General features: G+C 43.7%; 1 protein-coding gene across 1 annotated transcript; it reads left to right on the forward strand.

The window, feature by feature from the left end:
• Nucleotides 1-3444: 3444 nt before the first annotated feature.
• Nucleotides 3445-39733, forward strand: CYB5A (cytochrome b5 type A). Its single transcript, XM_028102983.1, has 5 exons — nucleotides 3445-3713; nucleotides 31319-31447; nucleotides 33493-33522; nucleotides 37605-37639; nucleotides 39352-39733. The coding sequence occupies exons 1-5, from the start codon at nucleotides 3585-3587 to the stop codon at nucleotides 39431-39433; spliced, it is 405 nt and encodes a 134-aa protein (XP_027958784.1). The 5' UTR covers nucleotides 3445-3584; the 3' UTR covers nucleotides 39434-39733.
• The last annotated feature ends 22348 nt before the right edge of the window (nucleotides 39734-62081 follow it).

A 62081-nucleotide genomic window follows, 5' to 3' on the forward strand; every position in this document is an offset into this window, starting at 1 on the left:
GGTAATCACGAAAGGCAGATCTGGCAGAATGGTACCAGGGATCAAAGAGGAGAACACTCATTAGATGTTTAAGAGGGAAAATCTCTTGGACTTGGTGATGGAATCAATTTTGTGGATGACTTGGATAATTTGTAAGCTGCTAACTTGGGAAATACACCATCAACTGGATTTCATAGAACTGTCTGGAAACCTAAACCCTTTACAGAGTTAAATAGGATATCTGGAATTTTCCTTATGTATACCATTTTGCTCTTATTCTATTTACTTGTGCTGGAGACAAAAAGATTTTAAAAAATAAAGGTAATATTACAGCCATGTCTTACTATCAGACATTCTCCTTATGTGCCTGCTTCTAAAAATGGACATACAAGGAAAATGTGCCTGAGAATGTTTTTACAATAAGATATATAATTAATTTGTCATCGTTTGAAGTTAGTGAGAAAAATTGCCCTACCTCAGCAATGAATTTCAGACATTTGGTGAGCTTTGTGGTCAGATAATACCCATTGTTCTCTACTCCTCATTTCTGCTTCTGCAGTCCAATTGAACAGATTCTCAACTGACATTTGGTGTCATACATGAATAGAAACAACCTCAAGCCATACGTGCTTTATTTGGAAATGAATAAAAATGTAAAATACTTAGAAAATTTTGGAAATTATTGCTAATAGGACATTATTTAGAAATCAACCAAATAGGCTATATAGATGAGAGATTTAGATATTTTTTGAAGGAAAAAGTTAACTTATGCTAATATAGTATTTAAAAGACCTGGATACAATGTAAATTATCTGTGTAGATATTTGAATTGGGAGTCCCATCTTTGTAGAAGTGCCCATTCGTTTGAAGGAACCAGTTCTCTATGGTTATATCTCTATAATGGAAAATTTAACTATCAAGGGGCAGGAAAAGGCTGTTCAAGCACATCTTGTGCATGAGTGACAGAAATAGAAAATGAGTAAAAATGTAATCATGTTTGCTTATTTTTGCCTTATAGTGGAAAAGGAACAGTGCTTTTTACAGCATATTTTTACCTGAGGAACTTTAGGGATGGAGTTGGTTTTCTAAGTGTTTATAAAAGTGTCTTTGCTGGAGGGGAAGTCAGGAGTTTGTAAATATTTGTGTTTTGTAATTTCTCAGGTTCGTTTGTTTCCAAATTTGCCTAGATTTACTTCACCTTGGAGCACCGGCCAGATAGGATGTTTCCTCATACCTGTGTTTTAGAATAAGGAAGCCTTGCAGAATAATAATAGCAGTACTAGCTAAAAAATCTATTGAATGCTGCCTATGTGCCAGAACTTGTACTAAGCATATTATAAGCAGTGGCCTAGAACAGGTAACTGACTAGCTCATAGTTATGTATCTCTGATAATTCACTAAACCAGGGGCAGGATCCAGATAACTAGGGCCAAAGTTTTGTTTTTAACCACTTCTGGAGTTGGAACTGAGACTGAAATCTGGAACAGTATTGATGTTGGGTTATAGATATAGCCATGATCTCAGGAGACTCACTGCTCTGCTAGAAGTCATGGGAAGATTCAGCAGTTCTGAGAACGGTTTAGGGAAGTAGTATAATCTTGTTTGCTATTTTTAAAATATATAGGAACTTGATAACACTACATGTAAACATTTGAAAAGAGAAAAAGTCTCAAGTGAATAAGTTAAACTCCTGCCTGGAACAGCTAGAAAAAAGGAAAGAAAAATAAACATAAAGCAAACAGAAGGCACTAACACAGAAATTAATGAAATTGAAAAAAAGAAAAATAGAGAAAATCAAAGAGAAAGCTTGCTCTTTGAAAAGATCAGTAAAACTGACAAACCTCTAGCAATGCTGACAACCAAAAAAAATGAGAGAAGTCACAAATTACTAATATCAGGAATTAAAGAGGGGATATCAATATAAACCCTACAGACATCAAAAGGATAATAAAGGAGTAATATGAACAACACCACATATAGATTGACAATTTAGATGAAATTGTCATTGTTGATCAATTCCTCAAAAAGTATAAAATACCACAACTCACCCAGTGTGAAACAGATAATTTGAATAGTTCTGGAACTGTTACGGAGATTAAATTCATGGTTTAAAACCTCCTGAAAAAGAAATCTGCCCGTATGGTTTCAGTGGAGAACTCTACCTATTCTACTTTTAAAGAGCAGTAAAACTAATTCTACAAATCTCTTCCAGAAAAATAGAAAAAAAAGAATACTTTCCAATTCATTCTATGATACCCAAACCAGACAAATACTATGTGTGCAAGAAAACTGCACACCAATTTCTCCTGTATAAACACAGATTAAAAAAACAATTCTTTAACAAAATATAATTTAGCAATAAACAAGTGGAGTGTCTTCAGAGGTGCAACGCTGGTTCAGTATTTGAAAACCAATGTATTCCATCATATGTGAAGGCTATTTGGAAAGCTTGGAAAAATGTTTTCTTCTCCATGGCCATGCATTCCAATGGAGGAGGTAAGCAGGGGGCAAGGGAACTAACATTCATGAGGCTCCTAATGCGGAAGAGCTGTGTTGAGTCTCTAGGAAGATGACATACATGTGTAACCTGCTGTGTAGGTCCTTTTGGAATTCACTGCTGAAAAGGGCCTTAATAGATGACTTGATAATATGCTGAGATTTCTCCGTTTTTTCCCCTCAGACATTTGTAAATCTTCCTATGAGTGCTCGCTCAGCTGGGGAATTGCTTCTGGAGTCCAAGTGCTGTTGATCCTTTGGAATTTATGTGAACACTATACCGTTGAGACAAAAGAGGACAGACAAGCAAGCCCTCGTCTAGTGAGGGTCGACAGCCTAGACGTGCTTCAGAGCTTGAGGAGTCAGGACTTTTTCTTTGTACAGCACAAATTATTTCCCTGGGTTTTCTTCCTGTGAGATTGGGCACCCCTGGGGAGGGGAGTGTCGAGCAGAATTACTGAGTAATGATTCTGGGCAGCACACTGTTTCACTGAAGCGGAGAGATGGCACTGCGTGTTTTAAGTCCCCGAGGCTCGGGACTGTGCCATTAGGTTAACAGTTTAATAGTTAACAGACTCGCAGCGGAGCGACTTGGTTACACAGTGACATTCAGGGCTGCCTGATCTGCCCTGATTGCGAAATCGCGGCGAAGGTGGCGTGCGGCCCCTGGGCCCCCGCGGACCCCTCCTGGGACCGCCGCCCCGCGGCCCCACGCGGGTGCACCACGCCGGGTGCCATCCGCCCCCTGCCCCGCGACCTTCTGCGCAGATGCAAGAGAAACCCCGCCCCGGCTCGCCGCGCCCTCCGCGCGCTCCAACCACCGTGCTCCTGAAGGGCCCCTTCTGCAGCCAGTCGACGCCCGCGCGCTGGGCTGGGGCGCGCTGGGGTTGGCGGACGCTGTCGGCCGGGGGCGGGCCCCTTGAGTGACACGCGTTCTGTCCAGTCACCGGAGGCTGTGCGCCACCGCCCCCTCCGCGGCGGGGGCCGCCCTGCTGCGGGCGCTGGGTCGGGGCCCCGGGAATGTCCCGGGCGCAGCCAGCTGAGACGCGCCCTCCAGTTCTCCCGGCTCGGCTGGTGTTTGCACGGCCTGAGGCTCGCCGCGTTCCGAAATGGCCGAGCAGCCGGACCAGACTGTCAAGTACTACACCCTGGAAGAGATCCAGAAGCACAACCACAGCAGGAGCACCTGGTTGATTCTGCACCACAAGGTGTACGATTTGACCAAGTTCTTGGAGGAGGTGAGTTGGAGGGACGTGACGCCGGCTGGAGTTTGGGGTTTCTGTGAGGCGAGTGGTCTGTCCGCAGCGCGGCGGGGTTGACGTGTGCGACTGTGAGGCATGCACTCACCCGTGCGTGCACACCCGAGAGCGTGCCTCTCGCGTGCACCAGTGTTTGCATACCTGTGCTTACACACCTGGGGGCGCCCCCGCAGTCTGCACGCCTGTGCGCGCACGCTTGGGAGCGCCCCGAGGCGCGTCAGCCGGCCTCGCTGCCGGGCGAGCCCTTTCAGAAGCCCGCGGCGCGCCGGCATCCGGCAGAAGCTGCCTCCCTCCGCGGGCGCGGGGAAGAGCGCCGCTCAGCACTCAGTGGGAAGCAGGCGCGTCTGGACCTGTCTTCCTGGGAGAGGGCGCTGCTGCAGAAGGGTTTTGAAAGATCCCTTTGTGAGTTTTCGTAAAGCGGGGGCTCTGTCGTTCCGGGAGTGGATTCCCGTGCAAGCCGACTGGAAACCACGCATCCTGAGAACGGTAGCATCGCACAAGCCAAGACCCTGAGCTCCGGGTCGGGGGGCCGCACGCGCTGTCCCCGGCACGCACACGCCCGCCCCCACCATCCACGCGCACCCTGCTCCCCGGGAAGGAGCGCCGTGATTGTTAGCCGCTTCCAGTAAGGACTTCACGGCGAGGTACGGTGCCGGACTCGGGGGCCTAGCAGGTCGGCCCCGCCTCTGTGTGAGGCTTGGAGGGGGGAGAGGTGCCGAGAGCCGCCAGCAGGACTTGCTGGTTAGCTTTGGAAGTTGTAAACTAACTTTGCCGTACTTAAAGGAAGACATCCCTATGATAAGGTTCTTTGCATTAGGTTATAATTATTGCAGCAAATTCTAAGGTGCCTTTCTTTGCTCCCTCTGGATTTGTTTTACCACTGGGTGACTTTGAACCATAAATCTGAACGCAACACTTAACCCTCCTCCGCTGCCCCCTCTCCCTACTCCGGCCAAACAAATGAGAATACTTAGTGATGGGAGTTTTTTTACGTAGTTGGAGAGGAAATGAAAATGAAAGCCTGGTCTTAGCTGAATCACAATTTACATCAAGGGACTTTTGGGGAGCACTTTTTTTAAAAACTGTGTTTAAAAAAAGCTGAAGACATTTATTAATAAGATATTTTACTCCTAAATTGTCATTTGGTGGTGTGCCAGAAGATAAAATAGTGTTCCGACTTAGAAGTGGTTTATAGTGGGGAGGCACACCTGATCTGTCCTTTCTCCAGAGCCACAGGCGATAGAGCATCTGGAGTTCACAGCCCTGCATCATAACATCAAGGCTAATTGACACCAAAGGTCTACTTTCAACTGTTCCTTCTTCCCCTCCCATGGCATGTGTAATTCTAGAATTTTAAGAGTCAGTGTGTGCTTTCTTCGTTTCTATCTGTAAAAAAGAACAGCATTTATGAAAGAATAATAGGATATTTTTTGAAAATTTTTTTCCCCTTTTTTGTGAGTTCTGTTCTGTACATTGTGTTGTACAGGTGGCTGCCTGGCCTCTCCCCCACCAGATGTCAGCACCCCCCTCCTCAGTTGTGACAGTCAGAATGTCTCCAGAGGCCACCAAGTGTCCAAAAATCACTCCTAGTAGAGAATCACTGTCCTAAAAATGCATTTTGCATAACTTTTAAGGAAGAGAAGATTACTAAATTTTAAAGCACTTACATTTCATTCTTATGAGGCAGGAAAGAGAATTGCACAAAATTTTCTGAGTAAAATTGTAAGAGATGCGAATAAGCTGTTGGGTGGGTAAATTAGCTGAGGACCAATTCCTTTATTTTATTGTTTTCTATACCCTGAAAGTAGCTTGAGGAGAATGTGTTAGGTAATAGGTAAAATGTAGTGAAATGAGCTTGGCACTAACATTTGATAACTAACACAGTGAGATAACTAAAAACTATTTATAGTGAGATAAATAAAAACAAGTTTATACTTGTTTCCTTTTCTCAGTTGGTCCTTGGTAAAATGCTCCCTGTAGTAGCCTGCCTGGGACTTGAGTTTGGGGCACCATTGCTCTCTGGTACGTTCAGTATCTTCTGAGCTTTTTTGGGTATGTGTCCCTCGGTAGATTACAACCCGAGAGGAAGACACATCATTTCTGTTCCCAGGAGCTTCCGTTGGGGGAAGCAGGACTAGCACAGGAAACAGTGCTGTGCTGGGGTCCACCAGGTCTAGTTCAGTTGGGAGCAGACCCCGGAGGGCGGTGTGGGGTGGGAGCCCCGTAAAGAGGGCCTGAAGTCCACAGTGGGAGGGTGGAAAGGACAACACAGGTGCACAGAGCGGGGTCTGGATTAAGGTAGCAGAGCAAAGTGGCTGACGTTTTACAGTTGGACCCACTGGCAGGAGGGCAGGCCTCTCTGGGGTGATACCCCATCCTAGGATCCCTGCCCATAGCTTCCTGCATCTTAAACACAAATCCTCTCCGCTTCTGTTGCCCATTCTGCCAGGTGTAATTCTTCCTAGATCCCTCCTGTATCCATTACTTTATTCTGCCAGTGCTGTTTATCTCATAGTTTCTTTTGAAACAGAGAAAGGGGCCCAGGATATCTGTCTCTTCCTTCCTGCCCTGACACTTTCATCATTTTAAAAGCTCCAGGATTTCATGAAACTTTGTATGTTAACTAAACAATGTTCTGCTTTCCCTAATTTACTGAAGTATGAAAGGTTTTTCTTTTTTCTTTTGGAGCAGTGGGGGGGTGGGTGGGCTTCCTACCTCTAAAGTGAACTTTCGATCATTGTGGGCTCTAGATCTCCCTCTACTATGTATTCACCCATCTGTATGGACAACAAGACTTTTCTTGGTGCTTCTTTCAGAATATTATATGTTCATATGCACATCTGCATTCATGTTGAGAAAACGCAAGTGTGATGGGCGGAAGAGGGTATTGGTTACCTACACTCTCTGTGCCTCAGATCCCTTACTTTAAGGTAAAATGGGAGGGTGATAGTAGTGTCTACTTCACAGGGTTATTATAAGAATTAAAATAATGCTGGGGTGCCTGGGTGGCTCAGTCGTTAAGCGTCTGCCTTCGGCTCAGGTCATGGTCCCGGGGTCTGGGGATCGAGCCCCATATCAGGCTCCCAGCTCGGTGGGAGGCCTGCTTCTCCCTCTCCCACTCCCCCTGCTTGTGTTCCTGCTCTCGTTGTCTCTCTCTGTCAAATAAAATCTTTTAAAATAATAATAATAATGCTGGTTAAACACATAACGCAATACCAGACACGTAGGTAAATGCAAACTCCTGTTCTAGTTCAGGGAAGGGTGGGCTGGTGACTTGTTTCCTGTAGTATCCTATGTAGCTGAGTGTTAATAGGAGATTTCAGGTAAAGGTGTAAATCTGGCAGGTGATGTTGAAATGAGAAAGGATTATAAAAATTATCTCCTTCCAGTCAAGAGCACAGGTGGAGTTTTTAAGTTGTGCAATGAACTCTATTTCTTGAAATAATGGCCTTAAAAAACTGGTTGTTCAAGGGGAGGGTAGACACCTGAGAGGGCAGGCCAGCTCTTTATTAATGGCAAGCTAAGTACCAGCAGGTGTTCAGTTACTATCTGATGTTGACCTACAGGATTATGACCTTTGTTGCCTGCATATTTTGGAGTAGGTTTTTTTTTTTTCCAGTCCTGAGTTCTAGTTTTTAAATTTATTTTAGTGCAGTTTGGGTTTGTCTTACCTGATTATATTATTAGCAGGGCTAATGACTATAGAACTTTGAGAGACAGTTACATGAAATGAAAACGTAGGCTTTTGGGGCTGGGAGGAAAAAAAAATGGTTTGCATTTCCCTTTCTTTTATTTGGGCAGCAGTGTGTATTCAGTTTTTTCAGAGCTGTGGGAGGGGAGAAGAAAGCATCTTATAATTGATGAAGTTATATTAACTTGCTTTCAGTTCCAGTCAATAGATGTTTGATTTATGAAATTGGCATCTTCCTAATAGAGGAGAATGCCTTTGTGTCAAGTTGTCCCCTCCTTGTTTCTGTAGAATATTTTCTGGTCGTCCTGGGATTCTAATGCTCTGTAGCGGTGTCTTGGATATCCTTTAACAGCATTCTGCTTCACAAAGCTGTCAGCTCCTGGCTCCTCGTTTTTGCTTTCCGAGACTTTGTGTTCATAATAGCAAGTTTTGATGTGGGGACTTACTTTTTGCTATTTTCCTTGAACATGGCTGCCTACTTTGCAGAAACCAGTGGTTCCGATCCTGGGGGGCCTCAGTTCCCTTGGACCCAGGAAGAGAGTGGGTACTTGAAACTCATGTCCTTAATTCTGAAAAACACAGAAGACCAGACATATATCTTTACCCTTGATATGGGGTGACATATTTAGGGCTAAGATCCTAAGTGCCTTTGCTTTTTTCAAGGAGGTTTGATAATACTCTGAATCTGATACTACTGAAGAGCTGTGGTTGCAAATATGTCTTTGATGAATATAAAGTAGGAATGTTATTATTTCACATATGTAGTTTGGTAATATAAAGGGATCCTTAGGGGTAAAGGTGGCTCAGGCATCTTGGGTAAACAGGTGGCAGAGCCACAAGGCTACTTGGGGAATGTGAGCCTATAGGCAGGCCCTCTTTTATATTTCTGCAATTTTTTTTTAAAGATTTTATTTATTCATTTGAGACACAGAGAGAGAGAGTGCATGAGCAGGGAGAGAGGCAGAGGGAGAGGGAGAGGCAGGCTCCCCACTGAGCAGGGAGCCTGTTGCGGGGCTCAGTCCCAGGACTCTGGGATCATGACCTGAGCCAAAGGCAGACGCTTAACCATCTGAGCCACCCAGGCGCCCCTATTTCTGCAGTTGTTTTATTGGTAACTTTTTGCCGCTTTTGAGAAGAGGTTTCAAGAGTACTTGTGAACTACTCTGTTTTGAAACTAAACAACAGAAAGCAACACTTGAGATTATTAACATTTGATTTTTTTTATCTTTAAGGTGGATGGAAATTCCAAAGGAAGGGAGAATAGATTATGCAGGCCAGCTTGGCTAAATCAAGGAGCAAATAGTGTTCATTTCTACTGAAGGCAGGTATCTGTTATTCCAAAAGTCCTCCAGAACAATAGAAGGCAAGCAGTGCGTAACCTTTTTTTTTTTTTTTTTAAGATTTTATTTGAGAGAGAGAGCGAGCATGTGCATATGCACAAACTGGGGGAGGAACAGAGAGGTACAAGCAGACTGCCCCCTGAGTGCAGAGCCCCACGCGACGCGGGGGGAGGGCTCGATCCTATGACCCCAGGTCGATCTTGACCTGAGCGGAAATCAGGAATTGGAGGCTTAATCCACTGAGCCACCCAGGCCCCCTCCAACGGGTACCTTTTAATATAATGGAGTTTGAACAACCCAGGTCCTGCTAGGTACTCTAAGTGTTGGATGGGGGTTAAGAAAACTAGGTCTCATCTTAGACCTGTTTTGAGGGGAGTCAGGTAAAATCTCTGGATCATGTTCTTCATTCTTAAATGGGGACTATTCTGTCCCCTGTAGCAAGTTTGTGAACATTAGAAGAATATATGTGTAAGCACTAGGAAAGGTATATAAATATTTTGATTAAGATAAAGTTTTCTTATAAATTGTTAAAATTTTGTTATATGGAGGGTTCAATATTTAGTAGGAACACACCAAATTATAATGTTAAAAGCAAAAATGGTTCAAAATACAAATACTCGCTTGAAATATCATTTTTGAGGACTGTGCTGTACGTGATGGGTATCATCTCTTTCCTGGCTCTTAAAAATACAACTTTATTGCTTTTGGGGAAAAGGACACATGAATACTCTAAGGAATTGAACAGTGTGGAAAAGAGCAAGGGAAAAGTCAAAACTCGCAGAGTTTCCACTGCCTGTGGTGACCGCTGTGAATTTCTGGATGAACAGCCTCCTGATGGCTTTACACACCTCCACCCTTGCACAGGGGATTTGTTGTACATAAATGATAAAATATTCTGCGTGCTGTTTGGTAATCCATCCCATCCTCCTATATGGGGAGGGCACCATTCTGTGTCAATAAATTATATTCTTCCTGGTGCTTTCTTGTTAGGTAGATGTGTTGTAATTTATGTAACCAACCCTTTCTTTTTTTCTTTTTTTTTTTTTTTTTAACACATTTCATTGTTCAGTTTGCCTCCTGTGATTGTCTCCTTAGGTAAGTCTCTGTAAGCGCATTGCTGGGTAAGAAGTTACATGCTTTGTGTGTTTTGTTGCATGTTCCCGGAGTGCCCACGGTGATCATACTAGTGGCCACAGCCCCGCCTTACATTCCAGTGAGACTTGCTTTCCCCAGGGCTTTGTTTTCTTTAGTGAGTGAGAGAAGACCTAGTTGATGACCCTCCTCTCCTGAATTGTTTGGGTGTGTATTTTTCTCAGCAGGGGCAGGGTATGGAAACATTGTTTTCTCCTTTAGCATCTGCATTTTCTTAAAAATGCAGCTGTAGCAAGTAACACCTTGTTTATCCTAAAATTTCCAGCACTAGTCCAGTTTGGAGCACTTAGGAACGTGGCCTGCAACAGCATAATGAGGATGGAAATAGCAGTGGCTCACTGCCCTTCTCTGTCTTGATGAAGTGTGCTTCTTTTCTGTTATCTTTGAATCTGGTTTTCTTGGGAGCACCTATTTATGTGTCCATATTTAGTAACTGGCTGCTTGTGTCTTAGACCAGGAGAGTGAATTAAGAAATTCTACTCTGGGCAAGTAGAATTTGGTCTGAGCAGCCTGTTGGTAAGTGATCTCTGCTCACTGGGAGCTGACATCTCGTGGAGGACAGCGAGAAGTCACGTTCTTGGGGCAGAGTTGTGTCTGTGGTCAGGCCCATGAGGTCCCCGTGTCCAGGAGGATGGCCCTGAGCCAGCACTGCTGCTGGGGAGGAGCGGGATGCGAGGTGGGAGAGGGAGGGTGGCATTCATGGCTCCAAGCCCAGTCAAGGGCCTTCTGTACTGGCTTTCTGGGGGAGGGGGGGGGCAACCTGTTGCTCCTCGGCAGTGAAAGCCTAGAGCGTGGACTTTCCCACCCGTGTCTTGGAGGGCCGGCTGTTGCTTACCATAGATAGGCTGTTCACTGAGTTTTGCACAGCTGTGTCAAAATTGGCCGGGACACAAAATATACCCAGCCTGCTTTCTCCTCCTTCTGTCTTCAGAAAGCGTTAACTAAATGTCATGTGTACTCCCTCCCTTGGTAGAGATCCCCAGTGGACTCATGGTAGAAGTGACAGCAGGGGACACTCATTGAACGTTGCTTGGCACTGAGTATGTGCTGGATAGTACGCTGAGTGCTTTTTGTGCACAAATCCCTCCTTTGCATTTGTACTTTTAATCCCCAAAATGATCCTCCTAGGTTGGCAGGGGTGTTCTCCTTTTTTAAAGGTAAGAGAACTGTTGTTGGGGAAGTTAGTGACTTGCTCCAGTCACATGGCCAGTGAGGACAAAGCCAGGATTAAAGTATGGATTGCAGGACTCCCCAGCCCAGGTTGTTCAGCTAACCCTGTGACCAGGGCGGGAGACCAGGATAGCTGGGAGAGCTTTAGGAGACAAGAGCCATCCACTGGGTACATAGTTGCTGTCATTTGCTTTGAGGTTTCCACCCCATGTCCAGAGATCACTGCAGGAACCAGGGAGAAAGCAAAGAGAAGTTGGGAATGGAAATATTTGAACAAAAAGAAAACTCTTGGAAGGTCAAAGGGCAAAAATGTGCCTTTCTTTCTATCTGTTGTTATTTTACTATGTTGCCTTCCAGAAGGTGAAGGAGAGCGCCAGCCATTCTAGTTTCTTACAGGAGGTTTTTTAAGTAGAGTGTCTTGGTGGAGGCTTCAAGGACTCTGTTCCTAACACAGATGACACCTGGATGGTCTTAAGAATCAGTGTCCTGTTGTTTAAGGAAGAGATTGTTTTACGTGTATGTTAGGCATGTGCCGAGTGAAATGCTATTTTGGATAGGCTTCTTAAGTAAGTGCCCTGGGAGGGCTTGTTCTGAATGGAAATCTGATGAGGTTACTGCTCTGATAAGATCCCTGCATGGGTTCAGCTAATCCCCTCCTGCCCCTTCCCACCCCCTCGCTGACTGGGACCTCATCCCCAGAGCTGTGTGTGACACCCTGCCTTGCCCTGTCTGCCTGCGTCACCATTCCACTTAACGTTGCAGCCTTGGGAGCCCCCCTCTACTCCACCAGGAAGGTCTCCCCCCTTTCTTGCTGCTTCCCTTCTGTCATCTTACTGCTCTATGATTGTATCTGCCACCAGGTTGCGGTACTGGCCAGACTCTGTCCTGTGTTCCTCAGAGCATGACCTCACCCAGTCTCCAAGATTTCACTGGTTCCGCCAAATTGGTGGTTGCTTTGAGTTTTCAGTTTGAGGAATGTATGTTGTTACTCTATTAGAAATGTAACTTCTTGAAGAAAATAAACTTCATTTTGTGGAAACAGATTGCCATTTCTCTGCTCAATTCTTTTTAATGGTTTTCTGTGGCATTTATAATAAAATCCCATCTCCGTGTCCTGGTGTAATAAGATCTGCATGATCTGGCCCCCACCACAGGTAGTAATACTATTCCCCTGCCCTCCACCCCTCGCTCAGGCCCACTCTGTTGCCCAGACAAGTCAGGCTTGTTCTGCCATAAACCTTTGTATTAGCCCCCCTCTGCATGGTGTATATTCCCTTGATCACTACCCTCTAGAGCTCCTGGCTCAGTGTCTTCGAAATACTGGGAATCTTCGGTCCCGTCGTCCTGCTTTGCTTCTCTGTTAATACTTTGACACCTGCTGTTTTTTCTGGTTTGTGTGCTCGCAGCCTTCCCCACCAGATAGCGGAGCCCCTGTCCATCTTACTCACTGCTACATATCCTGGCACATCGTAGTAAGTGCTCAGTAAATACTCCTTAAGTGGGTAGAGGAGGAGAGAGTCTGATGGAGGGACACAGACACATTCTCTATACTGTCTTACTTCTTTTTTTTCTCTTTCCCCACAAATGTTACCTATTAGTGTTATTATGACATGATCCTTTCTTGGTCCATAGACGTTTGCCTGGAATTCTGTCCTTAGAAACTGGAGTGACTTTATAAGGACAGTTCCAATTATGGCATAGCCTCTGAGTGTGGACTCTTTAAGAATGACACCAAGCAAGTCTCCTAGGTAGTAAAGAGAAGAAAGTGGAGAGTCAAAGCCTGGGGTTTCCAGTACAGTCTGCCAAAAGCCCGTGAGCCCACTTCCTTCTGCTCACCCAGAGTCCCTTCTTCAGCTACCTACTGTTCTTCCTTTTGCACGAACAAGCCCCCTCCTCAGCCCTCACCCCACTTGGGTGGTTGTCGCTCATGTCCAAGCATGCCTTTATTGTTGCTGTCCTAAAACACACTCATATGGTGCCCCTCTTTACTTCCCCCTCCGGGCGCTCTTTGTTGTCTGCTCCCTTTCAGAGTAAAATCCTGAGAAGGTTGTTAAGCCTCCTGCCTTCAGTTTGTCTTCGCTGTTCTCTTAAACAGTTTACGCAAACCGTTCTTGCTAAGGTCTGCCGTGATGCCGCTGGTCCATTCGCAACTCTCCTCTGCTTGATTCTCCTGCACCCCGTGACCAGGTGTTCCTCTCTCTTGGAGACACTTTTTACAAGTGGCTCCCAGTGTCCTCTCCCACCTCCCTGGTCCTGCTCTCTCTCCCTTCTGACCTGCGCGGGTGGGGAGTGCCCTCCAGCCCAGTGCTTTGTACTTTCCCTGGGCCATCTCATTCAATGTCGTGACTTTGAATATGCTGGCAGTTTCTGAATTTTTATCTCCAGGGCAAAAAGACCTCTTCCCTAGCCTTGGGATTGTGGTATCCGCAGTCTGCTTCACATCTCCACTTAGATGTCTGCTAGGCCCCTTACATCTAACATATTAAAAACTCAGCTGACCTCCACTTGTAAAACTGGTGCCGTTGTCACACTTACCCACTTCAGTTGATGACAGTTCTGTCCATTGGCTCAGGCCAAGAACCTTGAGGTCATAGCTGACCCTTCTCTTACCTCACACCCTTACCTTACACCACACACTCATACATGAATCCAGGAGGACATTCTGTGGTCTCCACTTTTGTAACAGTCAGATTCTGACTAATTTTTCCCCCCTCTCCTGCTGCCTCCCTGGTCTGAGTACCATTGCTCCTCACCAGGTGTCCCTTGCCTGGGACAGCAGACTCTCACTACAGTAGAGTGGCCTTTTAAAAGGTAAGTCAGAACACACCGCTTTCCTGTATAAACCTTTTCATGACTAATTATACCACCTGATTTAAGACTTAGGTGATAGCTATAGCAATCAAGAAAAGTGTGGTCCTGGCAGAGAAACCTGCACATAGATCAGTGGGACAGAGAACTCAGAGGTAGACCCATGCAAATACTTCCAACTGGTTTTTGACAAAGATGCAGAAGCAATTTGATCAAGGAAGGGCAGCCTTTTCAACAAATGGTTCAGGAACAACTGGACATTAGTAGTCGAAAAATAAATCCTGACCTAAACCTCACACTTGATAAAAAAAAAAAAAATAACCCCAATATAAGTCACAGATGTAAATATAAAATGTAAAATATTTTGAAGAGATTTAGGCAGAATTCTTAGACATGACAGTGCCAATGTGGTCCATATAAAAACAAATGGATAAATTGGACTTCATAAAAATGAAAAACATTTGTTTTTTAAAAGACCCTCTTAAAGGAATGAAATGATAAGCCACTGACTGGCAGAAAATTTTTTTCTAATCTTGTATCTGACAACTTATATCCAGAATATATAAAGAATTCTCTGAATTCAACAATAAGGAAACAATCCCAATACAAAATGGGCAAACGACTCGAATACACATTTCTTCCAAAAAGATACATGGATAGCAAATAAACACATGGAAAGATGTCCAGCATTATTAGCCACTAGGGAAATACAAGTTAAAACCACAGTGAGATACCACTACAGACCTCTTAGAAAGGCTATGATAGGGGCGCCTGGGTGGCTCAGTTGGTTAAGTGTCCAACTCTTGATTTAGGCTCAGGTCATAATCTCAGGGTCATGGGATCAGCCATGTTGGCTCATGTGGGGCTCCGCGTTCAGTAGGGAATCTGCTTGAAATTCTGTCTCCCTCTGTCTTTCCCACCCACTTGTGCATGCACTCTCATGCTCCCTTTTCTCTCTGACATAAACCTTTTAAAAAGGGGGAGGGGGGGCTGTGATTAAAAAAAAATACTGGTAACCCAAATGCTGGTGAGGATGTGGAAATATTGACCCTGGCATGCATTGCTGGTGAGAATGCAGAATGGTACAGACACTCTGGAAATCAACTTGCTTTTAAAAGTTAAACATATACTTACCATATGAGCCAGAAATCATACTCCTAGCCATTTGTCCAAGAGAGATGAAAACTGTGTCCATCTGATAGCCTGTACACAAGTCCTAGCAACTGGAACAATGCTGGTGCATAGACAGGACTCGGTATTTACTGACTGAATAATTAAGAGTTTGTAATTGTGAAAGATTAGAGAATTGATATAAGACGGCTGTTGGCTAGTAGCTTTATGTGTCATATCCCCCAACTGGAAACAACTCAAGTGTTCTTTAGCGCATCGATGGTTAGGCTGGTACATGCGCAGAGTGGAGTATGACTCAGCACTGATAAGGGAACAAAGCAACCTGAGCGAATCTCAGGGTTGTTGTGCCAGGTGAAAAAAGATAATCTCAGAAGATTGCATGCAGTGTGATTCCATTTATGGGACGTTCTCAAAATGGCGAGATGACAGAGTGAGGAACAGATGAGAGGTTATGGGGTTGACTGAATGGGCAGGGGGGAGCCCTTTGTGATGGTAGAGCTGTAGCGCATGGCATACATGTGGGAAAGTGCTGCATGCCGGGACACACCGGACAGACACGTGCGTGTCCACAGCAATTGGCTGAGAAAGTCAGTCTGCTGACCTGGGTTACGCCAAGATAATGCTCTGTACTTCTGTAAGATGTCATCCATTGAGGAAGTCTGGGTGATGGGTTCATGCCACTGGTCAGTACTGTTTTTACAACTTCTTGTGAGTAACTATTTCAATGTAGTTAAAACAGAAAATACCTTCAGTGGCTCGCTCTCCCTTTCATGGTTAAAGCCAAAGTCTGTTTGATGGCTGCAGGGTCCCGTGTTGCTTGGTGCCAGTTCCATCTCTGATACTTCCTTCTGCCACCTTCTTCCTGTCATGTCCCGCTTCAGACATACTGATGCCCTTGTTCTGTGAACGTGTCAGGACCTCTCCCACCTTAAGTACTTTGCAATGGAATTTATTCCCCCAAATAGCTGCATAGCTTGCCTGTTTGTCTTCACAGTAAGGCTTGTCCTGACCCCTGCCCCGTATTAAAGGGGAAGTTCTCCCAACCCCCTGCACCCCAGCTTCATTACCCTGCTCTATTTTTTTCTCTTTTCTGTAGCACACCAGCTTCTAACATACTGTGTAATTTACTTATTATACTTAGTGCTTGTCCATCTCCCTCCGTGAATGCAGGAGGATACATTTTCCAGCATATGCGGAAGGATATATTTCCTGCTTTATTTCCTGATGTTTCCCAGCAACCAGAACAATGCTGGCACATAGAAAGGACTCAACAAGTATGTATTGGATGAATAATTAAAAGTTTTCAAGTGTAATGTATTAGAAAATTGATGCAGGATGGCTGTTGGGCTAGCTTGAATAATTTCCCGGCAGCTTATTTTATTTTTGTCTTGCCCTTGGATACAGGTTTGAGCCATATTTATTGTTCTCAACACTAAATAGAAAAGGAAAAATAGGCCTAGGATCTGAGGGAGAAAGTGAGAAAAGACAGTCTGGTGCCACTATCAACCCTCTTTCCTTCCCCCCTTCATTGTCAACACAGGCTGTCCTGTCATCTCATCATTTGGCCATTCTAACAAGGTGGATCACAGACTATAGACTAACAGTGCCTCATAGATCACTGCCCGCCTGCTGCTGGGCCCTCACGTTTGGTGGCTTTGCTTATTGTCCTGAGAAACGTTGGGTTGAGATGGGTCACGAGGCAAATGGTGTGCTCTTCCAGCTCCTCTCCTGGCCTCCATGTCCCCTGCTCTTTTCCCTAGAAGTAGGCCTGCCCCTTCCCTCTACCCGAAGTCTCTTCTCCTTACCTCAGAATCGGGACTTATATTCCTTTCGGAGATAAAGAGGAATAGTTCTGTCAGTAATTACCACACTTGCTTTATTGTATCTATGGAGAGAAGGTTAGTATGGTAGAATTAATAGTATTGACCAAGGCATAATGACTAAATGCAAAATTAGTTTTGATTCTGGCACCTTTTAAACCAAACATTTACCATCTCAACCCTAAAAATAACGAAGAAGAATTTTGCTTCTCTCTTCTCAAGGAGAGAAAATATTAACAGCATTCTGCGGGATAATCACTAGCTCACAGCTGCATCACATATCTGTTCTCATCCCCGTGACCTTCAAGAATGCTCTCGTGTAGGCAACGTGTGTCGTCCTTGCAATACTTAGTTTCTGTTAACTCTCGTCATTGGGTTCTGTGGCTTCGTACTATCAGGCTTAGTAATGTGATTTAATCCACAGAAATCTCTTGAAGATGAAGGGCAGGGTAGAAAGAAGTGGCGGGTCTTTTGGGTTTGGTGCTGAACTTGGCCTTAGCAGTTCATAGGGGCCGGTGCTGTTTAGGTTCTGGACCAGGTTCTCTGTGGCAACAGCAGATGGGGGTGTTGGAGAAAGGGAGCGCAATCCATGTTACTAGAATACCTGTTACAGGCCAGGCATTCTGCTGTGTTGTTTGCTCGCCCCGGGAGGCATTTATGATGTGGAAATGGAAGCTCAGAAAGATCTGGCACCTTCCTGGGTCACCTCACTAAGATGTGGCAGAGCTGGACCTTGTTCAGCTTACAAAGTACAGCCTACACACAGGTGCTGGGACAGCTGGGGTACAAGTCGCATCTTCTAGAATGCCAACCATGACACGGGGACCTGAGGAGTGTAAGAAGGTCGATGTTAGAGCCCAGTGAGGTGGTCAGGGAGGGGTCACGAGGGTTAAGGGGCTTGCAGTGACTAGTGAGGGGTCTAATTTCGCACTTTGATCAGTGATAATGGAAAGGGTTATCTATAAAGCCGGTGGGAAGTGATAATGTGCTTAATTCTTCTTTCTAATTGCCTCTCCCAGTCCAGTAACAAAAGCAAGTGAAAAAACCTTTCCTGCGATGCATCTTTATACTTGTGAAATCAGGTTATTTATAGTGCCTGACGGTCCTCCAGAACGCCCTTGTGTTTCTGCCTCTTGTGTTTCCTTTACCTAGAAAGTCTCTCCCTTATTCACCTGGGGAACAGCTGTTGAACCTTTCATGCCGCAGTTCAAGCATCTCTCCTTAGTACCATTCCCTGGCCCCTCTTGGCCTCCAGCTCCTGGGAGTTGATCCCTCCACCTGCTGTGCTGTAGCTCCTGTATCTGGTGCTTACCATGCTTGGCCATTGTATGTCTCCGGGTCTGTTTGCTCACTAGACTGTAGCTCCCTGAGGATGGGGGCCAATACTTAGCCATCTTGCAGAGCTTGGCATGGCAGATGTATGAGTAAGTTGATGGCTTGCAAGCTAGCGGGGAGAATGCATAGACAGCCCTTGTTTAGAGTTTCCTCCCGTGATCTTCAAGGGAACCAAGGAGAAGTAATTCAGATGATGCTGGTAAGCCTCTGGTCCCTGAGCTTTGAGGATTCAGTGAGGGTGCATGCAAAGCCGTAGGCAGTGCAGAGAAACAGTGTCTGGAAATCAGAGAAAACATTTGGCTGGGCTATCTTGTTAATTTTTTCTAAATCTTGTATAAATTGTTTATGTTCCACACTCCTTTGAATTGTTTTCATTTTTGGCTTAACTATTGCAGATAATCTCTTTAAATAAATTTTTTTGCTTAGTCATTGTTTATGGACAATATGTTTACTTGACCTTTCCTTGGCAGTGTTAAATGTTTGGATTGAAAGATCCTATTTAAAACTTTAGAACTGGTGGAGTTTGGGTCCACATAACATTACATTTAAGTGGAAAGGGGTTTTTTGTTGTTGGCCTTTGTTTTGCTTGTTTAAACAAGCCCTTGGAGGGAATGACTTTGACCTGACACGTTGTGATACTGTAGTGTAGTTTTGCATACCCTTCTGGGTTTTTCACATGGATAGCCTTGTAGCCAGATAAAACCCTGCAATAGAAGCGTGTGTGTATGTCTGTGTGTGTGTTTCCTTAGAATCTTTCTTAGTTGGCAAGAGCCAAGAAGTCAAGGCAGATGACAAAATCTCTTGGGGCCTAGAAAAAGTGAGAGAGATTTTCCCCTAAATCCCCAAACAAATTTATGGAGGAACTTCATTTTTAGGGCATCTTATCCAGAGTCCCTTTGATCAGAAACATAAACATGGTCAAAAAGGGGAGGCTCACAAGTTGGACGCCAGGATTCTGGTCCGGCCTCCTCCATGAGCTGTCAGTGTGGTATTGGGCCTAATTTCTCTGGGTTCCAGTTTCTCCGTCTGTGAACTTGAGGATGTTGAGTCTCTGAAGGTTCTTTCAGACTCCGACATTCTGGGATTTTAACCTGCAGTCTACTTTTTTGAGTCCGAGATCTTCAGCTCAGGTTGATGCTCTCGATGCCAGGCTCATGAATGGGGTGGGGGACGGCAGCCGGGCTTTCAGGAAGCTGCAAGTGGTTTATGGTTAAGGCTGGGGCCTGTGTTGGATTGAGGGGAAGTGGGAGGCCGGAACGGCTCACGTGTGAGGGCCCGAGGTAAGATGACAGGCCCCAGCCCAGTCAGTGAGGCGGGAGAAGGGGGCAGGTTCCGCCTTCCTCTGTTTTTTGTTTTACTCAAGCCCTCCATGGGTTGGAGGGGAGGCAGTCTGCTCTGCTGAGCAGACTGATACGAATGCTCATCTCAGCCAGAAACACCCAGAAATAGTGTTTACTCTGGGCATCCCTGGACCGTCAGGCTGACACATAAAATGAGCCATCACACAGTCTTACATACTTTGCTTTATTCAAGCTTGCCTCTTCACTAACCCCTCCTGAAAGGGCCTAGATAATCTTTTAATAGCCCCTGTCTTTCTGGACTTCTCTTTTCAGTCAGCAATCAATATTATTAATCCTTTAATATTTCTCTAGTGGTTTAATGTATGTGAAGACCATTGTCCTAATATGGTTTTAAGTTTCTTGACACTGGGAATAATGTTCATTCACATCTTTTAAATGCTTTAGGACTTAAGTGCCTGGCGCATGGTATTGATAAAATGATGGATGTAGTGATGAGAATTAACCTCAGAAGAACTCCAAATAACTGTGCTTAAATAAGTTTCTTTGTGGGGCGCCTGGGTGGCTCAGTCGTTAAGCATCATCTGCCTTCGGCTCGGGTCGTGATCCCGGGGTCCTGGAATTGAGCCCCGCATTGGGCTCCCTGCTCAGCGGGAGGCCTGCTTCTCCCTCTCCCCCTGCTTGTGTTCCCTCTCTCGCTATCTCTCTCTCTATCAAATAAATAAAAAAATTAAAAAATCTTTAAAAAGAATAATTTTCTTCGTCATAAAGAAACAAGCCCGGTAGTCCAGGCTTTGTGTGCTGGCTGTGCTCTGTAAAGCCCTCAGGGCACTACACTCCTAGTTTACTTCTGTGCCATCCCTAGGGTCTGGTCCTCATCCTCCTGTTCAGAGGCAGCATCCCCATTCCAGAAAACAGGACGAAGAGAAAAGGCAAAAGGGGCTCACCAGTCTAAAGAGAAGACTTCTAGAAGGTTCTTCCAACCCTTCACTTCTATTCTCTTAGCCAGAATTTAATCATATGGCTGAAAGGGAGGCTGGGAAAATCTCTCTTCCAGGTATCTCTTTCCTAGCTAAAAGTTTAAGTGTTGTGGGGGTCGGGGCAGGGGGGAGAGAGCACAATGAGCAGTGAGCAGCGTTTACCACCACTGACTTGCTTGTGCTGCTGAGGGCACCCCCGTGCTGTACAGATCTTGAGGCTTTCTTCGTTGAGATATTCAAGAGGCATTTGATTGGCATGCAGAAATTCACCACTGCCGATTTTGAGTGGGATACATGAAACAGTCAGTATTTAAGGATGAACGTTCTGGCAGCAATACAGAAGACGAGTAAGAATGGGAGAGGAGTTGGGGAGAAAAGGACCAGTTTGGTGGCTGGAGCCACGGACTCCATGAGAAGCCCTCTCTGGTCTTACAAGAATGCAGGGCTTTCCTGTCAGGTGAACAGCACCTAATGTTTGACTTTGAAATTTTACAATTTGTTTTTCCAGAGTCACTAAAATGTAGGTATTCTAAGAGTTGAGGTCAAAGACTAAGCAAAAATGTTATTCTGTATCAAGCCTAAGACTGTCTCATTTATGAAATTGTTTCTATTAAAGGGGAATATAACTTGCACAAATAATTTCAAAAATATAATTTGTACCCATCTTTATTTTCTGGCTGGAGAATTCAAGGAACTGTAGCAGTCACAGAAGCAAACAGTAGGGATGCAGAGTGGACCTGGAAAGTATTTTCGCTCAGTAATTAGTTTCGGAATTAATAGTCGTTGCAGGCTGCATTTGAATCTATCTATAGTGACTTCGATTTTATACTTTCTTTCTCATTAAGGTTATTGTCTTCCTAGGGGAGGTGGGCAAGGGCGTGGGTATTGGGTTAAGTAGGTGATAGGGACTAAGGGGGGCACTTGTGACGAGCACCAGTGTTATGTGGGAGTGTTGAATCACTGTATTATACTCCTGAAAATATTACACTGTATGCTAACTAACTAGAAATTAAATAAAAACTAAAAAAAAAAAATTTCACAGATCACATTATGGCATAGTAAGGTATAACAGGTCTCTGTAGCTTCATGGTGTTTAACAACAAAAGGATGACTAATAATATAGGCATTTGAAAAATATTGAGCTATTTCTAAAAATGTTTCTATTGCATGTGATAAAAGTGGAAATTCAAATTTAAAAAAAAAAGTACTCTTGAGGAAAAAAAATAAAAAGGAAAAATTCCTTTAAAATAAAAAAGATGATTGCCTTCCTAATGAGAATTTTTTACTTATTGAAAACATCTGTATCAGGAGAGGCATCTAAGTTTATCTTTTTTTATCTTGCCAGTTTTTATAGATCTACTTTTTACTGCATTATTAGCATTACTTATTGTTATTTAGTGTACTACTAAATATGAAATAGAATTTTATTGCAGTTTAAAAAATCCTCTAATTATGCATTTATTCCTTTACTTAGCATTTCTCTTTGGCCTCATTCTAAAAAGCACTTGAAGTCTCGCTTTCATTATGTTGATGTTATTATTCTTGGTCTCTTAACACACAAAAATAATCTAAGACTTTGCCTTCACTGACTGTATGTATTCTGTACCTGGTCCCCTGATATGTTTGCACTGTTGGGCTCTGGTAAAGCACCTTGTAGTTTACTCTGATACTCATTTTTTTTTTTCTGTGTATGGGAAATTGGACTTATTTTCATTTGAAAAGAGTTACATGTTGTATGTGGCATTGTGTGTTGTATGTGGTATCTCTTGCTACTGGTTATTACTGAAGCAGAGAATATCCAGGGGTTAGGGGATGAGGTGTAGGAAGAAGCTGTCCTAGGACTGGCCTTCACCACTTGTGCTGCTGTGACGTCAGCGGAACACGGGAGTCTTGCCATCAGGTTTGGGTCACAGTCTTTTTTGTAATGACCTGGGGTATAAACCATTGAGCTCCTTAGTGTTAAACAGACCAGATGTCTTCTCAGTGAGATTATTTAAACTTTGGTTATAAATGAAGCTTATCATAGGGTTTCTGAGTGGAGGCTGTGAATGTGGGGTTAACCCTGATAACCTTGGTATGCCTCCTGAACAAAGCAATCCCAAGCGTGTTTGAGCTCTACCTCCATTGAGTGTTTTTCAGATTAAAGGAAATTCTTACCAGTAGAAGATATTTGAAAAGAGGGGTGGGTGGGATCATGACTAGGCTGGCTCTGTAGGTGAAAAGTGACAATATGGTCATTGGTTTTAAGTGTGGGGGTTTTTCTTTTTCTTTTTCTTTCTTCTTCTTCCTCTTCTTTTTCTTAAAGTAAACTCTACCCCTAGCATGGGGCTCAAACTCATGCCCTCGAAATCAGGAGTCATATGCTCTGTGGACTGAGCCAGCCAGGTGCCCTGAAGTGTGTGGATTTTTCACAGCACATAACTCATCAGTGTGTACCTCATAATATGAGCATGGCACTACTAATTTAAGATGAAATGAAAATCTGAGCTTGTTTCTAGTTCAGTATTGTCCAAACGACTGTAAATATTGGTTAATTCATATGGATATTTGGTGCCCAGGAAAGAAATATTGATCAAGTTTGTAATATTTTCTTTCTTTTTGAGCTCTTACATTTGTTAGAAAACAGGTAATATACCTATTAGATCATTGAGTACCATACAGACACAGTGAGTGCCATTAATGAGGTGTAGGGGTGACCTCACCTTCTCTGTCAGTTGTTCATTCGGCATCAGAAGGGTTCCATCGTTGCCTGTCCTCTGTCTGGAGTGACTTATTCTTTCCTTGCGTTTTGATACTCATTTAACACTTCTTATTTTCTGCCTTATTGGTATTCCTCTCATTTTTGTATGTATTTTTGAGTCCCTTGACTTTGATAAACCCTCAAATTCACAAGTACAACTGTATTTCTCATGTTAAGTAGAGCATAACTGAAAAGCCTAAGAGACCACTTCAGACCTGTAGTGATTGTAAAAGGACTAAAGCCATAAGGTAATAATTTGTTAAATTAATATAAGTAAACTGCTCTGTGTCATGCCAGTCTTTATTGCATTGTCATTGTATAGGCAAGGATTTCAACAGCCGTACCCTGTGATGCCCTAGGGTTGGTAAAACAAGTCAGGCTTGATCCTACAATCCGCCATAACCACAGAGAAGAGTCATTTGGCCCTCGGCCATCATCAGCTTTTATCTTGGCCTCTCCTTGTTGGATGAAGTTAGTTGACAAAAGCTTTTTTTTTCCAAGGCAGTTTGGTTTGTGCTGATCCCTTGTTCTAGCCATTGGCCCTTATCTGTGAGCCTCCTCACGTTGAGAGGCAGTGCAGTGCACTACCAAAGCTGCGGGGTTGCCTATGTTGTGTGGTCTCTCTCACACACACATATAATAAATATATGTATCTTTCATTGCAAATGAAATGATTTTTCAGTTTTCACCTAGGTTGTCTATATGTCTTGCAAAAGGTTTGTGTAGGGGCACCTGGGTGGCTCAGTCGTTGAGCATCTGCCTTCAGCTCAGGTCACGATGCCAGGGTCCTGGGATCGAGTCCCGCATCGGGCTCCCTGCTGGGCAGGAAGCCTGCTTCTCCCTCTCCCACTCCCCCTGCTTGTGTTCCTGCTCTCACTGTCTCTCTCTGTCAAATAAATAAAAAAATAATAAATCTTAAAAAAAAAGTTTTGTGTTGTCTATAGCTACAGTATCCAGTGTGGTAGCTAATGAGCATACATGGCTGATTTACATTTAAATAAATAAACTATACATTCAATTTCTCACCCCCATTTCAAGTGTTCAGTAGCTGTTTGTGACTAGCGGCAACTATCTTGGACAGTTTAGATATAGAGTATGTCCATCGTTGCAGAAAGTTCTGTTGGGCAGTACTGGTCTGGAACACTCACTGAAGCAGCTTTGTGAGCCACTTGGTTTCCGTGGAAATAGTGTATTTGGTGGAACCATTTGTATCACAATTTGAAGCCATTTCTGAATTCACATCTTACTCCAAACCCCATTTCTGATGTCTGGCAACAAAACCATTGCTTTATTATACTTCTTGATTTTCTCTTCACTTCCATCACCATTATTAACAGGTGACTTTTTTTCAGAGCCATTTGTCACAAAGAAAGCTTTTATCACACATGTCACAGTATTGAAAATAAGTTGAGAATCATTGAACTGTATTGTGTTATGGATGCTGGGCAGTAGCTAAGTGCCTCATTTGCTCCTCTCAGGGAGAGCGATTCAGTTCCATGTTTAGCAGTGTTGCATGTTTAGCACTACGTGTTTAGGACCTATTAGGTCATTCATGATTAGTCAGAACTGTGAGGTTGTATTAGTGAAAGCCAAGGGATTTTTCTCTGTTATTTCTTTAACCTCAGCTTAAGTGCATGATTCTTCAGGATTGAGCCACGCTGATTTTTTTCATGAACTTCTGCGTGTCCCACACAATGTCTTGCTCAGAGTAGACAGTAAATATTTTGATTAAATAAATTAGACAGCAATTAAACATAAAATTATATGGTTTCTGAATGGTAAGAACTGTTACAGTTCAGGGAAAGGAGAGTGGTATGGGCTAGAATAGTTGAAATGAGAAAGTTGTCATCAGCCACATAACTGGTTAGATGTAATGGTTCCAAAGCCAGTGTGCAATGACCTGTGCCTGTCTCCTTTATTTATCCAACAATTACTTATAAATATTTCTTCATATCTGCCATGTGCCAGGCATTGAACTAGATATTGGGGCAGTAGTGATGAGTAGGACAAACAAAAGTTTGTCCTCATGAATCTTATAAACAAATTGATATAAATATAGATAGTAATGAGTGCTATGAAGGCAAACAAAACAGGAAGTGGGTAGAGAACATGGTGTGGGGTGGGCTCTTTAGATGGGGAAATCCTGGAAGGGCTCTGAGTGGCCAACTTGAGTATGAATGAAGGGTAGATGGAATCCCATAAAGGTTGGGAGAGGAACATTCCAAGCAGAGGCAGATGGGAGGGATCTGACATAGAGAACAAGTTTGGCAGGACTGAGGACCTGCCCCAAGACTGGCTAGAACTGAGCAAGGGAGGTTTCACTCTGCCCTCCTATAACGCTGGAAAGACTTTGGCTATTTGCAGGTGTGGGCAGAATCTGTGGGCATGTCTGTTTTCCTTTTCTACTTCCCTTTTACTTCTCCTCAAGTCCACTATGACCAACCACCCTGGATTAGGCTAGCATTAGCCCTTCCCTAGATTGCCTTAATCATCGTCTTAAAGTCCTCATAGTGTGATGATGTGAGGGAGCTAATTGTACAGGGGCAAGAGGAAGCAGACCAGTTAGGAGACCATTGTGGTCGTTTATGTGTGGTGTTGGTAGCTTGGTCTAGGGTGGCTGTGTTGAAAGTGGGGAGAGGTGGTTGGATCCTGAGTATGTTTTGAAGGTAGCCACCTGGATTTGCTGGTGGGTTAGAGTCAGAGGACAGAGGAATAAAGTTTGACTTCTGGTTTTGGACCATAGCAACTGGGTACATGGTGGCACTGTTTCCTGAGAATGGAAATTTCAGAAAGCAGTGCATTTTTTTTTTTTTAAGATTTATTTCTTTATTTTAGAGAAAGAGCATGAGCAGGAGGGCAGAGGGAGAGGAGAGAGAACGTCAGGCATACTCCTCGCCGAGCACGGAGCCCAACATGGGGCTGGATCTCAGGACCTTGAGATCCTGACCTGAGCTGAAATCAAGAGTCAGACGCTCAACTGACTACGCCACCCAGGCGCCCTTGGAAAGCAGTGCATTTTGAGGGAAAGTAAAACATTTGGTTTTGGTTATGTTGTGTTTGGAACACGGAATAGATGTTGCGTAAACACGGGAGGTAGGCTACTGCGGGTGGGAGGACTCGAGCTCAGGGGAAGCCAGGTATTACTCAGCGGCACTCACTAGGGAGCAGTGATTTTCTGGGTCGGAGACCAGGTAAAATCACTGGGAGAGTTAGTGTAGGTAGAGGATGGGAGAATGCCAGGGACCGAGCCCTGGGGTGCTCCCAGGTTGAGACTTGGAGGTGAACAGATTAGAAAGTAGTGGCCAGTGAGGTTGAAGGGAAACCAGGAGGGTCTGCTGTCCCAGCAGCCATGAGAAGCCAGCATTTTAAGAAGAGATCCACTGTGGGCGCCGGGGTGGCTCAGTTGGTTAAGCGACTGCCTTCGGCTCAGGTCATGATCCTGGAGTCCCGGGATCGAGTCCCGCATCGGGCTCCCTGCTCAGCAGGGAGTCTGCTTCTCCCTGTGACCCTCTTCCCTCTCGTGCTCTCTCTCATTCTCTCCCTCTCAAATAAATACACAAAATCTTAAAAAAAAAAATTAAAAAAAAAGATTAGGTTTAAAAAAAAAGATCCACTGTGCCAAGGTTGCTGAGAGCTTTTATGCTGCGATAAGTAGAAAGTCAGATGTAATTTCAGGCCCTGGTAGCCAGCGTTACTGTTGATACCACAGAAATCCACCATGTCTCCCTGAAAGTGTCCTTAGGAGTAGAGTGGGGCTGTGGCAGTTAATGTCTTCTGAATTATGGACTATGCTAATCTTTTATCTTTTCAAATATATTTTCCTGTAGATTACCCTTAACTATGGATGTCAAGAGTAAAAGCTATTGCCATTTTATTGGTATTCCCTGGTTTGTACCTGGAGGTTCTCATATGGTGTCAGAGCAAGGTGTGTTTGGGTAACTTGTGGAATGGAGATATTGCAGAGGCAGACAGATGGAATTATTGGATCACCAGGTACGTGGACACAGTGAGTGTGGGGAGGCCCTGCTGGAACCAGTCTACCCGCCGAACTTGGTCTGCTTCCAGGATTCCCATTCCCAGCAGTTGGCACCATCATCCATTCGATCGGGCAAGCCCCAAACCTGCGTCCTCGTGTTACATCTTGTCTCTCATCCACCCTCTTCGGCCTGTCAAGAAGTCCTTCCTCACTTGCCTTTTGTCCTTCCCTGCCTCATTATCTCCATGGCTGCTACCAGCCTGCCTTAGGCTCTCTCTTGCCTAGATTATCGTAATGGCCTTAGCGAATTGTCTTCCTGGATCCTTTCCTGCCCATTTATCTGTTGTTCACTCTGAAGTCCAGGTTATGTTTTTAAAACTAAATCTGCTTTTGTTACCTTCCCTTCTTAGATCTCTCAATGACTTCTCATCGCTTGCTGGAGAAAGATCAGAATCCCTGAAGGGGCCTAGAGCTCTGTGTGGCCTGCCCTGCCCTCTGAGGCTTGCCCTTTCTCCCTCCCCTGCCCCATGGGACGTTCATCCCTTCTGTCTCTGCCCCTCCTTGACTCTGACTCCTTCCTGCTTAGTATCTCAGCTCAGCGGAGCCACTCCTGAGGCCTTTGTGTTGCAGCCTTCAGGTCACTGTGCTCTTTTGTTTCAGAACATTGGTTTTTACCTGCAGTTAGTTGTGTGGTTACAGATTATTCCGGTGGGATACCTGTTAGTTTGTAAATCCCCCAGGGCAGGAGCTGCTCCGTATGTCTGGCACACCTTGCTGTCTGGCACATGGAGACACTTGGCATGTGTTTGTTGAGTCCATTGACTTTAGGATATAATAACACAAATGGGAAATGAATCTTCCTCTGGAAAAATGGGGGACTTTAGGTTAGGACCGCTCTAGTGGAAATGGCTAGTTTTCCCACAACTGCCCCCAGTTCTCTCCTTCCTGGGTCCTCCTTACTGTCACCCGTGATATTCCGTCCCATTTCTTTTTCTTTGGGCTCCACAGCTGCTGACTGCCACCGCATGGTGGGATGAGTGGGGGCCCTCGTGAGTGCTGCTTTCTGAGGACAGAATTCAGGGCTTGACTCAGACTCTTTAAGAGAGTCTCACCTCTTTTGTTACCTCTGGTCTTGCCTGCCAGGCACTTTGGTCTTTTCCTTAAATCTTTCAGAAAATCTCCAGATAATTTTCATCACCTGTTATTCTACTGCTTTCCTCTTTGAAGCCTTTCCTTTTCTTTGAGTCCCTCTCAAATTCTAGAAGCTGCCCAACAGTTAGTAAGTTAGTAAGTTTTGTCAGAGCTTCTGGGCATAAACCGTAGACATACACCATCTCTGTGAGTAACCAAGATGGCACCAACACCAGTGTCCCCATCTCTTAAGAGTGCTGACAGATAAGGAAGAAAGTTTCCTTCAGGCTGATAATGAGATGTGTGCATATTAAGACTACAGCATGAATCTGCTCTCAAGAGTGAAGAGAGTGACAAGGTGAATCACCAAGTTTCAAACCATCATGATTAGACTTGGTTTACTTCACAAAGTGTGTGTCTCTGTCTCTCCCCACATCATAAATATATTTCAAGGAAAATACCCGATATTACAATAAGCCAGTTCCATATCTTTTGCTGTCTTATGAAGATTTGAGTTATTTTATTCTGGGAAAAAGAAAAAAAACTTTGTTCTTTTGGTGTGGTTTTTTTTTTGTTTGTTTTGCTTTTGTTTGTTTTTTTGTTTTTGTTTTTACTGTTTAAAAAAGTCCCTGGCGTGGGGTAAATGTATTTCAGTGTCAGTTCGTTCATTTTTCTTAAATAGTAGTCAGTGGAACCAGTGGAACCCAAGATGTCTTTCTTTTTTTCCCCTGAAAAAAACTATCTCACAGATATGGTTTAGGCAAAGTCTAAATCATAGCTAGATAGACACATATGTACGTGTAGAGACATACTCTTCTATTTTCCTTGCTTGGTCAGAAATTAAGTTGAAAAGTTGCCCTTTTCTTTCAGGTTAAGGCTATTGTGTTATTCTCTGTGAAGCAGAATGTTTACCTTCTGCATTTTAGCATTTTAAAAATCAAAATTCTCTTTTAAAAACTTAGTTTTATGATGCTCTAGGAAACGCCAATCTGTGTTTTTAACCTTATTTGAAAATTTCCTTTGAAGGTAAGTTGTAACTGCAAACTAATGATTTGCTCTGAGAGATTTGTCTATATTCACATATCCTTAATAGGAACCAAAAGTTAAGGAACTCATGAGTTCAGCCACCCACATGGAAGGAAAACAGTCTGTGAACTTATATAATTGGTGGGTGCTGAGTAAGTTGTCATTTCATATCTCTTGTGTTTTGCTTCTGTACTCAGTCCATGCCCAACAGTAAATAGACTGTTCCAGAATCAACAAATCATGGTTTCCATTGCCACAGCCTTGGAAGTGCATCAGGAAGCTTCAGATTGGCTTTCAGAGTGAGCCATACCCCTGGTGTGGCTTCTCATGTTTGTTTAAAGTGGACTTCTGATATTCTGTGCCCTCAATAGAAGATGTTTAAATAAGTTTGGAAATTCCTGCAGCATGCAGCATTAGGTAGCTGTTTAAAAAGTCATGTTGAGGAAAGATGCTTTATGACATTGGAAAATATTTAATGAAAATGCTAGATAATGTTTATCGGTCATATGTGTCAGACACCTATATTAACACATTTAATCTTAAAAAATTATATGAGATAAATACCGTTATTTTCCTAAGTTCACATAGAAGTAGTAAGTAACCACTAGGCAATACTGTCTCTGTATCATGTATTATAATCTGCTTTTAATCTAACAAAACTATATGCATAAGGCAATGATCTCCATTTTCTTTCAAAAATTATTCACACATGTACATGTGTGTATATCCAGCCCTACTGAGATGGCAAGACCATAGCTGATTTTGGTGATTTTTATGTTCTTTGTGTTTTCCAGTTTTACTATAATGTAGATGGATAACGTTTACAATAGTAGAGAAAAAAACCAAGTAGATTTCTATAGCAGTAGATATATTTAAACAAAGTAGGAGGAGAAATGGATTTCAAAACAGAGTAATTGTCCACCGTTCTCTGTTATGTACCTTTATGTTTTCCATCACTGGGAGAAATTAAGAACAGAGTGCTCTCAGTTATGCAGAGGAGAGTTGTTTTGTGTAGTTACTGGACACGTGTTTACAGGTGATTTGCTCAAGGGCAGGGTAAATTTGATCTAAGGAAATAGTGAGGCTCAATTTAAGAAGGTTTTTCTCCGCCATAAAAATATTTAGGGTGATATAACCAAGCCCTTACTCTCTTTTTACTTGACTGAGAACTCCTTTCCTTGCCTGAGGATGTCTGGACTCCATCTGTATCTGTGCCTGGGCCCCCTTGTCAGCCCCTCCCTGCATTTTGACCATCTGTTTTACTAATTGAAGCAGCTAAGAAGCAGCTAAGAGCACTAAAATACTTCCGTTGCCCAAGGCCTTAACCCCAACCCCCAGGGGAGTGGTGCTCTTTCTTCTTTGCCTGCCTTGTCCCCATCAGTAATCTGTCCATACAGCAGCAGCTTGGGCAAGTCACTGCTGCACCTGCTTGCTTTCTTTTTTCTTCCCACTAGAAAGAGAGTTCTGCTACAGGCAGGGGATGTGCATGTCTGTCCAACAGGCTGTACACTTTCTGTGCTCGGCAGGCAGACAGGGTGCTTTTCAAAGATGAGTTATCACACAATTACCATCTAAGGTGTAGTAGCGAAAGTCCACACCTAGATCAAAGAAGTCAAAGGTCAGGGTATAGGACTCAAGAAAAAATAGATTGGGTAAAGGTCAAGAAGAACAATTTTGAGAGCTTTATGGAAAAGCAAAGAGGACATTCCCAGTGGATTAGAAATATGTGTCTGATGCTTTACAGCCATAAGAATGATCTGGGGAAATGGACATCTTGGCTGTTGGAGAAAGATTCTAAGGAACTTTCAAGAAGGAAGCTAAATACAGAAGAGTATGCTGTTTTCATCCACATATGGATGAGTTGTACTCACGTTGTCAGCTACGACTTCTAGAGTAGCCTATTTGGTTAATGAAACTGGCCACTTCCTTTTGACTCATTTACCTGGAAAAAACATAATTTGTTTTTTGTATCTGTCCTTCAAACAGCATCCTGGTGGGGAAGAAGTGTTAAGGGAACAAGCTGGAGGGGATGCTACTGAAAGTTTTGAGGATGTGGGACACTCTACAGATGCTAGAGAATTGTCCAAAACGTACATCATTGGGGAACTTCATCCAGTAAGTACCTTACTGGGGGCCTTTACTTCTCTTTAAGGCTGTGGGTTGACCTTGCTCAAAATTGCAGACTTGCGTATTATGAAATTGAAGAAGAAGTAAAGCAAAACAACTCCTCCTGATTATATAACACCATTCTTGTCATAAACAAATGGATCAGAAATTTCTTTGCATTTCCCTGGTTGCAGTTTTCACTGGCACTTAGGGTCAGGACCCTCTAACCCAAGGCCAGGGCTGGGGGACTGTGCCTCTCAGACTCTGAAGTGTCACGGAGCAACATATTTTAGAAGGTGGGGGTCATTGACCCAGCATGGTTTCTTTTTTTCTTTTTTCCTTGACTAAAATATTTTAAGAAATATTTCTTAAACTCCCTTCTCCTCTCATAGTTTGAGGATATTTCAATTCTAAAAAAATCATTAAAAAATTTTTAAACCACCTCTGTTAAATGAATAAACTCTGTCTTCTATAAAACCTACACATTCTCCTCACTCTTCTCACTTGACCCCAGATCTTTGAGAACGTCACCTTCGATGCCAATCCCTGGACTGACTTTATGCTCCCTAATTTAGCTTTTATATAACCCAGGGCTGTAGTATGAATTTAGGCCCTTCTGTGGCAGTTTTGAATGACTATATGAAGCTTTGCTAATCTGTCAACCAAAGTTATCTGGAATGTAGCTGAACACTTGGGAAGAGGTGGCAGAGTTCTCCCAACAGATAGAGGCTCCTACACCCTCCATTCAGCTGTTCTTACCTCTAGAGAGCACCTGGGCTTCTCAGCTGGGCCACAGGGTCTCCTCTGTTTCCCAGCTCGTGCTGCTTCACCAGGAGCCAGCCAGAGGGGGTGGGGGCACTATTAGAAGCAGGCTAATGTAGGCATGTGGCCTCAGCCCAAGTACACACTCTGAGAAACCACTGAAAAACAAAAACCCATATGAAAAGTTTTATCATTATGATTACAATAAAAATCATATAATTGCCAAATATACTTGCCGATAATTTTAATGTTGTCATTTATTATAAAATATTTGGTAAATACAAATCAATAGGTGCATCACATAAAATATTGATCAAATAAGCTCCTGTGGACCAATTACCAAGCTAAGAAATTTAACATTGCCAAAGAAAAAAAAAAGTTTTGTTGATTGATATTTCTTGCAATGACCATGAATGAAGGAAAGCTTAAAGGCTCTTTATGGAAGGCCTAAAAATAGGAAATCTGTTTTAGAGCAATTTCCATTGAATAGGGAGGTGGGGTTTTTTTTTGTTGGTTTATTTGGTGGTAGGAGGGGGTACTCTGAAAGAATGAGCTTCACTTACCTGGAGAGTTTATTCACCCACATATTTTCATCTTCATCTTCATACTTCACCAAAGTGAGGTAGTTTTATGGTAACCAGAGAGGCTTTCCCTTAAAATGTTTGATTCTTTCCTTTCCAAACTTGTAGGGGTAGAAGAGATGGGTTTTCAGACTGTGACTACAGCATTTCTGCCTCCTCTGCCTACTGGGATTCCCTGTGGTCACCTTTAGGTAACCCTTAATTTAGACTACCTCAACTGGAGGTTTAAGAAAATTGCAACCCTGCAGTTGGGAGATTGCAGGAATTCACTGAGGATATCACACAAAATTACACACACACACACACACACACACACACACACACACACAGGTGTACAAACATACATACTCATTTCACAGGATAGCGGGGGAATAATCTACTTATGTCTCAGCTGCTCCCTGAATTGAGGATTAAAATCCAAGTCTAATAAATATATATGCACATGAACATATAAATATGATTATCATGGATGATGTTCTAAACTTTGGAACTCTAGATTGAAAATTAATCATTTAATCAGCTATTAATTTTTGCAGTCAAGTCAGATGTATCAAACTTTGTAATTAACAACCTAGATAGATGAACCTAAAGTGCTAGTTACTGAATAGTAATGTTTTCCAAAAAAATCTCAGTAAAAGTGACTGCTTTAGACATGGTACTTTTGTAAATGTTCTTTCATTCTGTAATGTGCCTTTTTTTTTGTAATTGCAGGATGATAGAGCAAAGTTGACCAAGCCTTCGGTAAGTGTGTCATCCCCAGTGTCTCAGTGGCCGTGCCTATCTTCAGTGTATTTCATACCGTCAAACTGGGGGACAGAATGAGCTATTTGAATGAGGCCAGGCCAGCATAGGTCTCTCTAGGTCAGATGAATATGTAACCTGTTGGCTCAGCAAAATATGTTGTGTATAGACCAGCCATTGTGTTTCATTAGGACAGCTTGTGTGTTCTCTCTGTAAGACTCTCCATACATCATTTTTTCATCGTAATTATCAGTAGATACCTCTTGAAGAGCTACTTTTATAAGTAGCACTGTGCTTCTGATTTGACACGAGCCTTATTTTCAGAGAACTTAAAATCTGAGCAGAGGTCTTAATACTTGAACCTTGGAGAACACTACCTATGTCTTCTTCACCTCCCTGTCCCTGGGACATAGTAGGTGTTAAATAAGTATTTGTTGGTTGAATTTAATGTTAATCAAATTAAATTAAAAACTTTTTGATGCATTTTTCCTTAGGAAAGGAAAATATATTCTAGGGGATATTAATTTTATGCCCTGGTTCACTAGCCCTTCTCTCTGAGCTGGTCTTCTCACTTACATTTGAAGGTAAATCCATAGTAAGAATTGATGACAACAGCCAGAGTCCCTGACGAGTAGAAGCAGACAGAACAGTTGTTGGCCTGTAATTAAAGGACCATGGAAGAACGTTTTGCTTAAACCACAGAAAGAATAATTTTTCCATTTTGGTTTCTGTTCTTGCTTTTCTTAGAGCCCAACAGTGAGACTCCACAGGGCTTGTATGAAAGAACTGGTGAACTCATTTGCTCGCTGCTGTTGACAAGACATTCTCTTTAATCTACAGCAAAATCAAAGCAGTAAATCCAATAGAGCGTAAAGGCCATGTTTACCTTCATACCCCAGATGGTACAATATAAGTCTTGATTAATGCTATTTCTTACAAAGCAATTTCATTTATAGTCTCTCCTTCCCCTATTCAAAAAGTTCAGTGTTGGTGATCTGAGTACTTTGGGAAGACAAAAAATGGACTTCAGAATTTGAATTGCCTGTGTAACAGCTGCTGAGTCCTTGCTGTGGGTCATACGACATTAGCACCTATTTTGAGGCTACTTTTGGGGTAACTGAAATCCCGTGATGCATGTAGTTTTTGCTTTTTCTCCATAGTCAGGTCAGGGAAAAAGTATACACTTTTTTCCTGTTAGGTTTTCACTATGTTAATAATCTTGGTGTAAATCATTCAGCTATAGTAAAACAAGAATTTGATAAGGCTCATTACATTAACTTAGATTTAATGTAGGTCCAGTCATATCTCAAACGACGATGCCTACAAACAGAAACTAGGGCTGAGTTGGTAAGCAGGTCTCCTACCATCCTGCTGTATTTCCCAAAGACTCTCTCCTCTTTTAGAACATATATGACTTTGATTAGATGAGCAGAGGTAGGACAAGAACTTGCTGCCTTTCTAGGACATAAGCAAATACAATGAAAAAAAAAATACACGACTGCTTTTTTGGATTTATCTTTCTTATGCTTCTAGTTTGCCAGGAGAGAGTGTCCTTAGGTATTTCTTTTGGTGTATATGTCTCTGTATAACCATCTGTCTATCTCCAGGCTGATAAATGTAAGCTGTGGTCTGATTTTTTTCAATGTTGCCACTGAAAATATCTAGTTGAATTGTGAAATAAGATGCAACAAAGATTATTAGCTTGACCCTGCCCGGAGGAAAACATGGTGTTTAGTTGCCAAGATAAGATATTTGTAGACCTAGAAATGATGCGTTTTTAAACAGATTTGTATCTATTAAATTTGCTTACATGGAGGATATCAGTAGTATCAATACCTTTTTTTGGTTGTGGCTTTCAAATCATTGCTGTTTAAGTGACTTTGTTTGGGTCTCATGATACCCCTGTGGGATCCATAGACCTTCCAGGAAGGTAAAAACAGTGAAGCTCAGACCTTGCCGCAAGCTTTGACCTTGTTCAGGGTCACACTGCAGAACCATGGCTAGCACCCATCTCAGGTTTGGTGGGTGCAGTCTCTTAAGCTTCTTCTGTAGGGTCTGTACTCCAAAGGCAAAAATATCAGTGTCCCTGATATTTTTAGGAAAGCATTCCAATTAAGGAATAGGCTGGAGTAGATAAATGTATAAATGAGATGATTTTGATTTGCAAAAACTTGATGTACTTTGCATGATTTTTATATAGCTTCTCATGTACTGATGGAATTATTAATCTTTCCTATGTGAAATTGAACCCCTCAGGGTCATGGAGTGAACAGGTGGCAGAGCCTGTAATAAAAACCATAGTCTTTTCTGCCTGTTAGTTGTTGACATATTTGTTAGTTACACACAGAAGCCCAACTTAGGCCCCTCAGACCATTGGACAGGCAAGACAGTTTCAGTTTCCTTTTTCATCAGTGTGGTAAGTGGTAATTCAAACTTGCTTTAACTCTCAGGCATCTCTTGGTTAAAAGCCTAACAGATAATAAACACTCAGAAATGTATATAATCTTTTAAAGTACAGCTCTTTAGAAGATCGTTGTTGTTGCCGGCGGTGAGGTACCCTAACAGTTTTAGCATTAACGCTCAGGGCAGTGATGAACGAGGAGGTAGGCCAGCCTAGTGGCCGTAGAGTTGTCAGCATGTTTGGTAAAATGCATGTGCTTGGTATAACAAAATAACAGATCTGTGTCTGAGTTCTGTTTACTCTTCTGGGCTTAACTTTCTATTGTGACAATAATATTTTACTTTCAATGAACTGTTGTGCTCCAGTTTCAGAATTTATTATGTCGTCTAATAGTGTAATAATCCTTTTGCACAGTCCAGTAACTTCTAGTAATCCTTGTTAATTTTATTCATATACGCAAAATTTGAAAAATAATCTTGCAGTAGGTATGAATACTTTTTGTAGTCGCTAAGATTTAACATTGCTTAAAAAGATAATAAGTGTGTGAAGTTTTCTTTTTAAATGACTTATTTTTTTCCCCCCTACTGTGTCAGGAATCTTAAAGGCCATGTTTCCAGGTTTGTGGGTCTCCTAACTGATTTGCTTGCTCTTGCCTAACAGTTTTCTGCCTTCTCCTGGGGTTTCTCTAATGAATGCGCTGCCTTGCTGTGTGCAGCTTTTTGCCTCATTGCGGAGTGTGGATTGTTTTGCTAATGGCTTATCTTGTGCTTTGGGAAAACTGCAGAGATGAACTCTCAGATGAAGCGACCTTACTTATGGCTACCTTCCTTTGAGGCACTAATACTTTCGCTGGTGTGAATTTCTAAAGAATGCTTCTTAGTTTTCAAGCCAGGAAAGTTTATTTTTCCTTAGGCCTTAGTTATTCATCTGTTTGGGGAAGTATGTATTTTTCAAGAGCCAAAATTAGTTCACTTTCATGGTACTGACAGAACTTCTCGTAGAAAGTTCTGGAAGGCAAAATAGGCCAGCTGTGAAAGACCCCAGCACACACACAGGGTGTCCTTATTTGGAGGTTTCTTGGCTGGTGACCCTGTGAGGTCAGTTCCTGAGGCCTCCGCTTTTTAGGGCTGTCTTGTCAGAGTTAGAGAAGGCCAGGAGAGGTGGTGGTCCAGAGTGTGATAATTTAAATGACAGTTTTTATTTTTCTCTTTTTGGTTGACATGTCTTTTAATACAATTTGGGTACACTTTTACTTCACATAAAATTTGAATGAAGTAACTGATTTTATTGAAGGTTTCATTCATGCTTTTAAAGAATTAAACTTTTCTTCCTAAAGGTAGTGGTGGGGTTATGTGTCTGTGTATATGATAATCAGTTTTCAGTTTCTACATTATTCAGATGTGTACTGTGTAGAGGATATTTTGTGTAGCCTATTTTTACATTTTTTTTCAAATTATCTAGGTTATGTCTGCAAGTAATTTAAATACAGATGATTCTTAAAATTTTTTCTTCTAAAAAAATGGTGAAAATACGCATTTTAGTGAAAAGTTTATGGTATTCCGTTTCAATGTGTTTTGAAGAATATACTGAAAACTGTGATCTTATTTTAAAAGAAATTCTTAGTCAATTGAATAAATGTTCAGATGTTCCCTTAAAGTTCACTTTTTCTCTTGTGTTTCAGGAAACTCTCATTACTACTGTTGATTCTAATTCCAGGTACGTGGTAATTTTCTCTTAAGGTAACTGATCAGGCCAGTCAAGTCTGGGTGGGATTAGGGCTCCTCCCCCACCTGAGGGCTCAGGCTCCCACTGTGCCCCCGCTCAGTGGACAGCCCAGGATCATCTCCACTTGGTGCCCAGATGACTCAGGACATCCCCTCCTCAATTGTCAGACAGCTCAGACTCTGGACGCTCTACCCCAGATCTCTCCCTCCAGCTGCATCTACTCTATAGTATGGACAGAACAAGTTGGGTCTCTTTTTCTCCAGGGTAGTCCTGTGGCCTACACGGTCTTACTGCCAAGGCAAATATCCTTTCTTATTCAATATATGGTCTGTTTCTTACACTGTAGTGATTATATCTCCCCAAGTGTTTATATCTAAGTGTTTACATCTCCCTAAGCTCAGTGTTCCTCCAAGTGTAGCATGAATCACTTGTTCTAGGGACTGGATTTCTTTGTCACAGTCCAAGATCCTATTAACATTTGTGGCAGCTCTACCATATTGACTTGCATAATTGGCATATATATATCTCTCTGGTAGAGATATTTGGCCCCAGGCTCAAAACCACACATTTATGCCTATTTTATTTCACCCTGTCAAACGGAACTGCGCCAGTCTGTCGGTGTTCTGGTACATTCCCTGCCTTCAGGCAGTAGTCCTTCACTGTACATTTCATTGACAGGTTAAGTTTCCGTCTAAATGAAAACTGAAAACCCCACCAAGATGAAAGTTACGTTTGTAATCTTTTTTGCAGTTTAAATCTTTGTATTGAACACAATCTTTGTATGGGTTGATGTGTGAAGAGTATTAAAAGATAGAAAGTTTATGACAGAAAATATATGTCTTTATAGGAGTTATCTGGCTTAATTCACATTCTACTTTCTAAGAAACTGTAGGTTCATATCTAAATTGAAGATCATTCTAGCTTTGTCCCTGGTTTGATCTGTAATCTGTCATTTTTAGTTGATCAAAAATTCTATGCACCAGGACTGAAACTGTGTGTAAATTAGGGATTTTTCTGAGTTTACACCTATGGACCACAGATTAAGTACCTTGCTGCAAGCTTTGACCTTGCTATTTCTTAATGTGTTAAATCTACTGTGCATGGCTAAAGATTAGATTTTCAAAACAGAATCACAGAACATAGAGCTGTCGTGCTCGTAGCAACCTTAATAATCCTATGGCTCAAACTCCTTAACTTCACAGTCCAGGAGATGTGCTTTCCTCATGGGTATAGGGCTTGTGGTTGGGTCTCCCAAAATGAGAACCTTGATTTTCTTGTTCTCAGTTTAGTGCTGTTTTAAATTCTTAATGTATGTAAGTAGAATAAAGCCTGTAAGGAATATTTGCTTTTGTGAACTTGTGATACGTAACCCAGAGTTGATGTCCTTAGATAAGTCGCTAGTTGTAGGTAGCATCTGTTGGGGAAGTGATTCATAGCTCTTGGTGTAAGTTAAGAGAAATAGATTTAAGCGGAATGGGGATGGAGGTCATTAATTTTCTTACAAAGCTAGAGCACTTGCTGGTGTACTAGGGCATATGTGGTGCTCATGTTGCTTTTAACAACTCAGAGTTGACGTTTCATCCAGGCAAGTTATAGAGATAATAAAAACATGCCACAGTGATTTTCATGGTAAGTAGAAGGAGCAAAGGTTTTGAGTCCTATGCGCCGAACCTCATGCAAGCATCATTGCCGTTTCTTTCCAGCTGGTGGACCAACTGGGTGATCCCAGCCATCTCAGCAGTGCTGGTGGCTCTGATGTATCACTTCTATACAGCAGAAGATTAAACACATGCTCAGAAGTGGAGGAAAGAAAAGACTGCTTTGGACCAGGGAGAAAGAAGCCAGTGTTAACTGCTTCAACTGACAGATACCTTCACCTGAAAAATAATTTTAATACACCTGTTTCCCTTTTCTCCTACTTTGAACCAAACCAAAAAGAACTCTTCTGTTCTTTCTACTCCCGAACTCTTTGAATTGTGCCTTTTGTTCATCAACTTTTTTTGATGTTCCATCACTACATAATTTACTTATTGTAGGCATGATCTTTTAAAAAATATATCTGGCTTTTAAAATATGCCACTACGATTTCCTGTCTATTTGGTGTATAACTGCCTTTAACATTTAGAATCTGATTATTTAGCAGAGTCATGTAATGTGCTAATTATCCAGACTCGAGTAGTCTGTCTGACGTGAGGTGGGCAGTGTCCCCCCATATCCCTCCTTGTGCCGCTCTCTCTCCTGAACAACCCAGCACTGCCTGCTCCAGCGTGGTTTCCGTTCCTAGGGAATTAAGAAAAGCTCAGAAATGAAAGATTGCTAATTGTTCTACTTGAAATAGATGATAAAAAGAGAAGGTGGCCTATAGGACCTATGAAAAAGACTCTTACCTCTTCCTTGATTAAAAAATGCAGTCAACATAAAAGGAAACCCGTGAACCATGAGAGGACATTTATGTCCCCTCTCACAGACTAAAAATTTACTGAAGAGATTCTGTCATACAGGTTCTAAAGTTTAAAAAAATTCCTCATTCAGAGGCAAAAACTGTTTTATATACTCATTAAGGAAATGTTGATTCTGTACTTCACAAAAACAAAATTTGAAAGAGATTATGGGACATTTGGAGTCTGATTTTTGAAGAAATGTAGCTGGTGGTGATGAGGCCTGAGGAAATCTGTTATGGCTCTGTTCATTTTCTCAGTGGAGTTCCAGTAGACTAATTCTTTCATCTTTATTTTCTGCCCCATGCTTTTTTTCTTAAAGGATGAATTAGATTCTAAGTACTTTGTAGTTACGTATGACTGTGCAAGTTTCCATTGGCAGGCTAACCAACTGATAAGCAATGGAGTTCTTCAGAAATAACTAAAGCACCTTGGAAAGGAATTTTTTAATTACAGAGCATTGTTTAAAAAGAGGCAACAGGCCCCAAATTGAGTCACTTGTGCTATACCCATGTCACCACACCAAGACTTGATACCTAAACTGATGGCAATTTCAGCCTCTCCCAGGAGTGGAATCTTAAGCCAGTCAGTCAGGAATTACCTGGTCAGCACTAGCGAGATAATTCCCGGTGGACATCCTCCCTCAGCCGCTGACCCCTCAGAGGAAGATGACTTTGCCTGAAACAATCAGCTCTGCTCGTCTCTTTCTGCCCATAAACGTCTTCCATTTGGTACAGCTCTTTGGAGCTTCTTTCTATTTGCCAGACAGGATATTGCCCGATTGATGAATTGTTGAATAAAAATAAGATCTTTACATTTTATTCTGAGGAATTTTGGATTTTAACAGATTGGGTGGCAGTGATGGGATCTGAAGGACACTTCTGATGGCTTCGGGGGCCACGAGAAACACAGGCATGGTACCCACAAACTGCATTCTCTGTGTTTCTCGTTGTTTCCGAGGGCCGTGGGTAAGTTCCTCTCGGTTCTGAGCTCTGCTTTTTTTGTGTCAAGCTTCTGACCTAATTGGCTTTCTAACCTCACATTTGATGACAGTCCCTGATTTCATGTTGAGAACTGCTGGTGGTCCAGTCCGCAGTCCCCATCTGATCAGGATCCCGAGCCCTTGGGTAAGTCTCTGATTCCATGCTGCTGCTGGTTCACTCCACAGCTGGCCCTTTGTTTGGGGTCTGCTGGTTTAGTCCTGTCTTCAGTCCCATGCCAGCTGGGGTCGAACTGGGTATGATGTAAGCTGGCCTGCAGCCAGTGTGTTTTGTGTAGTTAAAGGCAGTTGTTAATGGGAATCTTGGAAGCCCAAACCTGCATGATTGGTGGGCATGGGCTGAGCACTTAAAAGCTGTTAGAATGCTTGCCACCCAACTTTATCCGTAAGTTGGTCACAGAGCAGGTTGGATTGACACTAGGTCACCTGCCAACCTCAAGAAAGTCTTCATGTGGTGAGGTACATTGTAGAACACACGGTCCCCAACCCAGCGACACATCCCCTTGGATATTAGCTTGGCTCCAGAAGACCCAAAGCCTTAGCTCCAGGAATTGAGCACACCACCTTTTTGGCACAACTGCTTATTTGTTGTCTAAGAACTGTGGTCCCAGAAGCTGTGGATATTTACAACAATGACAAAGTTTTACTAAATACAGTCTAGAATTACAATGGCCATTATGAGGAACGTTCCCATTAGACAGCATTTTGAAAGCCAGAGCTCCCAAACCAAACAAACAGAATGGGTTACCCTGGGTTGCAGGAGATCCTCCTCAGATATCTTAAACTTCTTGGTCAAAGACTGAACTAAGGGGCCATAGTCAGAGAATTTCCTGAGACCAGGGAGGATCCCCAAAAGTTTCCTGAAGAATTTAGAGTCATTAGCAGGGCTGGGGACCCCAGGCTTTCCGATTTCTGTGGGCTTATGGGCATACTGGTTGGCCCCGAGGAAGCCCAGAAATGGATGCATGAAGCAGATTGGTGTAAACCTGAAGATATTTAGGATACTCGCTCTTAAACACACTCCCCTCATGGACCAGAAAAAGCTTACAGAATGGTGATTGGCCTTTTAAAAGCCATTGTTGGAAGGAGTTTTCCCTGCCTGCCCCATTTGGTTTATTATTCAAACAAGCAAACAAAAAAGATGAATCTGTGGCAGACTTTCAAGCCTGTGTGGAAGCTCTCTTCCTATGGCATCCCGGTTGCATACAATAAACAAGGCCACCCAACCTTGGTCTTGCTGCCCTGTTTGTAAATGGACCAGTTCCTGAGGCTAGTAGACTGATTCAGACAAACAAACCAGGATGGAACTGAGCTCCCATCAGTCTGACAGAACTCATGACGGCAGCCGAGAACCTTGAAAGGGTCTTAGGAACAGACCATAAACAAAGTTTGCCAAGTTAATGGCCTTATGGATGCCTCCAGCTCTGCTCTCAAAGGAGAGCTCCCACCTGGGCCTCTCCCAGAGTTGACGGGACTCCGGGGGAGTTTTTGGTAAATGGCTGTTATTCCCTTAAACAGCCAAGGGAAACTGAAAATGAACAGAAAACCTTGCCAGATTCTGGTAGATACTGAAGCTACAGTCTCTAAGCCCACTTGGGGCCTGAGGATGAGGCCTTGGGAAAATTGGCAGAGGCTGGTTAAGGGTGAGGGTCCTTACAGAGTCAGCTCTCCTGGGTCTCTGTCTGCAGTGCCCAGTCAAGAAGGGGAAAAATAAAGTTTCTTGAGTTGTCTCTTCCTTTCCAAATCCAATCCACTGGTTATCCAGTCTCTCTTTCTCCCCAGGGATAGCTCTTGCCTTCTTGCTTGTCTCGTTTTGTGTCCTAAGAACTTGGCTTGGCTTTCTGCCCGCCTTGGACATGACAGTTGTCACTTCTTCCTTTTGGTTGTCTTTGGGAATGACTGTCTGGATCTTGGGAAGGTAGACATCTTGGCACCCTCTGTGGGGGGACCCCTCTTACTTCCAAGAGGGGATGTTCACTCTTGCCAAAAATATTTATCATTTGTCCTAGCGGGTAACTAACAAAATAGTTAAAAGATTTTTGTAAAGTAGCTCTGTGGTGAAAAGTTGGCCAAACTCGAAGCTGATAATTCAGTGCCTGATCGTACTTTTATTTTAGGCCTTCTCCCCTAAACTTCTCCTTCCATCCAGAAGGAAAGAAAAACCTTCTGAAAGGCTTTGTAAAAAAGGATTTACTTAAAACTTCCCGAAGACAAACAGGTCTAAATACAGAACATAGAAATCTTTGATTTTCATCTTAGTTGGAAATCTGATCCCTGATACATAACAAATCAAAAATAAAATGGTTAGATGGACAAATCAACCATTTGGTGTCATTAGGCAGTAATCCAATTCTTTGAGGAATTAAAAACTGTCCTTATCTTACAAATTTTAGTAAAACCAGAAATGCAGCTCTGGGAACAATTCAAGTTCACCTATTGTTACAAATCCTAATTTATTGATCTCAAAAGGCTGGTCAGTATTGTAAAAATTCTGGCCTTAGGAAACAAAGTCCCTTCTGGGAGGAACTTGCTCTTTTCCCCCCTGTGCCTTTGGGATATAAATGCTCTACCTGGTCTCTCCACACTCTTAGCTAGGCCATGTCTTTGAAATACACACTTGAGGTAGGTCATTCTTACCAGAAGAAAAACAAAAGGGGGATAAGGTTCTTTGAAACTGAGGCAAACGAAAAATCTTAAGTGTCTTCTCCACAAATACTAGTAAAAAGCTTTAGTCACCCGAGCAGGTAACCTTTACTCATTTCATCTTCCAGACACACGATTTGGATCCAGCTAGTGAAGTTCTGCATTATCCTGCATGTCTCATGGCTAAAGTTTTAAAAGAAAAGCTATAAGGTCTCTGTTGATTTTTGTCTATAGGTATATGTGTTTATACATACGTATTGTACATGTGGGGTATTTCCCTCTTCTAGATGGCATTGCCAAAATTAATTTGTGAAAGAGCTCTATTCAATTAATTGACTTAAAATTAGGTGCTTATATGAATTAAGTATTCATAAAATTCTCAAAAATAGAATAGAGGCCTAAATACTTTCCGGGTTCATGTGATCTTGGAAAATACCCAGTATTAAAGCTGATTAAAATTTGTTGGTTTAATTGAAGTAGACATGTCTATAGAATTATCACCATTAAATATAATGCCCACACATATCTTTTATCCTACCTGGATTTACTGATCAAATAAGTTCATGTTGTTTTGGTTTATAAAATTGGTCATCAGGAAAAATAACCTGGTATGATGAAATTTTCATAATTAAACGTAATTATTGAGAGAAGGAGTAACTAAATAGATATGAGAGGGTCAGAAGTTTTTAGGTGAACTTTTTAAATAGTTTCCCAAATGTTTTGGTAACCTGAAACCTTGAAGTTTTGTTAAGTTAAATTAGTCATTGAATACCTAGGTCATTTCTAAATAAAATACTGAAACATTGATTACCGAATATGGATAGGTTTATCTACTTTTTGGCTTCTTTTTTACAAAGCAACTAAAGCTATTTGAGTCTAGGAGTAAACATGTTTTGTGCCACGCTGAGAAAACGTGTGTTTCTAGAAAATATAAAATGTATTTATGGCTTTGCCAGAGAATGCTACAGTAAAAGCTCACAATTGTTAACTTTATTATTTTCCTCAGAAATTAAGGTATTTGAAGCATTAAAAATTGTAACCTATGTAAGGTACTAGAAATAATAAGGGTAACATTTCTGTATGGAAGGAAAATAAGATGTGTGTTTTTGTTTGGTAAGAGAAGGTGTGAGGAATGAAGATGCACTTTTGTTGAGGGGAAGAGTGATTTTGCCCTAAGTGAAGCTGGGTATTTCAGAATGGGAAAGAGGAAAAACAGGACAAAATTTGAAGGGGTATTTAAAAAGTTGTAGAAGTTTGTGGAAAAGGAATCCTTGCCAAAGAATTGTATGTGTGGTCAAGCTGGCTTAGATTAGAATTTAAGGTTTTTTTCAGTGAATGTATTTAATGTGAAAAGTAAATCTGCAGGGGTACCTGGGTGGCTCAGTCAGTTAAGCCTATGTAAGGTACTGGACTAGACTAGTACCGACTCTTGATTTAGGCTCAGGTCATGATCTCAGGGTTGTGAGATTCAAGCCCCGAGTTGGTCTCCATGCTGGGCTCTGTGCTGGGTGTGGAGTCTGCTTAAGATTCTCTTTCCCTGGGGAGTCTGGGTGGCACAGTCAGTAAGCGTTGGACTTGTGGTTTCGGCTCAGGTCGTGACCTCAGATGACGCCCACATCGGGCTCCGTGCTCAATGCAGAGTCTGCTGAAGATTCTCTCTCCCTCTCTCTCTCTCTGCCCCTCTCCACGCCCCCCAAGAGAAATAGATAAAATCTTTAAAAAATTATTAAAATTATTCTCTCCCTCTGTGTACCACCCCCCTTCATGCATGCATAATCTCTAAAAAAAAAAGTAATCTGCAAAATTAGAATTGGGTGTTCTCTCTGTTAAAAGGGCAAAGTGTTCTTGGACTTTTGGTCTGCTTTTGATAAGAGATTGTGAAAGGGTTTTCCTTACCTTTCTAAGTAATCTAGAAAACAAAGATTCTGTATTTGCCTAGAAAACAAAGGTCATGATCAGGTCATGATATCAGGGTTCTGGGATTGAGCACCATGTGAGGCTCCCTGCCCAGCAGGGAGTCTGTTTCCCTCCTCCCTCTCACCACCCCCACCCCCCCCCCGCTCATGCGTGTGTTCTCTCTCAAATAAATAAAATCTTAAAAAAATAATTTCCTGTGTTTCATGATGTGTTTATCATGGCTTTGATTGCTAAAGAAAACTGAGTCTTCTCTGTTGATAGAGCCAAGTTTTTTTACACAACTATTTAACTGTATTTGCCTGAAGTCTTTGTCATTATGATTAAATGGATAACTAAGTATTGTTTCAGAGTGGCCTGTGATCCTATTTGACCAAGTGCTTTAAAACCTTTTGATATTTTTGATAAACTCCCCCCAAACCAAACACTAATTGATGTCTTTTTTGAGCTGGAGATACCTTTATTTTTTTCCAGAGAGTCCCTACTGCATCTCAGAAGATTTGTTATCTCACCTTATCTTTTTAGAAAGATGTTAAACTAATTAGCCTTATTTGATAGGTTACATGGGACCTATCGTCAAATAAGTCATACTAAGCCGCCTTTGTGTTGTGTAGGTATTTGTTGCAAGTATTCTAGAAATTGTATAAAATTCCTAGAAATCTGATATGTCCTGCTATAATGTCCTTAATCATGATTTCAGTTATTAAAGTGCTGTGTATCACGGAAATAAATACATTTCCTTTTTATTTATTTTATTTTATTTTTTTTAGATTTTATTTATTTATTTGACAGAGAGACAGTGAGAGTGGGAACACAAGCAGGGGGAGTGGGAGAGGGAGAGACAGGCTTCCCGCTGAGCAGGGAGCCAGATGTGGGGCTCGATCTCAGGACCCTGGGATCATGACCTGAGCTGAAGGCAGACACTTAAGGACTGAGCCACCCAGGCGGCCACTACATTTCCTTTTTAAATGAACTCGCATCACATTAACTGGACATTTTACAATCTTTCGTCACTGACATACAGTTACTGTTCTACTCTGATGCTTTTACAAAAGCAAGACTGATGGGAAGGGCCTACTAGGACTTCTTGATACTGACACCACTGCCAAATGACGAAGTGTCACTACTTGGGCGCATGTGTCACAACTGAAGAAGGTGCCACCAGACATCTGGTCCTGTGCTAACACGAGACACCTCAAAATCAAATTAACAACAACAACAAAAATGGTCCACATCAAAGTAGACTGCTGCCACACAAGACGCCAGATCAAGACTTCAATCTTTACCTACACATAAGTCCCTCTCCTCTCTCTTCCCTTCACTCCAACATTGTCCTGGAAAGATGACCCCACCGTCTGTATCTCTCAGGCCGTTCCTAAGGTGGGGGGTGGAGGAGGTAAACGTTCAGACTGCTAGATTTATTATCAAAAACTGATCTGTCCATGATGCTGGAGACCCCTGGTCTTCCCTGGACCAATTTCTCTTCTGTTCCCAATGCCACCATAAACCACGGTTGGACTCCCCTCAGAAGCCACAGACTCTGACTTCCATGGCCAGAACATCCAGTACCTTGTTTTTGCCTTTCTCCAGTTACAACTGTACTTGCCCAATGAGACACAAATACCTGCACATCCCCATGTTCTTACGATTATCTAAATCTGATTTGCCCCAGTCATGAAAAGATCTCACCAGAATGACTCTTCATTTCAGGCCAGACAGTCCTTGGGAATGGATCCATTAACGGTCCTGCCTTAGTGGGAATGGTTTGTGCCATGGATTTACCTTTGTCTGTGGTGGTTATCGTCATCCTTGGGTCTATGAATGTGGACATGGCTGGCGCATAACCCGGGCTGGGGCTGGTTCTCCTGGTGCTGCCATCTTCTGCCATAGAACTTTGAGGAATCTGAAAATCCTAAATTCAAAGCTAGCCTTTTAGGCCATTAGCAGATGTTAGCATAACTGAAAATACTCAGACATACTCTGTGTGTTTCCTCTGTTTGTACTTCCCCTGCCCCATACATGTGAGTGGACTCCCAGGTATTGTGAGGATCAAAACGGAACACCTGGGTGGTTCAGTCAGTTAAGTGCCTGGCTCTTGGTTTCAGGTCAGGTCTTGATCTCAGGGTTGTGAGATCGAGCCCTGCATCGGGCTCTGTGCTCAGCATGGAGTTTGCTTGAAATTTTCTCTCCCTCTCCCTGTGCCCTTCCCACTCATGTGCGCGCGCTCGCTCGCTCTCAAATACAATAAATCTAAAAAAAAAAAAAAAAAATGAGAAATGACCATCAAGCGTGCATTCCTCTGCCTGGCACACATGTACACTGAATGTCTGCACGTCCCCATCTGGATCACTTTAGAGAAAAGATCACTTTTAGTTAGGATAAGGTATTTGGTATGTGAAATTCGAAAAAAACAAATTGTAATTGTGATGCTTACAGCACACGGCCACATCACATCCATATACAGAATCTGTGAGGCTGGGCTGAGATCCAGTGTCTAAACTCTTCTTTCTGCTGCTCTCTGACTACATTTGTGTTCACCTTATCTGGAGGTGCAGTTTGGTTTGGCCCCAGGGTGGGGGACTCTCATACTCAGAATAGTACAGAGTCCCCCTTGAGAGATCAGGGTCCACTCCTGTGCCATCAGCATTTGCAGCACAGGCTTGCATGTAAGGTGCTGGGGAATGAGATGGTCTGTGTTCTCGGCGAGCCTTGTGGTCCTGCTGGGAGGGGTGAAGACGTGATGGCAGGCACAGGGCTAGACTGACACATCCGCTGTGTTCAGCCACTCAGAAGCGGGGACAGACTGGGGAAGGGGCAACAACAGGGGAGGAAGATGTTTCGTGCAGGAAACCTGGACGTCAATCTCAGAAACAATAGGAAAGGATCCTAGGTGTTTCCATCATGATGGATGAGGAGGGAAGGGTTCTCTCAGGAGGCTCATCCTGCAGTCAGTCAACAAATGTTTGAGAGTTCGAGAGACGAAATCGTTGCATAAATTCTGAAACCTAAATCCACTTGTGTTTTGATTGTCAAATGTGAAATTTCCTTCGAGAACACAAACAAATCCCAAGTTGTAGGTAGGAACAACGCATTTGTTAGGGAAAATCCTAAAAATGGAGAAAGAGGCAGGGCTTGTTTTTCTCTCCTCTTGCCTCAGTCCGGTACCTTCCTGCCCACAGTCTATTTTTTCTACTGAGGCTGGTGATGCAAAGAAGCCAATGAGTCATGAACTTCAGGGTGAACCAAAGCCTACATGAGGTTTCAAAGTTGCATTTTCCGACACATCAAGGGGAGTTGCTTTAAGGAGGATGAGTGGGCAGCAGGTCTTTCTGATCCCACAGGTGGTCTCTGCATCTGAGGGCATTTGTAGTCTCTCTAGGACCAGGCTGAAGTTTGCTAGAAACACTCCTATATCCTGGTGTGAGGCATGTGGGGCAGTTGTGTAATCCATCATCATCCTCCCTTAAGGAAGCAAGTGAAACAAATTTGCTTGTGTCAACAGCTTAGGTCCCTCAGAAAAACAATGCAAAATATGCAATTGCGACCATTTCGCCTTCAGTCCACGTAATATAAGGAACCATTAAAATGGTATGTTGTCACTTTTAGATCAGGAAGTTTGATTTATTTTAGTAGTCTTGGAGCCATGGAGAATTCTGGAAGTAACTGAACAACTAGAAGTTCTAGTAGAAAGAATTCAGAATTCTTATAATTTTAAGTGACATGTAGCCTGGGGTGAAAACTCAATTTTGAAAACTCTTGTTTCACTATTCTAATATTTTTCTGAACTGAATTTCAGTTTCATGATTATGCTTTTTTTTTTAAGATTTTATTTATTTGACAGAGAGAGACACAGCGAGAGAGGGAACACAAGCTCGGAGAGTGAGAGAGGGAGAAGCAGGCCTCCTGCCGAGCAGGGAGCCCGATATGGGGCTCGAACCCAGGACCCTGGGATCATGACCCGAGCCGAAGGCAGACGCTTAACGACTAAGCCACCCTATGCTTGTTGTGTCAATAGTTCTTTAGGAAGAAATCAGTTGAGAATGGTCAGATGGAAAAAAATATCGTAACGAAGAGGAGTAGCATTACCTTCACATTCATTGCTTAGTTCACCAGTTCAAGAACACAGTAAAAGATCCATAATTATCTTGGAAGAAAACATAGGCCTAAGTCTTTATGATTTTGGATAAAGCAGTGGTTTCTTAGTGATACCAGAAGCCAAAGCTACAAAAGAATAGATAAATTGAACTTTACCAAAATTAACAACTTTTGTACTTAAAAGGACACAATCAAGTAAGTGAAAAGACAACACACAGAATGGGAGAAAGTATTTGTAAATCATATATTTAATAAGGGACCTATAAAGAACTCTTACAACTCAATAAAACATAATTGAAAAATGGGCAAAAGATCTGATTATACACTTCTCCAAAGAAGATATACAAATGGCCAATGAGCACATGAATTGATGTTCAATGATCATTTGTTATTAGGGAAATGCAAATCAAAACCACAAGATACCACTTCACACACACTAGGAAGGCTATAATCAAAAAGTCAGATGATAATTGTTGACAAAGAGGTGGAGAAATTGGAACCCCTGTGCACTCTTGGTTGGAATATGAAGTGGTGTAGCCACTATGGAAAACAGTATGGCGGATCCTTAAAAAGTTAAACATAGAATTACAAAGGACCCAACAATTCCACTGATAGATATGTGCTTCAGGAAATTGAAAACGTGTTCAAAAACTTGGGCATGAATGTTCATAGGATTTATAATCACCAAAAAGTGGAAACAACCCAAACATCCATCAATAAATGAATGGATTGGATTAACAAGATGTGCTGATGTATTGATTGTTGCATTGGAATATTATTTAACAACAAAAAAGTGCTATATACATTACAACGTGGCTCACCCTTGGATGGTAGGTGAAAGAAGCCAGTCACAAAAGGCCAAATATTGTATGATTTCGTTTGTAGGAAGTGTTCAGAATAGGCAAACCTATACAGACGGAAAGTGGTTGGCTAGATCTGGGGAAGAGGGTTGAGGGGAAATGGAGAGTCACGGCTAATGTGTGCTGGGTTTCTTTTTGGGGTGATGAAAATGTGCTAAAGTTGCTTGTGGTGACAGTTGCACGTATCTGAATGCCCTAAAAAACCATGGAATTGTGCAGCGTTAAGTGGGTGAGCTGTATAGTATGGGAATTACATCTCAATACGGCTGTTATTTAAGAAATTCAACAAGCTCCAAGTACACTCATCCTCTAAAATAGTTCTCGTCTGGTTTGTTATCTCAGAAGTGTCTGCCCAGGTCACACCAGAAATGGGGGTGACATCCTGCTCCCCCTCAGCATCGCTTCCTAAAATCAGCCACCTGTTAAAAGTGGCCTCCCGTAAGGTATGGGATGTGAGGCTAGAGGAGGGGCTCTTTATATTTTGTCCTGTTCTACAGTTTGAGTGAAAGTGTTAGACTTCTGCAATCGATAGTAAGAAATAGCTGGAATGACTGATCGACTCTAATACCCATCTCCTTTCTCCAGCTCCCATGTCACCACCTTAGTTCACATGTTCAGCTCTTCTCTGAATTGTCGCTGCGTGTGCTCCCTGGCGCCTCCCACCCGGATCTGGCCGTGCCATTATTTTGTTCCATGGTGTGTCCTTAGAGCCTCTTCCAATTCCTGGAACATGGGAGGTGTTTGTTGACTGAATAAACTAAGAAGTGAAGTCCCTCAGCTGCTCCCCCAGCCCCATCTCGACTTCTAATGTCTAATCCCCATCACCATCAGATGGTTCGTACAAAGACACCACTTTGATATCACTCTTGCCCAAAAGCCTTGGCGATGTCACCAAGTCCGAGGCAGTGCTGAAGGCACTTGGCAAACTTCTCAGCCTTTAAAGATAGTGATTGTTAAGAACTGCAGTCAGAAGCCTGAGTGTTGTGTATTGGAGCATGGGCGCGTTTAGACTCCAGGAGTTTCTCAGCACAGCACGAGGCAGAGAAAGGTGTTAGCTGACAAAGCTCTGATACTCTTAACTTGCTGGATCCTGTTGGCTGACGAAAGCCTATGAACAGCTATGTTGGTGCCTGGATCTTGGAGCCTGTCCAAAAAGATGGAGGACAAGGGAGGGTGGAAGGTTATCGGCAGCAAACATGAGGGAGGGCAAGGCTGGCTACGTATCCGAGGGTCAGGGAAGTTCTGTGCTCTTGGACCTGAGTTTGATTAGCTTATGCGAAAGCACCCTTTATCTCTGCCAAGCTGCAGTTATCTCATGACTTCAGCAAAGCCTGCCCCTGACCTGAGTCTGTGGACTCTTCCAGGCTAGTCAAGTTTACTTGGCAGCAAGCCCAGTCCCTAAAAGCCTTCCTTTTAACTAAAACCTACTGGTTTGGGGGGCCCCAAGTGACGTGCTCCTTCTCAGAAAACTGATCATTTCAGCATTTAAGACGTACTACTGAGGCTTAGCAATAATTGGAGAGAACATTTTTCTCTTTCCTCTTGGTATGAGCTCGGTCACGGATTTACCCCGAGACACTGAATACGATCTAAAGCGCTCCGTGTTTTTGGTTGAAGTTTTCGTATAGCAGAGAAAATCCTTTCAGGGAAATCATGGAGTAGATGTTTGCTCTTGTCTCCAGTGCTCTTCACTATCAGTTATCTTTCAGGATCATCCGTGCTGAGCATTATGCCCCTTCTTAGCTGGTTCCCTGAGTTTTTCAAGTTCAAACTGGATTCCACAGTCTTTTCATTTCTCCTCAAGCTCTTCTCAACAAGAGCAAAAGCTTAGCATGAGTCTGTCTTCTGTGCCCCTCTTCAGTGTCAGGCTGACTCTCCTCAAGGATTCCAGAAGACCTGTGCTTGGCCAGTTTGCTGAGTCAGGCCAGGAGAAGAACATGCCTTCTCTATAAGAAATTAATTCCAGGGGCGCCTGGGTGGCTCAGTCGTGAAGCGTCTGCCTTCGGCTCAGGTCATGATCCCAGGGTCCTGGGATCAAGCCCTGCATCAGGCTCCCTGCTCAGCGGAAAGCCTGCTTCTCCCTCTCATACTCCCCATGCTTGTGTTCCCTCTCTCGCGGTCTGCCTCTCTCTCTCTGTCAAATAAATAAAAAATCTTTAAAAAAAAATTAATTCCATCATGTTTACAGGATTTGTTTCGGATTTCAGGTTGGCTGCCTCCCTATTTTTAGAATGTAGTTGAAGCCCCTTTAATTGTATGTTTGGATGGTTGATTACTCAAAGTCGGGTAAAGTGGGAAATCATTTTATTTTAACTTACTTTAAGTTTACTCAAGTGTTCATTTATTTGTCCAGAGCTTTTCAGTGTGCGTCCACTGAATGAATGCATCAGGAACTCAGCAGCTAGACCTCCCTTGCTCTTGCCGAGAGAGCACCCACCATTCCTGTACCACAGCATTCCGGGAGTTTTAGAATTTTCTACCTGGTCTTTAGTGTGTCTTGTCGGCGGCTCCTAACCAGGCTTTCTAAAACAAACCCTTGACCAAAGCTTTCCAACGCGTTCAACTTAGTCTTTGCAGTCTTTATAGGACCGTCTCTTCTTTGGCACCATATTTCTTTCCAGGCTACTTAATATTCAGTTAAACAGTGAAATTACACTTAAAGGTACAGCTAATATAAATAAGCAGAGGGGAAGCAGATAGAGCTGATAAACAATCCACTAGTTAGAGTGGGGCATGCAGGTGCTCAGGAAGGCAGGCTCTTAATGGGGCATATCAGTGTGTCATGGGCATTGGGTGTCATGCATTTCAGAGGACATGGAGAGAGACAGCTAATCCTGTGACGAGATTAAGTAGAGATGGACGATAGAGCTCCTGCTGTAATTTATACTGCTGGCTCTGGACTGCTGATTTGTTCTCACCCATCTCAAGCTCAGATTGTAAATGGAAACTTATAATTTGTGTTGGTGTTCATGCAGTACCTCATAGACCGCTGCCTCTCTCTGACACCCTCTCTCTCAGTAGGAGAAACCCAAAGGAAGGATCTTTCTGGTAACTTCTGGTGTAGCTGAATAGCAAGTTAGGCTTGAAAGAGTGGCACCTATAGTTTAGGGTAGCAGGCCTCCGCTTCATGAAGCAGCTCCAGGAGGTCATTAGAACCCCAGAAATTACATGAAACATTTTGTTCATATGCATGTTTTTCTGAGAGAGGTATTAGGAACTTTCCTTAAGTCCTTAAGGGGCCTGTTATTCCCCAAAGATCAAGAGCCACTAGCCTTAGTAAGTGTAAGAATGAAGGAAAAACCATCCCTCTTCGGGTCCCTAAAATTTACCCCCCAACTATGCATTGAGCTGGGAACCGTCTCGGCCTGGGGATACAGGCCTGAACAGGTCGTTCCCTAAGGCTCTGTCTGCTCTCCCCTATTCATACCACCTGGAGGAAGGCAACTGTTGTCATGACCTCAAGTATGACCCTGTGACTCCATACTCTCCTGAGTCCCTTGACCAGAGACCTTCCATCCACCCATTCAGCCGAGGGAGAAGTTTCCATACATCAGTTTTTGTAGAAAGCCCTGGAGGTACAAACCCTCTGAGACATGAGCAAGCTGGAGAAGGTTCCAGGAGGCTGGCTTGGGCATCTGGGAGTTGATGGTGTCCTGTCGTCCAGGTTGGAGACAAAAGGTGCCAGCTCTCCATCTAGGGGACAGGGAGGCCTGGAAGGAAGCTGAGCACTGAGGTAGCAGGGAGGCCAAGGGCGTGCAGGGCTCAGAGCCCAACAGAGAGACTGCCACAGAAATGTCCTTGGAGGGACGGAGAAGAGCAAGTCTGCCCCGGGCCAGGCACGCTTGGAGGGTGTCACATTAGGACCTCGCCCAATCCTCCCCGACACACAGGAGGTGGGGACCTGCTATAATCTCCGTGTTAAAGATGAAGCACCAGAGGCCAAGAGAGAACTCAGCCAAGGTCACCAACAATGACAGCTGGGACCCACGCCAGGCTGGCTCTGAGCCCATGGGCTAGGACTGAGACTGCACTTGTGCCCTAGGACATCAGCAGGACAGTCCTGGCTGGCCCTCTTGGGAGAGACTGCTTTGTCCAGAATACTGGTGTGATGGGGGAGCGGGTGGGGGACCGCTGGAGCGATGCGCAGGGGCTGGAGGGCGTGGGAGAAGGGAGCTGCTTGGCGGCCACAGGTCCCTGGGCTGGAAGGGCCAAGGAAGCCAGAATGTTCCACAAGAGTTGGAAAGAGGAGAAAGGGAAACGGGAATCCACGCCTCTCATCTTCCGTGAGGGGGAGGTGGTGGAGGAGAGAATGAGGAGTGCCGTGCGGAAGGGAAGGAGAGTTGCCTGGGCGGCACCAAGACACCAGGCGGGTCGGAGACTATGCACGTGGCAGGGTTCCGTGTCCCCAGCTGGGCACAGGCGCACTGTCCAGTGTCCTCTCAAAGACCTGCTTGAGGCCCACATGGCCCCACTGGCAGGGAGTAAGGTCCCTTAGCCCCATGGCCTTCCTCCCATGAGGTGGCCGCTAACAGGGCACTTACTGAATGTAAAGTCTTATTCTGGTCACACTCCACGAAGCGCTAGCAGCCTGCCCTGGGCATGTCCTCTCTGCCACCAAGTGTCCGCTCCCGTCTGGTTGCAGCACCCAGATTTGACCGGCAGGAGACCAGCCTCCCTTGCTCTCAGCTATGTGATATGGGTGGGATTGACCCTCCTCCTAACTCCAGGATGAGCCCTGATGAGCTTGAGCTAAAAACAAAACAAAACAAAACATCTCCTGACTGTAGTGAAAAAGTATTTCACTGTCAGTGCTCGCTTCGGCAGCACATATACTAAAAGTATTTCACTGTCAGAACTGGAAGCAAAAGAGCTGTTTGCCAGTGTTTGTGTGTGCTTCTGAAAAGACCATTTCTCCTCTCCTGGATGATAGGGTGTACAGATGTATGTTTTGGCACGTTGCAGCCCTTTTGACATCATGAGATACCTTGGGTCCTGCTGGGGTGAGGACTCAACGAGGTCTGAGAGGAGCCTGTCCCCATGGAAGGCAGACTGGAAAGATGGGGAAATCTGAGTCCTTGGAGACACTTGATAAGCTGCTGGATCATGCCTCTCCTGAAGCTAAAATGATCTCTCGTGGCTTTTTAGAACGTCGGAAGCATAGAATACTGCTGACAATTTGACAAGTGTTGACCTACAAGAATGGCAGTTTCTTTCAGTTCAACCTGAGAGTTGAAATTCATAAATCCCCTTGATTGTGTAAGTCAGTTTTAGGTTGTTTTTCATCACTTGCTACTCAAAAGACAGGTGGGGAACACAAGCTGGACCTTAGAACCATGCCCCAAGGAAGGGGAATCTCCCTCACTAAACCCCAGGTGCTGATGGCTCGAAACCGTCTTTGTGCTGCTCTTGCCGGGTTCCGGGCAGTACCAGAGATACAAGAGTTTGCTCCTGTGGCCAGCCCCCGGTGTGGCCAGCCCACGGGAGACAGGTGTGGTTGCCCTTGGCTTCATTGACCACCACGTCCATCGGCCCCAGCCTGGAAGAGTTACAATTCAGAGCAAATCCCAGCTCAGGTCAGCAAGAGGGAGCAGGTTAGCACTCAGGAGCCCCCTTCATGTGGGAACCATCAGTGTCGGGGGTCAGGGGACGGACACTTTTCTTTGGGGGGCACCAATCCTCGTCACGGATGTTCCCCCAACATTGGCATGGCCCCGAAAAACGGCCTTCCCCTAAATACTGAGAATGCATCGAGGGGCCCTCACGGCGCACAAATATTTTTTAACTCGGAGTAAATATTTGGGAACAGCCAGAAGGATTTGTGGGTGGTGGGATAAGTCAGATCCGTGCCAGTTTGCGGGCCACGGGCAGTGTTTCTGGGTTAGAATGTGTGCTCTGTAGACCGTTGAGCTTTCTGGCTAACGCTGATGTTGCGCTAATGAACTGCAGGCTCAACCAGGAGCCATCATTCATTAGCACCGACTCATCGTGTTTCATCAGGTAACTGGCATTGGCTCATGTGGGGAGAGAGAAATCATAAGTCATGCACCTGTGCAGGTTTAACTGAGCTCTGTTTATTAGTGAAACATGCCCCTCCTCTTGCCCCCTGATTTGTCACTTTCAAACCCTGTCCCCAGAGAGAAGGGGACAGGCTCCTTCCTGAGCCCAAATATATGCAGGGACAGCTCAATTGTTGGTATGGCCAGCGAGGTCTTCACTTCCACTGTCAGGGCTAAAGGTCAAGGAGCTATTAAAACCCATACACCTTCTTTCTGAGGGGTGTAAAATGAAGGATTATATGAGATTTTAATAGTGAGAGTCAGATTCCAAGCGTCTCTTGGCATTTGCCTTTGTGTTGTGGGGATGTGTCCCCATCATTATGCAGGGCATGCTATTTGGGTGAGAAAAGTATTCTCATTGTAATTGCTTCCCCTTAGAGGCTAAAGGCTGACCTGGGGCCTTGCCCCTCGAGGCCCCAGCTGCCTTTAACTCTTGTGTGGGCAGGAGAAAAGAAAGAAAATATATTTAATATCTTCTATGTCTGTCTGCCTTTATTGGTTTTAAGTTTAGCCAAACAATTAAATGATGAACAAGATTTATATTCTCATTTTGCGTACGATACCATCGAATTATTATTATAATTTCACATGACATAAACCTCTCAGCTTTTACTTTCAGGAAATAATTGAGCTCTCTTTGGAGAAAGCATGCCAAGAAACCCTTCTGGAAACCCTTTCTAAGATCATGCAAGCTAAACTAGCAAACTGGAAACTAATTTCCTAACCAACTGGAGTCACTAGTATAATAAAACATACAGTGATAAAACATCTAATCGATAACAAAACCTGTGCTATAAACCAAGAGTTCAGAGGTAGGTTATTTGGGGGCAAATCCGAGGCAGACTCACCTTACAGTCAACTTTCCTGGAAAAGTCCAGGGACAGAGGATGAACAGGAAAGAAGCATCTCATGTTGTCCTGATTGATTTGGACACAAATAGTTAGTTGGAATTATTCTGTTGCATTGGTTTTCCCGGGTCATAGTTGGAGGTGGGTGTTTCTTACGGTACAACTTTTTTAAAGATTTATTTATTTATTTGAGAGAGAAAGTAGGGGAGGGGAGAGGGCGAGAGAAACTAAAGCAGATTCTGCACTGAGCTCGGAGCCCAACGCGGGGCTCGATCTCACGACCCTGAGATCAGGACCTGAGCTGAAACCAAGCCAAGAGTGGGACTCTCCAGCGACTGCGCCATCCAGGTGCCCCTGCTTATAACAAATTCTGCTTGACCTCTTCTTCATCATTTCTGCTCAAAACACGCCACATGGGCCTCCTGGGAATGCCAGGGATATTCCTGAGAAAGAATCAGGTTTTGATGAGGAGAGCCCATAGGGGGAGTTTCTGAAAGACAATACATTTCTATTCTCTGTAATTAAAAACCGTAACTGTTGGGATGAGAAATGCCTCTCCTTATGGATTTTATATGTTACATACTAATAATCTGTTGTACTTTGTTAGATGGCCAATATTTAAACTCAAAAATCAATTTAAATAAATGTATTCATGTGCCAGGGCTGCCTTCACAAACTACCAGAGGTGGGTGGGTTAAATAGGAATTTATTGTCTCACAGTTCTGGAGCCGGATGTCCAAGATCAAGGTGTCAGCAGGCTGGTTCCCCCTGGGGCTGGGAGGGGGAGGGTGCTTCAGGCCCCTCTCCCGGCTTCTGGTGGCTTGCTGGCAATCCTTGGTCTCCCCTGGCTATTGCTGTGTCACACTCATCTCTTTCTTCATCTTCACATGGTGTCCCCCTTCTGTGTCTCTGTCTGGACACCAGTCCTACTGGATGAGGGTCCACCCCACTCCAGTGTGACCTCCTCTTAACTAATTATATCTGCAATGACCCTGTTTCCAAACAAGTTCACATTCTGAGGTGCTGGGCTTTAGGACTTCAACGTATGAATCTGGGAGGAAAAATCCAACCCCTAACAGTGACTAAATCTCATATTGGAGCAGAATTTCAGGGAGATTGTGGCCTAGGACCCGTTGTTTAATTAATTAACTTTTAAAGCAGAAAAATACCGTGCCAGCAATTGGTGATCCCACTCCCAGGAGGGAAAGAAAATATTAACATTAAAGCACCACCAGATCCAGATCGACATTTCTATTCTGGAAAAATGGCATCGTGACACAAACCTGGTGCCCCGGTGCTGGCCGAGACATTATCTGTGGAGCTCCTTGGGCCCCCTCTGGGCCTAGCTGACCCCGCAAACCCAGGCGAGTGAGGGCAAGCTCGGCAGGAAGGAAACGCACATCAAACAGACCTCGCTGGGATGGAGTCCGCCGCCCCACGTGTGCTGCAAATCCAAATCCGAGAGCTGCTGGACTGGGTGGAGGCGAGCCTAGAACAAAGTCCCACACGGCTGCGTTGACAAATCTGTTCGTTCACCGGCTCTGCTTTCCTTTGAGGTTGAAAACCTGACCTGCTGGGCAGTGCCCATGCCAATGATTCAGCACATAGCTGGGAGCGGAGCTTTGCCAGAAGGTGCCGTGAGGCTGATGGGCAGAGGCAACCCTTCCCGGGGCACCCTCCCCCCTGTGCACGCGTGGGTGCGGGTCAAGGTCGCTAGGAGTCGAGGGAGTTCACTTTTCCAGTCTTTAACGGAGGAAAGGGCATTTGCCATGATGCGGTATTAATATATTTTTGCCTAAAGCTTTGTATTGAGTTTGTGACTGACAAACAACTAAAAATTATACCTCCTCACAGTTAGTGCTCCCCTCCCCGGTAGCATCACATTTCCCACCAGCAGTGGGGTAGAATTTCTATTAGCTTTAAAAAAAAAAACCTCATCCAAACTTCCTGTACACTGCAATATTAGGACCGTGTTGACTTTCAGGCATGAAGTTGAGTTAAAGAAAAGGTGGGACGGTGTAAGGTACCCAGGGATGACGTTGAACCTGGAACCCAGCAGGGTCAGAGCCATCTCCAGGGGCGATTGTCCGCCTAGTTCTCTGTCATGATCTCTTTCTTCTAACGCTGCTTCCCCAGTGAGTTTGCTTTGTTTTTTCTTCCTTTACTTCTAGCTGGCCAATACGTTCTGTTATCTTCTAGTGCACATGCTGTTAGGAGCTAGCTTTCTGGCTCGGCAAAGTATTATCGCCACAGCCTTCGGCACCCCATGGACAGGTCCCCTGGGTTCAGGGCATCTCTGTGGCCCAGTCCGTGACCCAGTACTTCTCAGCGCGGATGGTACTTTGGGGGTAGTTCGGGAATGTGCGGAGACCTTTTTGTCTCCTCCCATAACTGTACCCACCAAGCATTTACAGATTGAAATAAATATTAATTATGAGTTGCTTTTGTTTTATTTTTCTTTCTATTAGACTTTGGTCATCATGATTATTCTTCCTGAAAGCACTTATGAGTTATATCATCTAGGAGTCGTCAGATGAAGATAGCCTTCCCAAATACCAGTTTTAAGTGGGTTGGTAGGGGCTCTGATAGGTCGAGAACCTGTAATGCCATGTCTCGTACATACGGATGTGAGTTACTTTCTTCTGAAGAACGATGCCATCTTTTCTCATGTTTCAGATGTTGACCCCTCACTTTTTAAAAACCTACAGAATTTGGGGGCAGGTGGCAATACCTACTGCTTCGTGAGCAATGCCCCATCGTCGAACCTCGCCCCCTCTGCCCCCGTAGCAGCTGAGCTCCCTCACCTACGGAGGAGGCTGAAACCCGGCCACCCACCATGCTCGGTACCGCACGAAGGCTGCTCAGCAGTGCGTGCTGGAGCCAGTGGGCCCGTGAGTCTCTGAGTCTCACAGCTCTGGTCTGGGGTCTTGGCCCTGCTTCTTGTACTCGTTTTCCCCTCTGATACCAGCATTTTATGCTCCAGCCTGGCTCATAGGAGGGCCTGCATTTATTCTGGACACACAACTGAAGGTTGATGTGCTGTTTTCTAGGTTAGTGGCATCACATACAGCCTCAAGATGTTGGTGGCCTGTAGAATTTCCTCTGTCAGTTTGGATAAGGCAGACAGATTATTTTAAGTTGAGGGGAGGTTGGGGCACCTGGGTGGCTCAGTCAGTTGAGTGTTCAACTCTTAATTTCGGTTCAGGTCATGATCTCAGGGTTGTGAGATCGAGTCTCGTGTCGGGCTCCACGCTCCGGAGTGGGATCCTCTCTCTCGCTCTCCTGCACCCCTACCATGCTCTCTCTCTCTCTCTCTAAAATAAATAAAATAAATCTTTAAGTTGAGGGGAGGTTGGTAGTCTTGTACTTTATTTGGAGCTACATATATGTATGCTTAAGTTATACTGAACTCATATGTGGAAGAAGAATGTCAAGGATTGAATTACATCTCCCCCAAAAGACACATAGAAGTCCAAATCCCGGGCGCCTGGGTGGCTCAGTTGGTTAAGCGACTGCCTTCGGCTCAGGTCATGATCCTGGAGTCCCGGGATCGAGTCCCGCATCGGGCTCCCTGCTCAGCAGGGAGTCTGCTTCTCCCTCTGACCCTCTTCCCTCTCATGCTCTCTCTCTCTCATTCTGTCTCTCAAATAAATAAATAAAATCTTAAAAAAAAAGAAGAAGAAGAAGTCCAAATCCCTGGTCGCTGAGGATGGGATTGTTCAGAAATAGGGCTGATGTAATTAGTTATGATGAGGTCAAGTGGAGAGGGGTGGACCCCTGATTCGGTCAGTCCTCATGAACAGATGGCTGTGTGAGGACAAGGATACACATGGAGACAGCCATGCTGAAGGGCGAGAGATGAATAATCCAGCTAGGAGCCAAGGAATGGCAGGGACTGCCCACAGCTACCAGAAGCTGGAAGAGGCAGGAAGGCTCCCCACTCCCGCAGGTTTCGGAGGGAGCACAGCCCTGTCCACACCTGTATTTTGCACTTCTGGCCTCCAGCACTATGAGAGAATACATTTCTGTTGTCTGAAACCACCTGGTTTGTGCTCTCTTGTTATGGCAGCCCCAGGAAACGAATCCAGGAAGAAGGAGGGATGTGTCCCATTCGAGACAGCGGGTCAGGGAGGATCTGAGTGGCCAGCATTTTCCTGCATGACAACGAGTCATGCATCTCTCTGTACCCCCTGGATCTTGGCCTCCTAACACACCCAGATATTTAAACAAACAAAAGAAGATCAAGGTATTGGTGTCAACTAAGTAAAAATAAACATAGACAAGCGATTTTGAGGAGTGTTTTGTCGGGAAGGCTGTAAGATGAACTGACGTGTTTTCGGTATTTGTACGATGCTCACGGGGTGCCTTCTGGTGATAGGAACCACCGCAGAGAGCACGGTTCGTTGGACACTAATGGCGGCACACGTAGAAGCCTTGGGGAGATTTGGCCACCTCCTTCCGCAACTCTGCAAGAGAGGACTGCTTTTCCTGTGATCCCTATGCCCCAGCTTGTGGGTGTGGGCAGCTTCTGGCTGACCTGTGTCATAATTCCTAGAGGGGTTCCCTTAGCAAGCAATGC

The sequence above is a fragment of the Eumetopias jubatus genome, unplaced genomic scaffold, assembly GCF_037043125.1.
Source record: "Eumetopias jubatus isolate StellerSeaLion01/CBP00866 unplaced genomic scaffold, mEumJub1_p1.0 scaffold_16, whole genome shotgun sequence".
In the NCBI taxonomy this organism is placed as follows: domain Eukaryota; kingdom Metazoa; phylum Chordata; class Mammalia; order Carnivora; family Otariidae; genus Eumetopias; species Eumetopias jubatus.

Coding starts and splice junctions, on each gene's coding strand:
- CYB5A (XM_028102983.1), top strand. CDS start 3,585: ATGGCCGAGCAGCCGGACCAGACTGTCAAGTACTACACCCTGGAAGAG. Junction 31,448..33,492: donor TCATTGGGGAACTTCATCCA/GTAAGTACCTTA, acceptor TTGTAATTGCAG/GATGATAGAGCAAAGTTGAC. Junction 33,523..37,604: donor CAAAGTTGACCAAGCCTTCG/GTAAGTGTGTCA, acceptor CTTGTGTTTCAG/GAAACTCTCATTACTACTGT.